The sequence below is a fragment of the Rosa rugosa genome, chromosome 1, assembly GCF_958449725.1.
Source record: "Rosa rugosa chromosome 1, drRosRugo1.1, whole genome shotgun sequence".
In the NCBI taxonomy this organism is placed as follows: Eukaryota; Viridiplantae; Streptophyta; class Magnoliopsida; order Rosales; family Rosaceae; genus Rosa; species Rosa rugosa.
The window spans coordinates 24,104,659-24,174,997 of record NC_084820.1 but is presented as its reverse complement, the minus strand read 5'-3'; the positions used below and the strand labels follow the sequence as shown (position 1 = coordinate 24,174,997).

At 38.7% G+C, this 70,339-nt stretch overlaps 7 protein-coding genes across 15 annotated transcripts in view; 5 read left to right on the top strand and 2 right to left on the bottom strand.

The window, feature by feature from the left end:
- LOC133724341 (2,3-bisphosphoglycerate-dependent phosphoglycerate mutase 1-like) overlaps positions 1–1,378 on the top strand; it is a 4,995-nt gene extending 3,617 nt beyond the window's left edge. For 4 of the 8 annotated variants that reach the window (XR_009853626.1, XR_009853625.1, XR_009853623.1 and 1 more), the window contains 4 exons: positions 149–294; positions 378–446; positions 601–660; positions 981–1,378. Coding sequence is in view for 1 of the 8 variants with exons in the window: in XM_062151042.1 (XP_062007026.1) it covers positions 601–645 (45 nt within the window). In the remaining 7 variants the exon portion in view is untranslated. Of the gene's footprint in view, positions 295–377; positions 447–600; positions 661–980 lie in introns of all 8 variants that reach the window. The other 4 variants (XR_009853629.1, XR_009853628.1, XR_009853624.1 and 1 more) reach the window with 4 other exon arrangements.
- A 2,033-nt stretch (positions 1,379–3,411) lies between these two features.
- On the top strand, positions 3,412–4,964 carry LOC133724966 (aspartic proteinase CDR1-like). The gene is made up of 2 exons (XM_062151958.1): positions 3,412–3,868; positions 4,111–4,964. The coding sequence occupies exons 1-2, from the start codon at positions 3,412–3,414 to the stop codon at positions 4,962–4,964; spliced, it is 1,311 nt and encodes a 436-aa protein (XP_062007942.1).
- A 9,896-nt stretch (positions 4,965–14,860) lies between these two features.
- On the top strand, positions 14,861–18,564 carry LOC133725903 (type I inositol polyphosphate 5-phosphatase 5). Of its 2 annotated transcripts, XM_062153407.1 has the most exons (10): positions 14,862–15,291; positions 15,387–15,462; positions 15,538–15,612; positions 16,027–16,117; positions 16,196–16,300; positions 16,436–17,015; positions 17,232–17,425; positions 17,554–17,662; positions 17,904–18,052; positions 18,149–18,559. In XM_062153407.1, exons 1-10 carry the CDS (start codon positions 15,172–15,174, stop codon positions 18,369–18,371), a joined length of 1,722 nt encoding a protein of 573 aa, XP_062009391.1. In that variant the 5' UTR covers positions 14,862–15,171; the 3' UTR covers positions 18,372–18,559. The 2 variants fall into 2 exon arrangements, with proteins under 2 accessions (XP_062009328.1, XP_062009391.1); XM_062153344.1 differs by having other exon boundaries at positions 14,861–15,291; positions 15,387–15,612; positions 18,149–18,564.
- Positions 18,565–18,714: 150 nt separating this feature from the next.
- Positions 18,715–20,142, bottom strand: LOC133724340 (putative ETHYLENE INSENSITIVE 3-like 4 protein). Its single transcript, XM_062151041.1, is given in 3 exon segments — positions 18,715–19,121; positions 19,186–19,715; positions 19,717–20,142. Coding segments are annotated over 3 exon segments (1,281 nt in total). The 5' UTR covers positions 20,092–20,142; the 3' UTR covers positions 18,715–18,745.
- Positions 20,143–44,021: 23,879 nt separating this feature from the next.
- LOC133724339 (protein ALTERED PHOSPHATE STARVATION RESPONSE 1) lies at positions 44,022–49,219 on the top strand. The gene is made up of 5 exons (XM_062151040.1): positions 44,022–45,855; positions 46,016–46,093; positions 46,535–46,746; positions 47,938–48,161; positions 48,316–49,219. The coding sequence occupies exons 1-5, from the start codon at positions 44,853–44,855 to the stop codon at positions 48,989–48,991; spliced, it is 2,193 nt and encodes a 730-aa protein (XP_062007024.1). The 5' UTR covers positions 44,022–44,852; the 3' UTR covers positions 48,992–49,219.
- A 352-nt stretch (positions 49,220–49,571) lies between these two features.
- Positions 49,572–56,785, bottom strand: LOC133724338 (acyl-coenzyme A oxidase 2, peroxisomal). The gene is made up of 7 exons (XM_062151039.1): positions 56,226–56,785; positions 54,523–54,638; positions 51,276–52,156; positions 50,826–51,005; positions 50,571–50,737; positions 50,353–50,476; positions 49,572–49,977 (listed from the first exon to the last, which is right to left on the bottom strand). The coding sequence occupies exons 1-7, from the start codon at positions 56,669–56,671 to the stop codon at positions 49,822–49,824; spliced, it is 2,070 nt and encodes a 689-aa protein (XP_062007023.1). The 5' UTR covers positions 56,672–56,785; the 3' UTR covers positions 49,572–49,821.
- Positions 56,786–67,598: 10,813 nt separating this feature from the next.
- Positions 67,599–69,985, top strand: LOC133725823 (uncharacterized). The gene is made up of 5 exons (XM_062153236.1): positions 67,599–67,729; positions 67,930–68,784; positions 68,874–68,927; positions 69,058–69,242; positions 69,628–69,985. The coding sequence occupies exons 2-5, from the start codon at positions 68,037–68,039 to the stop codon at positions 69,715–69,717; spliced, it is 1,077 nt and encodes a 358-aa protein (XP_062009220.1). The 5' UTR covers positions 67,599–67,729; positions 67,930–68,036; the 3' UTR covers positions 69,718–69,985.
- Positions 69,986–70,339: the final 354 nt, after the last annotated feature.

Below are 70,339 nucleotides of genomic sequence, written 5' to 3'. Positions count from 1 at the left end.
AGTGGAATGAAAGAAGTAAATGCTCGGGGGAGGCCACCTAGTCTTGGGAGTAGCTGTCCTCCTTACTATGGCTTGGTAGTCCGACATAGAAAATTTAGAATGCTTTTCTGCTATATTCTGTCTAAACTATCCCTTCCACATGTGGCAGCAATTAATAGTTCATGGCACTTGCCAAGCCAGCTGTCATAAGCCTGGTTGAGCTGAGCGCTATACGACTCTGGATTGGCTCAGATATTTAATCAATACCACCATGAAGTGGCTTGTCGCATTTGCAACCCTATGGGCTTGAGAAATGTATGAGTGCACTGATATGCCTGTTAAATGTTCAGACATTTTTCTCGTCATGCCAAGGCTAGTGACGTCATCTTGCGTTGTAGGTTTATAATGTGTCTCTGGTTCTCTCTTGTACTTTTGGTTGACAACAACAATTAAACCCCTTAAGTCAGGTAGGTTTAGGGTCAAAAATAGTTTTGTAATGAGTCAACCAACATTGTGTCTCTGACTCTGTGCTATATGCTTCTATATGTTTCTCTTTTTGTACTTATCCTTGATTCCTTGCAAAATATTTTATAAGCTGCTTGTGACAATTTCTGCATGCAGAGCTTGGCCCTTTACAAGCAAACGTTGGATGAAAAGTTGTATTGAACCATATGAAAACAGGTAAGCTCCTTAACAGATCAACTGCTCTGAACATTCTTACTTGTTGAAAGAATGGATGCCACCAAAATTCACTGCTTTGTTTGTTCTTAGTCACATGTATGCCCTATTTACAGGGATAACTGTCTAAAAATTGGATTTCTAATGTTCTTTTGGCATGGATTGGTTGAGTAGTTCAATGTTCATAAGAATCTGTGTTGTCTTATCCACCAGATATCTATTGAGCCGATATATATGATTTAGATCCTTACCATTTCAAGTGTACCTTTTATCTTCTTTGTAGAAAGTGTACCATTATTTGCCTCATATGTGTGTTTTTGCAGAGGCAACCTATTTTTACTCGGACTCGGGAGCGTATGAAACAATTGAACCCCATATGCAGTGAGTTCCATGCATATATAAAATTACATGCTGCTGATTAAATGTCAAACTCAGACACTGAACATTACGAACCGGCCTTGCTGTGAAAGATTTTGTAGAACAAAAGGTTACATCATACTTAATCGCGTTGACCTCATAACCATCGTGATAGAATTTGGTAATCTTACTCATTTTCAATGACTTTAGTAGGGTAGGCAATGTTTGACAATCTCAGATGGAGATTTCTACTTTTCAAATTGGAGCTGTAATTTTATTTGACTACTTTGCTAGAAAAATAACTGCATCCAACTATGTCAGAGAAACTGAAGCATGGATTAAATCTCAATTTGATTGTCTAGAATCTCATAGAAAGGATTATGAGTTTCCGACTTCATTCTGTCGCATCCTACAGATGCAATGTGCAATGTATTTACTTCCTCTTCTCAATTCTTTTGGCTTATTACCTTCTCTGTCACGTTTCAGACTAATCACATTTAACTAGTGAGATTACAATATTATGCCATCAAACAATATATGAATATCTCTCTGTATTTCAAAATGTACAAGAATTCTGAGCGGTTATTGTCCATATATTTTTCTCAGCTTTTACCACAAATGTGCTGCAATGGCCCAGGATAGTTTCTCCATGAGGTCAATGACAATCTTGTACGGATAAAGATGATCCCTCTTCCACTTCCTAAAAAAGATGATTCCTCACCCCTGCATGCATATGTTTAGGCAATCCACCCAAATCATATGCCATATAAATATGTTCCGTATTGCGTCTACTCTTCTTTTTTCATGAACAAGTCACACGCAAGTTGTTTCATCTGTCTTAAATAAGCCAGTCGAGCTTCATAAAGAATTATCTCGCAGAGGTTTTGCTAGCTTTGAAGTTGGTTCACTTGTAACTCACAGTATTAAACAGAGAATAACACCTGTTTCAAATGAGATGTTGGAGAAATCAATATCCGATATATATGGATTCTTCAATTTTAGATTCGAGTACGTAGCTGTGTTCCGCATTTATGCCTCTATTTGCTTCTTCAATATCTAACCGGTCTTCCACTCCAAATAATGTATAGGTGTGTATGTGCTATATATGGAATAGGGTTTGTTTTTATTTTCAAAATTAATTTGGTAGTAATTAACTGACATTCAAAGTAATTTTGTTATAATAACGGCAAGAATATCTGAGGGCATGGAATAGGTGCTTGCTAATGCTAACTACTAGCTGGCTCTTGTGATTTTTTTTTTTTTTTTTTTTTTTTTTTTTTGAAAGGGGTTTGGAACCCAGCCTAGCTGGGAGGCTCAGCCCCACGCCCGGTTCCATTTATTATATTAATAGTAGAATTTTGCAACGGGGGGGACATAAAACCTGAACCCCGTGCTACAGAGAAACAATTACAATAATCCTCGTAGAGTACATCCTGAATAATAGCAGGAGTCTCATCTAACCAAACATCATCTAAGCCAGAAACACTAGCAAGGTGTGCAAGCCTATGTGCAACACCATTTGCTTCACGAAAAATATGTCGGACTCTAACTGATTGAAAAGCAGAGAGATAGTCTTTGCAATCATCTAAAACCCGACTTACCTCCGAGAAATTATCCTCCTCAGAATTGAGTGCAGCAATCAAAATATGTCTGGCTCTTGTGATTTGTGTGGAGGAGTACACTTTCTCTACTAGTCTCAATGCTGATTTGGAGAATATTTTGCAATTAAGGTGAAATTAATAAATATCTGTGTTTCGAACTTTTGATACATATACTCTAAACTCCTATATAATCTACGCAATTAATGTCACCAATTTCATTACATGTAGATATCAACATAGGATTATATTGCATGGACAATATTTACATGAAAAGGAAAATTCCAAAATTGATCTTTTGTAATAACATTGTACCTGTAATATTTATTATTATATACTATGAAGTATAGATGGTGATGGCCCAACATTTTGTTCGAGGTGTTTTTATTTTAATTTTGAGAATATTTGCGGTTAATCCTAGATGAGAAAATGGTACCAACTGTGATGGTTACCAAGTACAAACCTACACACACATTCAAATTAATTCCGCATATTGCAATTTGGTGTTCGACAAAAGTTGCAACTCAGAATCTCAGGTCAAATATTCTCTAAGAATCAATCATCATCAACAAAAAAAAGAACGGTTTCAAAAGGCCACATTGATTATGGCAGCCTAAGAGATATTACACTAAACCAGTTGATGCCCTTTCGTCTTTCACATCTCTATACCCGTTGTCCATTGACCTTCCAATGACTATTACCTCGTTACTATATAAACCAAGCAGTATAAAAGCTTTCTATATTAATCATCATCATCATCCATGTTTCAGCCCTCATTCTTTTACAGTATCACTAAACAATGGCATTAGCAGCTATTCTTGCATGCTTAAGCTTCATTCTTCTCTCATTTTCGGCAGAGGCTAGCCATGGTGGTTTCACTGTTGATCTTATACAGCGCGACTCACCGCTTTCCCCCTGGTACGACTCATCCACCACCCATTTCGACAGCTTGCACAACGCTTTCCGCCGCTCCATCTCACGTGCACATCGTTTCATCAAGCCAAGCACGAATACAATCGAATCCAAAATAGTCCCAAGTGGTGGAGAATACTTGATGAACATCTCCATCGGAACCCCACCGGTTGAGGTTCTCGGAATAGCTGATACGGGCAGTGATCTTGTCTGGACCCAATGCAAGCCATGCACGCAATGCTTCAACCAAAACCCACCTCTCTTCGATCCTAAGCGCTCCTCCACGTATCGAACCGTCCCCTGTCAGTCCAACAAATGCTCCAATCTTGAAGAAGCCTCTTGCGGTGTGTACAGTAAAACCTATTTCCTTAATCAAAGCTTTTCCTAAAGGGACTAAGGACCATCCATACACTATTTTCACTTGTATGATTTTCATAAGCTGTGTCATTTTGCACTTCAAAAATAATTTTCTTTGAGATTTGTATAGAATTGTATAGTGACATTTTATACGATACGAAAATAGGCTTTCAGATTTCACTTGTTTTTTCATATAATTATGATTCCTAATTTCTCACTTTGTTTGTAGGTGGGGACCACGGTGACACTTGTGTGTACAGTTATCGTTATGGAGATCGTTCGTTCACTCGGGGGAGTCTAGCTCAGGAGACCTTCACCATCGGCTCCGCTTCCGGTCGGCCGGTTTCCCTTCCGAAAATCATTTTCGGTTGTGGACATGAAAACGGTGGCACATTTGATGAGTCCGGCTCCGGCTTGATCGGTCTTGGCGCTGGTCCACTTTCTTTCATTTCTCAACTAAACGGAGGGAAATTTTCCTATTGCTTGGTACCCACGTCAGCTAAATCCTCCGTTGCAAGCAAAATAAGTTTTGGTACTGCCGGAATAGTCTCAGGCAACGGTGCCGTCTCAACTCCTCTAGTTTCCAAACAACCCAACACGTTCTATTACCTTACTCTTGAAGCAATTAGCGTTGGAGAAAAGAGACTATCCTACAAGACCAGCCAATCCACTAAGGCTGTTGCTGCCAGTTACGGTAGTGAGGGTAACATAATCATCGACTCCGGGACTACGCTGACCTTGCTTCCACCTGGGTTCTACAACGACGTCGTCTCGGCTTTGGAAGTGGCGATTAATGCAGAGCGTGTTAGTGATCCGAAGGGGGTTCTGAGTCTTTGTTTTAGAAGCAAAAGTGATCATGACATTGATGTCCCCGTTATTACTGCGCATTTTAGTGGTGCTGATGTGAAGTTGAACGCTTTGAACACGTTTGCTAGGGTGGAGGATGATATGGTTTGCTTTACGATGATTCCGTCTGATGACGTGGCGATCTTCGGAAACTTGGCTCAAATGAACTTCCTGGTGGGTTATGACCTTGAGGAAAGTACTGTGTCCTTTAAGCCAGCTGATTGCACCAAGCATTAGATTAACATCACATAGTGATTCTTCAAGCTTCTGCAATAATTTTCCTGTTAAGGGTAGTAGAAATATTGGATCAGAAAATTCGAAGGGTAATTATTATCTTTATGGCTGTTAGCTATGCATATTTATAGAGGTTTTGCCTTCAGATTATGCACAGCCATGCTTATAACTTACAGCACTGTTATCACTTCCTTATTCATGCACAAACAAAAACCTTGTCCACAGGGAAAAGTAGCTCATTCATCAATCCATAGTTTCAAATTTTATGAAAATTATAACATAGTCCTGGACAATGGTACACGCGGTGGTACGGGTTGATGTAATTGGTCCAAATGATTTATACTTATTTTTTATTGGTTATCTTAATTTAATTTTTTTTTCACGCCATGCATAGTCCTCACCAAATTCGAGTAATATGATTGGCCCGTACCACCATATGACAATGATACGTAGTACTCTGGGACTACAGAAAAGTTTGAACTTCTGTAAAATCTGAGGGTTATTGAATCTGGCATTGTTATCCCAGACAACCAATTAACTAAAGATCAATATGGGTTTTACACGGAAAAATAAAAAATAAAAACTAAAAACGTGAGTCACATTAGGTTAAGCTGCTCTTAGTGCTCTGTCTGCACAGGCAGATTTGTCGATTCTGTCTTTCAATCTCTCTTTTTCTTCTTTTCTTGTTAGATGGTTTTAGTGTTGGACCTCCAAATTTGATATTTGGACCTCTCATACTTTTTTTTTAATCGAAAGAGGTCAGCCCGGTTTTATAATTCAGCAAGTAGTACCAAACGACACACCCCAATGGGGTAGACAGAAAGAGTCGTCATTTAGGACATACAAACATCCTATTCTAGAAAAATAGAACTCCGCATACCCAGAGTACACCCACCTTTTAGACAGTCCACCCACCATTATTATAACAAGGGAAAAATGCACGAACAGTGTCTGGAGACTCTGAGGACTGTCAAAATGATACCTGAACTTTCAAACGTATCAATGTGATACCTGGACTTATATTTTCTTGTCAACGTAGTACCTACATCAACTTTCCGTTACGGCTCCGTCAGTTCGAGTCATGTGTAACTCATGTGAGGCCGAAAATGAGGGCAAAAACGACTTTTCCACTCCATCAAATCCTAAAGGGAAAAATGCACGAACAGTGTCTGGAGACTCTGAGGACTGTCAAAATAATACCTGAACTTTCAAACGTATCAATGTGATACCTAGACTTATATTTTCTTGTCAACGTAGTACCTACATCAACTTTCCGTCACGGCTCCGTCAGTTCGAGTCACGTCCGACACATGTGAGGCCGAAAATGAGGGCAAAAAAGACTTTTCCACTCCATCAAATCCTAAATGAATAAATTTAAAATTTAAAATAAAAACATAATAATTTATTATATTGAAAATAAAAGATGATTAATTTTTTTTGCTTTTTCTATTAACCAAGATCAATCCAATATATTCTAAAAAAAAAAAAATCCCAATCCGATAAGTATGAACCTAACATTTCTTCATGTTCATCTTCTCAAACCCAGCAAAAAGGCAAAAATAAAACAAAAGAAATCTCAATTGTTCATGTTCTTGAACCCATTCTTGTTCATCTTCTTAATTAAACTCGACAAACCCATTTTGAAAGAGAAATGAAAGATCTGGGAACTCCAAGAACAAAAAAGAATGAGAAATAATTTTTTTTAGCAAAGCTCCTCCCTTGTTCGATTCACTTCTAAAACACAAAACCAAGTCCAACTTGTTTCTGCAAAATCATTCAACCCTATTCAACTCCCAAGTCTGCCTTAATTGGTGGCAACACCAGAAGCTGCGGCGAGGACCATGAGGTCCGCGCCCCGAAGAAGCGGACCGAGCATTGGATCTAGGAGAAGACCCGCTGCCTTATCAACTTCCGCCGCGAGGTCGATGGCCTCTTCAACACCTCCAAGTCCAACAGAGAAAGCACGAAGACTTGGATTGCAAAACAACCAAAACAATCACAGATGTATCAGATCGAATTAACACAAAATTTCATTCCTCTTTTGAAATCGCCTCAACAACATCAATGCAGACCTGTTGTGAAATGGGCAATAAAGAAGAAGAACCAAAAAGACGTTGCAGAAACCCTGAATTTTATTTTTCGTCACCACCCACACCCACACCCACACCTCCACCAAAACTCGAACTCAAACTCAAAATCCATTAATATCAAGTTATTAACTACAACAAAAACACCAGCAAGTAATGATATAGATGATCTCTCCGCCCTCCTCCTTCCTCGATCTCAAGTCCCGCTTTGAGTACCGTCGAAGTTTCCAGAGAACCCAATCCAAATCCAAATCCCAATCCCAATCCCAATCCCAATTTCAATTTCAATTTCGTCCTCCAAAATGAAGGACATAGTCTTCTTGAAGCCTCGCTTATCAAAGATCTGAAATCGGCGATGAAGTGCGCCGCCGATCCTTTCGTCGAGGTCAACAGCGTCAGCGCTATGTGCCTGAAATCGAGGAGTACTAAGGTGTTGTTGCGGGAGGAATTGGCGAGGACAACCAGTCTTTTTAGAGAGCGGTTGATCGAGGGGAGAGGAAGAAGACGAGAGGTGGAGGGGTGAAATACTGGTTACTACCCTGTGGTTTAGGTCCAAAATCAATTCAGTCCCTGGACTTCTAATTTCATCAAAAACACCCATGCAGTTTCAATTTTGATCTAATAGGTCCAATTTGTTAGTCTTCCGATAATTGAGTCATTTAACTTGTTGACGTGGCTCATATATGACATATGTTTTATGATGTGGTGTTGAGGTGGCATGCAGAGTCAATTTAGGAGTGGATCTCACTATTAGAAATCTATCAAATAAAAAGTTTTTCATCAAATAATCCAACTATAAGTTGAACCATAGCAGAATATTAACGAATTGGACCTATTATATCAAAATTGAAAGTATAGGGGTGTTTTTGATGAAATTACAAGTCCAGGGACTGAATTGATTTTGGACCTAAATCACAGGGTAGTAACCAGTATTTAGCCCAAAAAATTAATTAAAAAAATTAAAGGTAAATCAGTCTTTTTACCAAAAAAAAAATATTTAAAATGTTTTTACCAAAAAAAATATTTAAAATTTCAGTTATAGGGCAAATCAGTCTTTTTACCTTCATTTTGTACCTCACGTGCCTCACACAGTCACACGTGGTACATTTAACGGTGCCGTGACGAAAAGTTGATGTAGGTACTACGTTGACAAGAAAATATAAGTCCAGGTATCACATTGATACGTTTGAAAGTTCAGGTATCATTTTGACAGTCCTAAGAGTCTCCAGACACTGTTCGTGCATTTTAAATGTCAGTTATAGGGCAAATCAGTCTTTTTACCTTCATTTTGTATGTCACGTGCCTCACAAGTGGTAAATTTAACGGTGCCGTGACGGAAAGTTGATATAGGTACTACGTTGACAAGAAAATATAAGTCAAGGTATCACATTGATACGTTTGAAAGTTCAGGTATCATTTTGACAGTCCTCAGAGTCTCCAGACACTGTTCGTGCATTTTTCCCTTCTAACAAAGACCTAGATGCTTAGAAGCATTGTAAAACGGCTCCAACCAAACATCTGATCTTTGTGACCTAAACAAAAATTAAACAGTACTATGGGCCCTGGGACCCCAATCCAGCCTACCCCACACCAAATGGGTTGACCAAATCGAGGCCCTAAGAAAAAGCCCCGTAATCTAGTTCAAGGCCCAACCACTCCAGATTTTGGGAAGAGCCCAAGATGCCAGACACTAGCCCAGGCGCCTGCCAAAAGAGAGCTGAAGCAAAACTGCCCTGTCAGCGCCATACACGCGATGAACCAACCTCAAAAACTCCTTGACCAGATGAGATTTTGGAGAAAGGAGATGCACGCTATCAGCCGCTGCGCTCGAATCCCACGCCTTCACGGGGATGAAAGGAAAAAAGGAGGAGACGGCCCGGCCGATCCTTCCTACACACAACACCATGGAAAGCGCCGGATGGAGGAAGGTGCAGAGATGCGCAACCCAGGGCGGCGCTCTCTCTAGGGTTTTCATTCTCTATTGTAAATAAAATTTGGACCTCTCATACTTGTTAAATCTCCAAATTACTTTTCCGAATACTTAAAAGGCTAAGTATCCCTCCTTAATTTTACAAAAATACCCTCGAACAATTAAATTTATATCTTCAACAATTTGTTGTTGTTGTTGTTGTTTTTTTTTTTTAATTTTTTTTTATATATATCTATCAATTCAACTACGAAGAATTTTGTGAGAAACTGTCTACATCTTTAGTGTACTTTTAGTGACGAAACTAGAAAATGATTCTTGGAGGGGTGAACAAGCAGACAATTATAAAGATTTTTTTGTTAATCCAAATCATAATTTTTTGTTTTTTTTTTTGTTTTGCAATATGGATGGTTCTAGAAAAGAGTTTGGTTCTCAAATAAACAATATCGAGTAAATATAATTAAAAAGAGTTGACCTTGGATCTAAGTAATAACTGCACCAAAATATTCAACGAATTTAGTTTGAGAAAATTCTAAATCAAATTGTTTTGAATTAAATGATTGGGCCATGTATAGAAATTAATTATTTTTACTTTATTTTTTTAGGTAAATTAAAAATTTAAGGAAATTCTGAAGGGAAAAAAAAGTTTAATTGAATGTTATATTAATGTGATCGTCAAAAAAAAAATTATTAATGGGGGAGGTAAGAAGAGTTTTTTTTTTTTTTTTAATATATATTTTTCTCTCTTTGTCCTTATTTGTCTTTTTATATAAGTTGACAAAGTCTAATGACAATTGAAAAAAAAAACGGAGGTCAAAATATTAAATTTAGAGGTCCAACTAGAACCACCCTTTCTTGTTCTTTTCTCCAAAATACGTATAAGGGTGGTTCTAGTTAGACCTCCAAATTTGCTATTTTGACCTTCCATACTTAGTACACCCAGTGTTCTAAAACTCGGCCGCCTAGGCGCTGGGCGGCGGCTCTCCGACTCGCCTAATGCCAAATCGGAGCTGTTGGGCGGACTGGGATTAGGTGGCCGCCTAGGCAGCCTAGGCGAGTGACTAGGCACCTGGGCGGGGTTGGTTGGGCGCTAGGCGCCCTTTCTAGGCGGATTTGCAGGTTATTTCATGGAGTTTGACGGCTTAAAGAGAGAGAAAAAGTGGAGGATGATCGGAGTAGTATAAAAACCACAAGGTTAAAATATCGATTGTTTTTTGTGGTTATTGATTGAACAATAAAGAAATTGAAGAAAAATGGATGAAGAGAGATGAGAGAGAGAGTGTGGAGGTGGTGGCTGCTGGTTTACTGGTTTCGTGAATGAGAGGATGAGGAAGAGAAAGGAATGAATTTTATTGTTTGAGAGAGAGAGAGAGAGAGAAAGAGAGAATAAAAAAAACTTCGTGGCTGCTGTTAGCTGGGAGAGAGAGAAAAGATAGGATGCTAAGGCCAACAAGAAGCATAATTGAATGCTGCTTCTTCTCTTTTTGTTGGATAAATTTTTTTTTAATTTTTTTGAAAAGGATCTCAGACATATGAATGGATAATTGAATACTAGTCAAAGCTATTTCTATTTAATTAAAAAAATAGTTAATTATATATATATATATATATATATATTTAGTTAAATGTTATAAAAATTAAAATATAAATTAAAAAAATACAAAACCGCCTAGGCGCCGTCTAGGCACTAGTATCCTATCCACCGCCCGACTAGCGCCTAGCGTTTTTTCGAACCTTGAGTACACCTCTAATTTACTTTTTAGAATACTTTAAAAGCTAAGTAGACCTCTTTATTTTTATCAAAACACCCTTAAGCATGAGATACAACAATATGTTACTCTACTTTTTATATCTATCTTCAACCACGAGAAGAAGAATGAATCAAAATGACATGATATTGCTCTCTTATGAATAGGTCTCTCCTCCACCAAAATTAATCAAAGGTTAGTTCTCAATCTTGACATGTTCCTGGAATCCCTTTGAATTTGCTAAAAGAATGATTTCAAGGGTTTTGGGTTGGAAGATCGAGTAATAACTATATTATAATATTCAATGAATTTAGTTAAGGAAATTTCAAATCAGATTGTTTTGAATTTACTTTTGTATTAAATGGGTCATGTGTAGAAATTATTATTTTTACCTAATTGTTTTAGGCAAATTATAAAACAATATAAGCAATATAAGGAAATTCCGGAATTTTTTTTTTTAATTGAATGTTATATTTGTGGGAGGTACGAAGAGTATATATATGGGCTAAATACTGATTACTACCTTGTAGTTTGGGTCCAAAATCAATTCAGTCCCTGAACTTCTAATTTCATCAAAAGCACCCCTGCATTTCAATTTTGATATAATAGGTCCAATTTGTTAGTTTTCCAATAATTGAAGTTATTTAACTTGTTAACGTGGCTCATATATGGCCTATGTTTTATGATGTGGTGTCGAGGTGGCCTGCATAGTCAATTTAGGAGTGAGTCCTACTATAAAATAAATAGTTTTTTAACAAATAATCCAACTATAACTTGAACTCATAACAGAATATTAACGAATTGGACCTATTAGATCAAAATTGAAAGTGCAGGGGTATTTTTGATGAAATTAGAAGTCCAGGAGCTGAATTGATTTTGGACCTAAACCACGGGTAAAGCTATAGTATGTTAACATTTCTCATACATCAACTATTTTTATCACTTTAAGGACTCATGTTACCACTTTGAGGACTAATATTACTATTTTGAGGACTCATATGGTAAACTAAGCAAATTTACCACTTTAAGGACTCATGTTACCACTTTGAGGACTAATATTACTATTTTGAGGACTCATGTGGTAACTAAGAAAATTTATCACTTTAAGGACTCATGTTACCACTTTGAGGACTAATGTTACTATTTTGAGGACTCAAATTACCACTTTTAAGGCAATTGTATGCATGTCATACGTTAACATTTTGTAGAATTTTCCCCTAAACCACAGGGTAGTAACTAGTATTTAGCCATATATATATATATATATATATATATATATATATATATATATATATATATATATATATATATATATATTCCATTTTTCTCTCATTATCCTTATTTGTCTTATGACTTGACATAGTCTATTAATAATTAGGATCTTCTTTTCTTTTTTTATCAAGAAACCCTAGGGTTTGGCAGAGAGCGGCAGCCGAGGATTCTGAGGTTGCACGCTGGTATAGCGGCGACATGGCTTCTTGGCGCGGGTAGCGACAACGTTGAGGTGGGCTGTGTTGGCCAGCCGGTCGGATTCCAGATCGCGGTGCTTGGACACGGGTCTTTCGGTGGTGGAGGAAGACCAGTGGATCGGAGAGGTCGACGTGATCACGGTGTGCTTATTGGGTCTGTGCGAGGTCAGATTCCGGTATTGAGTGCATGGCTGTTCTCCTGATTCTGACTTGGAGGGGCTGAGGTTGTTTCCTCGTCGGTGGATCTGGACGTGCAGGTGCTCGAAGACTTTGCTTGGTTTGCAGCTTGAGGTCACCATGGTCAGGCTCTGTCGCGGTCGGCCGCCGGAGGTTTGGACTGCGACAGAGGCGGCTTGGCTACTGGGGGCTAGGGCTACGGTCTTGGCTGCTCGGGTTTGGGCTTGGGCTTTTGGGCCTGGGCTCAAACTTGGGTTGTTGGGCTATCAACCTAGGCCCACTTTATGGGCTTAAGGTTTTTTAAAGTGCCAGTACTAATTCAGATCATGGTTCTTCGGAATTGGTAATTATCTTGAGTTGGACTGGAGGAAGCGGCTTATGGATGAGGATCTGACTCCTATTTGTTTGCTGGGAAGTGGCTCTCTGTTGGTACCGCAATTGCGCGCCTGGCTAATGGGGATGCTAGTAAATGATTTTGCCCTAGAAGACACGGAGTTGTTCTTTGTTTATGGGTTCACTTCCAAAGCGGGCTCAAAATCGACTTGTAATGAGTTTACATTACTTAGATAGGAGCGTGGTAGTTACCCCGCCATTTTTCTATCTTTAAGTGTATGTTAGACTCTGGCTATTTGGCTGGTCATCTAATGCAATGAACCTTTGTTTCAAAAAAAAAAAATTGTCTATTAATAATTGGAAAAAAACTGGAGGTCCAAATATCAAATTTGGAGGTCTAACTAGAATCACCCTACGTATAAAACATATAAACAAAGTAAATAACTAGAAAATATCGAGAACTAAGCTAACCACGAAGATATAGAGGAATTTGATATAATTAAATAGTGTACAATTACACTCTTATCATGTGGCCTTGTGGGGTCTTTGTTCCATTAGTTTCGCCTTTCCCGAAATCCAATTTAGTCTCTACTTGTCTTCTCATTTGGCCTACCATAATAGTTCTCAACCAAGGAAACAAAAGTCAAAACCTCCAAAGACGAGAACTAATGACGTTATCTTGGAGAGGATTGTATGCACCGACAGTGCAAGTGCACTGTCAGTTATTTTAATCTAAAAAAAAATAACAGCCACTCATTTAATCACACCTCTTTATATATTTTAATATAAAAAAAATTACATCCATTCATATTGCAAGTACCTATGCACTGTCAGTGCATGGAATATACTCCCGAACTAAAGACGGTGTATTCTTTTCGGACAAGGATTGCTAGAATGCTAGTGGTAGCTAGAGTCCAAAGGTAAATATTCCTCCTAGAGTGTAAAATTGATAAACTAATTAGACCACCAAAAAAAAAATCACTATGTTTTTTAGTGGATTCATTTTTCAACCTCATAATATCACTCGCGAGAAACGCGGACACTTTGCTAGTAATAATAACCGTTGGGATCACTTTTTATTTTTATATTTTTTAGAGGATCATTTTTTACTCTTATTGTACATGGACAAAAAGAAAGATTCTATTTAGACCTGCACAATTTTTTGCAAGGATTGGTTTTCCATTCTGCCCCTATAGAAACTTGAAAGAAAAAAAAAAAATCAATGCGTGCTTGACTTTTCTCTCTCTTTTTTCTTTCTCTGACTCTCTTCTTTTCTCTTCATCTCTCTATGTTGATTCACTAGCCCTATTTTGTTTGGATTTGAAAAGACTTGGGTGACTTTAGTTGAATTTAAAAAAAAAAAACAAAAAAAATTTCGGAATGAGTCTCCATCTTGGTGATGTTGGTGACTACTTTCTTAGAATTGGATGGCAGTATTAGTCAGGAGAAAACTTTTTATCTTCTCATGAACAAGAAAGATAGAGGAGAAAGAAAAAAAAACAATGATGGATGATAAGATAGAAGAGGACGACTCGGTTATTATATTTGTTTTTTGTTAGGATATTTAGAGGGATAAAGTGGGAAATAAAATCTAACAAAAAATGGAAGAAGTCTATATACCAAATGTGGATGCCTTATGGTACTGCTGGTAAAGGAAAGAAGGCAAATGATGCAGGTTATGAGAAGAAGAAGACCTCTAAGGTCAGGAAGAATTTGACTGAGGACTTGGTTAATGCCCTTGACTCCAACCCTAATTAAGGGGAAGGAGTTGGTCCTATTTTAAGTTTCTTTAAATTTATTTTCAAGCCTGGTGTGTGTAATGGTAGCTTCTAGGAGTTCTCTGAGATGTTTCTATGTTCTCGGTTATACCACAATTGTGTGCCTGGAAGGTGAGGCATAGATGATTGATTTTTCCTTAGGAGGCGGGTCTATTATAGCATGTACTAGGCTTGCTTTTAAGCTAGCGTTATTGGTTTGTAATGAGCTGTGATGCTTGGGAAAAGTTTTGGTTGTTTCCCCGCCAATTTCTTTACTCTTAAGTGTTGTTAGTCTCTAGCCTATTTATGTCTGTGGATCTAACGTAATCAACTTTTTTTTTTTTTAAATGTGGAGGTATGAATAGAACTTCCCGGACAAAAATGAAACGACAACATTACAGTTGGGTTTGAATTCGGGTTGTGAACTGCATGTTAACGGTTTCTCCTCTTTGCCGTCCTAATTAAGTTCTCCGAAAGCCTTGGCGCCAAAATCTCATCTTTCCAAACAGAAAACACAGAAAAGGAAAAAGAAAGGGAAAATCATTGATCACATCAAACAAGATCAGCAAAACCCAAAAACAGAAAATTACAGATCATTTGTATTCACCAACAGACCGAAAACTCGCTCATTTTCAGAGATAATATCAAAAAATACGCTCACTGAAAGTGTGTGTGTGACCTAATCTTTATCAAATACTCTATCAATGAATGAATGTCTTCCCCTGGTGGAGATGCCAACCTCGATATGACCAAAGCCACCGATACCGTCATCATCACCAGCGACACCGCCACCACACCTGATAGTTCCGTCAAGAACGAAAAGAAAAAGAAGGTATATGGCGTTAATCATGTTTCTTTAGGTTCTTCTGTTAAGATTTTGTGATTTAATTGTTTTTTGTATTTTTCATTATGTTTTTTGGGGTGAAGTCTATCATTCCTAGACTTTTTGGTGCAAAGCGAGCCGCGCGTGAAAGCTCAGAATCAGATGGTGATGGAGATCTCGGTATATCTCTTTCCTTTTCTTTCTCTCTCTTTCTGTCTCTCGCGCGCTCTTTCAATAATTTTTTTTCCTTAATAGATTTGGAGAAAAAGATTGAAGAAAGGAAAAAAGCTTTCATGGAGGCAGCCCCAATGATGAGAAAGAGTTTTTCAGGTATCTCATATTAATTAAGTGCCATAATAATTCATTAGTACAGAGATCTCAGAAACATACCATGTTATGGAAATTGTTTTTATGTACTTAAAAATATTGATGGGTAAGTTATTTTGGATTGGATATGAATGATGGAGACATGCCACTCACCATTAATGGAAGGAATTTTCCTTATCTTTCATGAATAATTTTGGTAGCTTACCTAATACCGATGATGTACATCTGATTATGGTTAATTACCTAATACCGATGATGTGTTCTGATTATGGTCAATATATTTGTATTTAAGGGATAGACATCAATGGGAACTTGAAAATTTCTTGCTTGATTTGACCCTTGGGAGTTAGGCCTTTGCTTGACTAGAGAAACATTGAGTTTTAAATATAATGGTTCCCCTTTCTTCTCTACTCGCAGAAAGACATACAAGTCCGGGGATTCAAAGCCTAAACCTATCAAACTTTGAACAACACTCTATGTTGCCATCAATTGAGACTAAAGAATTCAGGTAACGATTCTTGTCATAAGAGAAAGTTTACATATATAGTCCAAAATTGAACATAAGACGGGCGTAATTCGGGTGCAGGATATTCGTGGCCACATGGAATGTAGGAGGAAAGTCTCCCAACAATGGCCTCAACCTTGAAGATTTCTTGCAGGTCGAAGGCTCTTCAGACATCTATGTGTTAGGGTATGATTCTTAGTTAATGTGGGACAATTAATTTTTCATATACTAAGTTTACTATATTTTTCAGTACATTGTTGCCAATTGATTGTGGTTTTCCATATTTCGAATGTTTTTTAACACTAAAGTTTTCTTCATTAGGTTTCAGGAAATCGTACCTTTAAGTGCTGGAAACGTGTTAGTGATCGAGGACAACGAACCAGCTGCAAAATGGCTAACCCTTATAAGCCAAGCCCTAAATAAACCCCAGAATGCGTGCACCAATACGTTTTGTTGTTCTTCAGATTCTTCGAGTCATGGTTCCAATAAGTCCTCACATAACAAGGAATCCAAGTCCCCAGGCAGTCTCAACTTCTTTCAGAAGCCTTCTCTCAAAGTTATCAGCAAAAGCTTCAGGGCAGACAGTAGAATTCTCAAGTCTTGTAACTGCCCCTTTGAATTTCCATCTCGTGAAAGACGGCGGCTAAGAAAACTCAGTGATCCTGCAGATAGTAAATTAGACTCCTCATATGGTTCTTGTGACGGTAGGGTAGACGAATTTCTTGCAACTGCAGGGTTACAATCGCTGCCTTCCTCCGAGATGAGTTACTCTCTCATAACAAGCAAGAAGATGGTAGGGATTTTCGTGTCAGTTTGGGTTCGAAGAGAGTTGGTACAACACGTTGGCCATCTTAGAGTTTCTACCGTGGGAAGAGGAATAATGGGTTGCCTTGGAAATAAGGTTAGTAAAGCCAGTGTATTCTTGAGCCTGTGTTCATGTGTACCTGAATAAAACATTTGTGTACTGATTATATATATTGTAGCTGATATCTTTGACATAGGCGGGTCCTTTCTAATATAAGTTAGAAATATCTAGTCTACAATGTAATGGGCAAATGTCATATAAAGATAATCTAAATAACTCGATATTTGAACAGTGACTTGATTATTTTTGCAGGGATGCATATCAATAAGCATGACGTTGCACCAAACAAGCTTTTGTTTCGTGTGCAGTCACTTGGCTTCCGGCGAGAAGGAAGGCGATGAACTGAAGAGGAATGCGGATGTGGTGGAGATCCTGAAGGGCACACAATTCCCCAAGATTTGCAAGAATCCAAATCGTCTTCCTTGCGAAAGAATAGTTGACCATGAGTACGTTTTACCGGTTCACTGTCTATTGAGTTATTTTTTTCCATTAATTTCATTATTCACTTTCATGGTTCGATCAGTTTGTTACTAATGAATCAAATGTGTTCTTCTGATAAATGAAACTGTTGCAGTCGGGTAATATGGCTAGGAGATTTGAATTATCGGGTGGCTTTGAGCTATGAAGAAACTAGGGTTTTGTTGGAGGACAATGATTGGGATGCACTTCTAGAGAAAGATCAGGTTGGTTCCGTCAATGCACCATTCTAGCTAGATGATTGAGTAACTTAAATTTCATTATAAACAATACTGTAGAATGCAGACTACATGAGGCGAGCTGAGTGGTAGAATACTATTCTAGTTATAATATATGATGTATGTATGTGGTATACAATTTCAAAACTACAAAAGAAAACCATTTTAGTATTAATTGTTAATTTAGATATGATTCACTTACAAGATCTGGTTTGATTTATGAGTACAGTTGAATATAGAGAGAGAAGCTGGGAGAGTATTTGATGGGTTCAAAGAGGGACAAATCTACTTTGCCCCCACTTACAAGTATTCCCATAATTCAGACTCTTACGCAGGAGAAACTGCCAAGTCCAAGAAGAAACGACGAACCCCTGCATGGTATATATCCTTCTCCTTGAATAAGAGTTTTCTTGGGCCCTAGTTTTACATTGAATCTTGATTATTAGGCTTTATGTTAACAAGATAAGTTTACAGGTGTGATAGGATACTATGGCGCGGTGAAGGTTTCGAACAGTTGTCCTATATCAGGGGTGAATCAAGATTCTCCGATCACAGACCTGTTTGTGCTGTGTTTTCAGTTGAAGTGAACTTACTTAGAAGCAAAAACAACAGATTCAGAAAGGGTTACTCGTGTGCTGCTCCAAGATTCGAATTTGATGCCTGCATGCCTCAAAGACACAGCTTCTATGAGTTCTAATAGAAACATCAGATCGCTCAATCAAAATATTGTACATTGCATTAGGGAAGTTAGGAATTACTTTTCCACCCTTTTTTTTTTTTTTTTTGCTTCGTAAATTTTCTGGTTCTTTTGTAGAAGAGAAAGAAGATTAAACAAATGAACAAAATAGGGAACTAGCTACATTCATGTAACCAGTGAGGCTTTGTTACGGTGTAAGGAGGTAGAAAGGTTGACGTTTATAGATTACAATGTAGACGACATTACTAATATAAATAGGAATAAGTAAACAAAAGAATTAATCCAGATGTGATCGATGACTAAATGTGGGACAAAAAAGTTTAGTGATACATGGCAACAAGCCAACAACAAACAGAAATTGTGAACATTTGACCTTATAAATTATCATAATCATATCCCATGTCCCAAATTGAAGTTGAGTCTTGATTCACCTGTGAGATCCCTTCTTCTGGACATAAATTCAAATCCATGTTTTGCCTTTGAATCTCAAATGCTGCATCCAAAGCTAATTCTTCCATTCCACCTTCCCAGTAAGTATTTGGAAAACCAGACAGGACCACTCCACCGACTTCGTTTATGCTGGCCTTTTGTAGCTCCATATTAATCCATTCCACCACACTTTCGAATCCTGAATCATTTGAGGAATGATCATACGAAGAACTTGTGTCAACCTCCCGCATTGAATCAGAAACATTATTTTGATCATGGCCTGCCCTTGATTTCTTATCCACAAAGCCTAAACCTAATTCACTGTTTGAAGTTTTTGGAAGAACATGTGGAGCATCGATCCAATTCAGAGCAATCGTCATCAAACATGCACTTCTTCTTTTCGTTAGAATGTAAGGCTGTGGTGCCCGCGATTTCGGGGCAGCTGATTGGTTTCTGATCAGTAATAAGTTGGAGAATTGCTTCTGCTTCTTGGTTAACCACTTTTGACCAAATCGCAGTCTCCTTAGCAGTCATTTTATCTTGCAAGCACTTGGACTGCTTTACTAGCCTTCTAACCCTGTCCAAATTAGGAACCATATGCTTAATCACTGCAGACAAAGCACTTACTTTCCAAGCCTTTTTGAGATCATGAGGTTTCCTATATGGAGGAGGCCCATGCTCTTGAGAAACCCCTTGTTCACCCCACCATATCTCATTTCCGTCAGGCCACCACGGCGGAGCCAAACCTTTCTCCAACGGAAACCGCCTCTGTGGAGGCTTACAGTGTTGCATTAGAGCTGAAAGCAGCGACCCCAGCGTCGTGTCTTGCAAGTCATGAAGGAGATGGACATAAGAGTTGTCATGATCTAGCCCACTAATACCTGCTTGTTCCAAAAGCACTTCAGGTAGATATATACTTGGAAATTGCAAGTGGAGCGTTCTGGTCGAACCGGACTTTGTCTTTCCACCACTCTCGTAAGCTATCCGACGATCCTGTCACCGGCTTCCCCTTCTTCGGAACGATCCCATAGACGAAGCCTCGTGCTTGGAAAACTTCCATGATCTTCACCATGTATTTGAGTATGGAATCTTGAGCTCTGGCCATCTTCTTTCGGCGAGACGCCTCTTCTTTAGCCAAAGACTCGGGTTCTTCGCTCTTTGGGATTTCCTTGAGCTTCTCTAAGCGCACACGATCCTTCCACATTCGCTTCTTGAGATCCTCGTAGCTGATATCTTCAGCTTCTTCATCTTCCAAGCTTCGAGGATCAACTTCTTCAAGGATCTCTACCATGATTATTGATGCAGTTACTACTTGTGTGACTATGTTCTCTACCACATCACCACGTTAATATTGATTTGTGTGTTCATAAACAACCAAATCCAGTGGCGGTGGGAGAACATAAATGTGAAGTCGGCGGAGGCCGGAGGAAATATGACAATTCACGAGGTTAAGGGAAAATTTGGAAGATTCTGAGGATTTTCAGGTACTACGTACTGATGATTCAGTGAAGGTGGTTTTTTTGAATTATGGGTGCTAGGTTGCTTTTGTTGCATATTTTATAAGTGTTGCATGCATGTGGGACACACGGGTGTACTTGGTGCTTGCAAGCAACTTATCCATTCCAAGATTGATGACTAAATAATTGTTACCGATCAAAGCAGTACATTGATATGGAAGAGGTGAAGATTTGACCAAACTATAACAAGAGGATCGAGGTGCATATAAACTTATAAAGAATATTGCATCACCATATCAAGTCACCGGCCAAAAAGACTGAAACGAACTTTGATATGGTGAGTCGATTTCAAACAATACATGCATAAGAAATTGCTACGCACACCTAGAGAGTGATGATGGCGGGTGTGGGCGGGATGATGCTCCAGTCCTCCACGGTCTTCGTTTTACACTTCTCATATTGTACATGGCCGTTTCATAAGTTTAGGGTTCACTCCACTCGATTGTAAGGGCTAATCATTTTTACTATACTAATCTTAAAGGTTTAACCAATTATGTTATTACTATGTTGAGATCCCATTCCTTTGTTCAGTCTTTTTAATTTTCTTTTTTTCCTTTCTTCACACTACTGTTAGATTTTTTAGTATCTGCGTGTTAGTTTAGGCTTTTTGTATAATTGCATTCCCTATATAAAATCTGGAGTTATAGGACTAAGCTATAAGTATGTGAATGGTTAAAGTGAAGATCCAACTGAATGAAAAGCAAGATAGATCATAAGATCAACGTCTGAACTGTAATACATTTTGGGTCTCACTCATAAGATTTATATATAGTTTAGTGCATGTTGGAATTCAAGACTGCTTTAACGTCAATGAGGTCAGTCTTTCTCTCTTTTCTTAATTGTCAACATTTGCCGGAAAGCATAAGTACATATCATTTTGGTCACTGAGTTTTAGGATCATAGTTTAACTGATTGTTTTCGTTTTTTCAGGAAAACCACAGTATATTAAGATATGTCGCAGGGATATTAGATTTGGTGTGACTAGTCTAAATAAAAATGTGAACCCAATGTCAACGATTTCTCGTAAGGCATGGATTGATGGACGAATGTGTGCCATACACTAGCTAATACACCTCTCTCCAAACCTTCATCATTGTAAAAAACTGATGGTGCTGGGATCAGAACAAAAAAATGATTTGAGTCTGTCATTGAAACACCATGTCTAGGTTGCTTAATGAACGAATATACTACTGCTTCCAAATATCTAATTCAAACAGAACTGCACGTACAATAGAATTGTAAGAACCAGAGCAGTGAAACCATCAAAGTAGAGCTGCCACCACCATAGCCACCAAAGATAGTCAATTCTCAATCTAGACCACGTACCATCGAGACCTTCGAATCACCTAAAAACGGCTCCAATCAAACAGATCTATTGTCCACCAAGGTCACTACTACTTTTTCCACTAAACACACTTGATTGGACAAGCACCTCAATGATGTGCAACGCTATAGTAAGAAAAACCACAAGGGCTAGAAAACCCCAAGGCAAAACCTTAGTACCTAAGGAACACAAAACCGGACAAAAACCATTGAAAAAGGGGAGAGATGAGCTCTAGCTACTAGATCCACCCAAACCACATGGAAAACAAGGGGAATACCTCAATTCTTGATCAAAATTTTGAAGGAAATTGTTGTCCAAACTTATGGTACTCTACCCTAGCTAACAAAGGAACGGGAAGCCGAGAATGTAGTATCTTTATCAAACTTTAATGGGTATATCGTTTTTTTAGGTATAAAACTAATGTATGTTTTATTTATCGTTTTTTTAGGTATAAAACTTATGTTTTATTTATTAAATTCTCTTAGAAAATTTTTCTAGAATTCATGAAGTTACGCTTTGAGAGATTGGAATTGTATGCATCCATTGTGCATGTTTGTCAGTTTTTTTAATTTTATTTATGGATTAAATATTTGTTACTCCTCAAACTTTTCCCTGAAAAACAGTTTAGTCCATCGCCTTTCAAATTAAACTGGATAGTCCTTATTCTTTTTAATTCTCACACAACAAGTCCAAAACAGGTCTAAAATGACTATTATACCCCTGAGATCCTTTTTTTTATTTTTTTTCTCTTTTTTAAATTTCTCTCTCTTTTTTTTTTCTTTTTTTTTTTTTTTTTTTTTTTTCTGGTTCTCTCTCTCTCTCTCTCTTTGGGATTCAGGATCCTCTGCCACGGCCTTCATGACAAGACCCACAAATGCTCCGACTACTCCTGCAGCTCATCTTCTTCATGTCTCCTTCTTGATTTTATCTCCTTCACATGAAAATCAAGCAATTAAGTTGCTGGGTTTCAATTTGACAAAAAATTTTGAGGAGAGAGAAAGTGGAACTGAGATTTTCTCTCTCCTCCATGACTGGTCTCTCACACTACCATGCAGCTCACCTCCACCACTACTGTACTTACCGGCCTCCGACGAGTCTGGTCCTGCCTCCGCATCATCCAGCGACACCGGAAAATGGTCCACACGCCAACACGCAAGTACCCAAAATTTTCTCTGGGCACCCAAACCTTCTTCTTCGTGGAGACTCATCACCTGCAACAAAACAATCGCTGCAACTCTTCTCTTGCCCGATTACACTTCACCACTCATACTCCCTCACTCCTTTCACATCTGTCTCAGACCCAAAAAATTTCCATGGGTTCATCGAATTCATATCAAGGAAAGACACAACAGAGAGAGAAAACTCGAGGAGAGAGAGGGCGTATTTGGAATCCACCTACCCTATTCTCGATCAACCATGGCTCAAAACCGTGGCAATGCTCCGGCGAACTGTCTCTGCCCTTCTCTCTCTCTCTAAATGAAATTTCCAAAATGATGGCAATGGGTGATGAAGGAGAGGCAGGGGGTGTACTTGAGCCAGAGGCGGCGGAGCAAGTGTGGGCCGCAAGTGGAGGACACGGACTGGAGATAGGCCCAGGCGACCCGCTTGACGAGGCGGCTACGGATGGAGATCTCGTAGCCGGAGTTTGTGGTTAAGTTGGGCATCGGGGACTGGACCGCGACGAAGGAGGAGGAGGAGGAGGGGAGGAGGTCCTTGAGTGAGGTGTAGGACTCGAGCTTTTGAGGGACAGAAGCTCCAGGTCGAGCTTCAGCGGCCGATGGCGTGGCATCACAGGGCCGTTTTCGGTTGGGAAACTGCAGTTCTGGCGGGGCTTATTGGTGGGAGTGGTGGAGGATGAGGAGGAGGAGAGGTGGCTGATCTTAGTGGGGACGACGACGGAGGTGGATCGAGTGGATAAACTCGAGGTCATATACGAACTTGGAGAGGGAGAGAGAGAGAGAACCAGAAAAAAAAAAAAAAAAAAAAAAAAAAAGAGAGAGAGAAATTTAAAAAAGAGAAAAAAAGGATCTCAGGGGTATAATAGTCATTTTAGACATGTTTTGGATTTGTTGTGTGAGAATTAAAGAGAATAAGGACTATCCAGTTTAATTTGAAAGGCGAGGGACTAAACTGTTTTTCAGGGAAAAGTTTGAGGAGTAACAAGTATTTAATCCTTTATTTATTATTACTTTTTTTTTAAAAAGTAAGGGCCAGTGCGGCTATCATTAAACCTTGATTAATGATATTGCAGAATACATAAGGTATATGGTGCCTATACCCCAGAATTTATGAGGTTTTTATTTCTATTTAAAAACCATGAGATTCATAGAGTCGTTGATTTACTTGTTCCAAAGATAAATTAGTAGGGTCAGGATCAATGGACACATTATTTGACACAATCTTTTACACTTTTTTAGAGCCCTTAGATACTAAAGCGTTTAATGGTCCTGATTAATTCTCGTAGATGACATGGCATTTGAGTTTTTCCCTACAAAAAAAGAAGAAGTAAAATTAGATTAAATTTTCTTTAAAAAAAATAAATAAAAACTAAGATGAGAAATGAACAGCCGTGTTTTCTCTCTCGACAGCCGCTAGGGTTTTCAAGAAAATTTCCTCATTCCATCCGGCGGCGCGTCTGTTGACGCTGTCGCCGGACGGGCTCTGTTCCATGGTGGGTGATCATCCTCGGCGCTTTCTTCTGGACCGCCGGGGGCTGTGGAAGTTGTGTAGGGAGTTTGCGGTGGCGGGCAAGCTTTGGTTCAGTGAGTATGGGTCGGGTTTGGGGAGCGAGTAGGGGTCAAGATCGTCGGATCGGGGATCGATTTGGATGGTTGTTGCCGGGTCGGGATTAGAGGAGATTGTACCGGTGGCGGGTTCGAGTTGGACTATCAGATCCTTCCCTTCCTAGTCGATCGGTGGCGGTGGTTTGGCTGTAGTGCGAATGGGATCGCCGAGATTGGGATCGGTTGACCTCTGGAGTGGTGGTGCCTTCTGTCTTGGATCCGTCGGTCTACTGTTGTCGTCAGTTTTCTGTTTACTTTTCTCGTGCTTGAACGGGGGTGGCTGCAGGACAATGGTGGAGGTGGTTAGACCGCTGGGGTGGTCCAGCAGAGGCGGCGATACAGTGGTAGTGGCCCGACAGAAACTGGATTGGGCTTGGCTGTTACAAAGCGGTGGTTGGATGTGGTTTGGATGGTGGAGCGCCGGCGGTGGACTGACTAGGGCGGTGGTGGTCTGGAGGCAGTATGACGGAACCGGTGATGCCACGGTGGTGGGTCTAGTGCAAGGTTTGTTGGCCTAGCTAATGGGCTGCAGTGATTATACAGTTGGGCCGGGTTTAATTTTGTTGGGCCCTTGGTGGTGGGCAGTTATCACTAGTTTTTAGGGTTTGGTTTCTTTTGTTTTGTTTAAAGTATTAGCTGTTGGGTCGGGTGCACTGCAATTTTTGGCATAGACAATCTTCTATTTGGCGGTCTAGAGGTCGTTCCTGTTCTGGAGTTAGGTCAACAGTGGTGACGAAATTGTCTGGCGGTGGCATACTGGCATAGACAACCATCCTTGGCCTTCTAGTGGGAATGTTCTTGTTTGATCTCGGGTTGGAGGCGATGGCGTTTTGGAGCAGTGGTGGATGGATGGTGTCGACAATTAGGTGGTGATGGTGTTGGGTTTTCTTTAGTCCCAGGTTTGAATGTCCGGCAATCCTTTTGGTCGAGTTTAGGTCACAACGAGTGTTGGCTTGGTCGATCAAAAGCTGGTCAGGAGGACTCTGGTTGGTGAGTTTGTGTTGACACAAGTGAGTTGTCTAGTCTTAGAGTTCTTACTGGCTGGACGAGAGGCGCGATGTCAAGATTTACTGTTCCTGCGTTTATTGTCTTTGTCATACAGTTGTAGTGCAAGTTTAGAGTCAGTATATAGAGTTCCCAGTGGGAAGTCTAGTGGCCTTCTCTGAGTATGAGATGTCGCCAAAACTCGTTGTAAGCAGTTCATTATTAATGAAGTTCTTATTTGATCAAAAAAAAAAAAAAAAATTCTAAACAAGAGCTCTTTCATTCATTTATAAAAGACAATCACAATTTCATTTACCTGGACCTCAAGTTCTTCTGCCTACTACAATCAAGAATTGGATGCCATATTTGATCAAAGTAATTATTATGGTGAAATACATCATTCCTGCAAATTGGTTTTTTGATCCGTCATATGCTTTTGTGATCAACGTTATTTCAAGGTTATTAGAAGAAAGTAGTATTGATCGATTAAGGCAGATCAATTATTCTCAGAAATGTAATTGCATTACTATAATGTCAATCCTTATATCAGAAAAAACTTGCATCAATTTTCTTCTATCTAATTACAAGCCCTGATCGATAAGTTTGATTCCTGTTCAGCCCAAGCCAAAGAAATATATCTGGCACTTGATTTTGTGTTCTTGCTCGAATAATAGTCTTAGTTGGGACCCCATGCTCAAGTACATGACTGTCCTCAAAGACTCCTCCGACTTTTGTAGCTTCTTGTCTCTAACTCTACTCAAAGCATAGGTTGAAGAAGAGGAGAGCCTGTTCTCGTTGGCATGAGAGAATGACCTAAAATGGCATTAAAGAAAATTTAATCTAATTTTACTTTATTTATTTTTTTGTAGGGAAAAACTCAAATGCCATGTCATCTACGAGAATTAATCAGGACCATTAAACGCTTTAATATCTAAGGGCTCTAAAGAAATGTAAAAAATTGTGTCAAATAATGTGTCCATTGATCCTGACCCAAATTAGTAAGACAAACAAACAATTTGTTCAAAATGCATTTCATTCTGCATATCAAAGCACCACACGGTCAATTGGGTGTCATCTGTTTAGTGGCGAAGTCAAAATTTCATATTAGGTGGGGCCTTAGTTAAAAGAAAACTTTCTCCGAAAGAAATAGTTATGAATATAAAATGCTTTCTAGTACCGTTTGGAATTGAAGATATGATCGGAATTGTGTTTGGTTTAATAATCTTCCAAAGGCTTTGTATCAAGTAATTTTGTTTGATAATATGTTGTATAAGGTGCCACGAGGATTTTCTTTGTAATTTTATTTCTATAATTAAAAAAAAAACTACACCAGACTAAACTATTGTAAATTCAATTTATGAATAGGCTTTGCTCTTTATGTCATCATATTCTTTGGGTCGGATCTCGGAGGTTTGTAGAAAGGAATCAGGTCAAGTCTTCGATCTCCCTGTTTCCGGCTGGTCGAGCGCTGTGTTGAAGGTGGTGTGTTAAAGGCAGAAGAGTGGCGTGCAGGTGAATTGGAATTGGTGCCAGTGCGGGTGATTGGCAGCGATTCTTGGGCTATTGAAGTTTCTGTTTTTGGCTTGTGTTGATTGCAATTTGTGAAGGACATGCTTGGGTTCACCATGATCAGGCTTGACACTGATCGCGATCGGTCACCGAAAGGGTTGGTGGCGGCAGTGGTAGGTTGGCAGCAGGGGTATATGTCTCTGGCCAACCTCTTTGCCTGGGTTTAGGCCTCGATCTGGGCCTGGATCATATGGGCTCAGCCTACTTTGGGCCCAGTAGGTCTGATTCTATTCAGAATTGGGTCAGATTGGAGAGTGCCTTGACACCCTCATCCATTGTGTAGTGCTTTGGGCTCGGCTGGCTTAAGAATTTGACCTGCCTGGGCGGTTTGGGATTTTTATGGTCTCTAAAGTGCCAATTTTCAGATTATGGTTCAATTGAATTAGTAATTATCTCAGATTAGACTGGTGTATCTCAAGCAACTTATGGATAAGAACTCGACTCCTATTTGTTTGTTGGGAAGTAGCATTCTGTTTTGTACCACAATTGTGTGTAGGCGGATGGAGGGCTAGTTGATTGTTTTTCCCTATAAGACACGAAGTTAGTCTTTTTCATAGGTTTGCTTTTAAAAAGCGAGCTCAAATAGACTTGTAATGAGTATCCACTACTTATATAGGAATTTGGTTGTTATCCTGGCATTTTTTCTGTTTTCAAGTGTTTGTAGACTCTGATTTTTCAGTTGTTGATCTAATGCATTCAACTTCTATTTAATAAAAAAAAATTAGTTTTCTAAATATCAGGGTTCACCTCTAATGAAATGAAGTTCAAAGAAAACATCGAGTGTAATTTCCCTTATATATATATATATATATATATATATATATATATATATATATATATATATATATACCAGAAACCGAGCGGAAGTGGAAAATAAAACTTAACATAAAATTACTAATATTAAAACTGAAACATAAAATTACTGATATTAAAACTGATTATTGAATTGACTAAGATTGAAAATTAAATTATAAAACATAAACTTACTAGTTTGAATGCATGAAGGGTTTACAGTGAGTACAGAAGGGAAAGGGAATGACTAAAGCGGAGACTACTCAACACATGAGTTGCTCTGCTAAAACTAGAGAGAAAATGAAAGAAGGAAATGAACTTGTGATATTGAACTTGTAAAACTGAAGGAGTGATGCTCCTTATATAGGACTTGACGCCCCGACAATTGGATCAGGGAATCTGCTTTTACTAGGAAAAGGCCAAAAACAAGAAGCAGCACGATTAGCTGTGTTTCTGCCTCGTGAGTGAATAGTAAAAAGTACTATTCATGAATAGTGAATTGTCTGCCTCGTGAGTGAATAGTAAAAGGTTACTATTCATGAATAGTGAATTGTCTGGTATTGGCTTTACTCGAATAATCAGCCCATCTGACTGGTTTACCGGGAGTGCCTGGATGACTGTGATGACTGCGAGATGAGGATGAGGAGCGGGAAGAGGCTTCTTCTTCTTCTTCTTCATCTTCATCGTTACTGAGGTTAGCAGCTTGTTCTAAGAGTTTCTTGGCTAACTCTTTCAATTCTTCTGACTTGGATGATGTATCGGATTTTGCTTTCCCCTTGGATTTTGAAGAGGAAGGTAACTTGTGGGATTGTGGCTTTGACTGAGAAGTGGATGCCAGTTGGGTTGGCTTTGGAGTGACTGGAGATCTTGACTGAGAAGGTTGTGCTGGAGTGACTGGAAATTCTTCATTGAATTGGGAGATAATTCTTTCAATTTTGAAATTATCCCACCATTTGACTAGGAAGTGTCTGGAGACTACATGTTCTTTGACTTCGTAATGCCATTTAAAGATCCAGGGGAGCTTGTATTTGGCCATAAAATGTAATGCGACTGGAAAATTCAAGTCATAATTTGTGAAATTCATGACTGTTGAGAAACAGGTGACTGCATTCTTGATTTCTTGTGGGAGGATATCGAAAGGGCAACCATGAGCCCTCCACCATCCGAGGAACCACATTGGAAATTGTCTGTTGAATTTGAAATCGAAATTTAAGAACCATGAATGACTGGAATCATCAGTTTGATGAAGGAAGATGGTATTCCATGCTTCTTCATAATCATAGTAATTGAATGAGAGGTCTCCGCATTTGTGGTAGGTGAAAGGAGGATCACCCCATTGAGAAAGAGAAATGATGCGAACTATGTAGAGAGAATGGTATAAGATTTTGGTTGGGTCTTTTTTGTCAGGAATAGGTTTAATGGTGATTGACTTAGTTTCAAAAAGAATATCTCTATAAAACTTTAATGACTTGCTAGGGTGACTAGGTAAAAAGTGAAAACCAGGAGGGTAATAAGCTTTGACTAAAGACATTGGATTTTTTAAATGACTCATGGTTGGTTCAACATAAAAGAGATGGTGAACAGTTCGCTGAAAGTAAGGAGAGGTTTTTTTGTAATTTGTTTGGGAGTCAGATTTGAATGGGTCATATTGGTTGACTAGAGCTGACTGGTAATTGGGACGATTAGTACCAAGGGTGCTACCAATGGTATTGAATCTATTACTAGGTGGTAATGGTAGGGGTGGATGTCCAACATATGGGACTAAACTGGAAGATGACTCTTGTTTGACTGTTGTTGATGAATCTGGTTTGACTGTGTTTTTGGGAGCAGTTGGGCAAAAAGGGTCTTCGTTTACTGGATTTGAGGGATTTCTCCCAGTGGATGATCGGGTCTTCATGTTTTGGAACCCTGTAGAAATTCTCGGGTTAGAAAGTCTGGAATGTGATTGTCACTGCCTTTAATGAATGCAATTTCAAAATCAAAAATACTTAAAATTGCCTGCCATCTGGCAAAGATCTGTTTACTAGCAATATTTTGAACATCTTTTTCTAGGACATCTTTTGCACTTTTGCAATCCACTCGAACTAAAAATTTTTGATTTAATAAATCATCTTGAAATTTACTAATACATAAAACAATAGATAAAATTTCTTTTCTAATAGTACTGTAATTGCTTTGTGATTGATTCCAGACTCCGGAATAGTATCTAACGATTTGCTCAGGGTGAGTAGGAGAGATTTGTTGTTTTAAGACACCTCCATAACCAACTTCAGAAGCATCAGTTTCGACAATTTTGAAGGAATTGGCGAGGGGAATGCCAAGACATGGAAGGGTTTTGACATAACTCTTGATTTCTTTAACTAAAGAAGTATGAACTGGGGACCAAGGAGGGGGGTTGGTCTGTAATCTATCAAATAAAGGTTTGCATTTCTTCCTTAGATTTTGGTAGAAGTCTGCCACATAATTTAATGATCCTAAGAACCTTTGCAATTGATTTTTGTCTAGGATGACATCAGGGAATTTGTCAGCAAACTGGATTACTCGATCTATTGGACTAATTTGGAGATGATGGATATTGAATCCTAAAAATCTAATATTAGTTTGAAAGAGTTTAATTTTGGAAGCAGAGACTACGAGACCATTGTTTTTTATGATGGTGAAGAATTGGTGCAAATGTTTCCAATGTTGATCGATTGATTGTGAGAAAATAAGGACATCATCAATGTAGACTATGGAAAAATGACTATATGGGTTAAAAATGTCATTCATAATATTTTGGAATTCACTGGGGGCATTTTTAAGACCGAATGGCATGACATTCCATTCATAATGCCCGAAAGGGGTGACAAAAGCAGTTTTGTATTTGTCTTCTTCACTAATTTGTATTTGCCAGAAACCAGATTTCATATCAAATTTGGAGAAAATGACAGCATTATTTAATATGTTAATGAGATCTCGTTTATTGGGGATAGGATATCGGATCCATTCTAGAACTGTATTGAGAGGTTTATAATTGATGACTAAGCGTGGAGTTCCTCTTTCTAATTCAGCATTTTTCTGCACATAGAAGGCAGGACATGACCACGGGGATTTACTTTGTCTGATGATTCTTTTGTGAAGTAAATCTTTAATTTCTTTTTTGTAGAATTCCATGACTTCTTGATTCATTTGAATTGGACGGGCTTTGGTAGGAATATTTTTCTCATTGAATCCCTTAATATAAGGGAGAGTGACAATATGTTTTTTCCTATGCCAAAAGGCAGTAGGAATATCTGAACATAATTCGTTAATGATTTTTTCTTCGAATGTTTTGACTTTTTGTTGGAAAAAAGGTTCTTGGAGTTAAGTATCGATTCGTTTAAAATTGATTTCTTCTTTAAGAAATGTGATCTGCTTATATTTTGCCTGAATACAATTCAGTGTTTTTGAGATAGAATTTTCTTGGAAAGCTTTTAAGGTATGTATTTCGGGATTGGATAGAAAGGTAAATTTTACTGGTTCACCAAATGGATAGGTGATAATCCTAGGGGTGTGGGCATAAAATAGGGAAAATTCGGTTACCGCCCGACCCGACCCGAATAAAACGGGTCGGAAACCGATCCGAATACAAAACGACGTCGTTTTGCTTTAAAACCGCACCGACCCGATAGGCTCCGGTGCGGGCTCGGTTCCGGATCACGAACCGGCCGAATTAAGCCGCCCGACCCGATTTATTATTTATATATATATATATATATATATATATATATATATATATATATATATATATAGCAAATAAAAGGATATTTCTCTCCACCCTAGCCGATCTATCTCTCTCTCTCTTGAACTATCTCTCTCTCTCGAACTCAAGTCGCCGCCTCATAGCCGCCACGCCAATCTCTTGCTTTTAGTTCCTCTCTCAGTCCCCCACTTTCTCTCGACATCAGCTTATTGGGTGAGTTTCTATCTTGAAATTTTGGGGTTAGGGATCTGGGCTGAGATTTTGGGGTGAGGTTTTCATTTGTTTAGGGATTTCAATTTGAGGGTTTTAATTAGGGTTTCGATATGGAATTTTGGGGTTCTAGTTTGAGGTTTTTGATTGTTGTTTAGTTTCTGCTTAATTTTGATTTTGCTTTCTCTCTTTTTTCTTGACCGACTTTGTCTCATAAGGACATAAGGCATGCAAGAGATCAGCAGAAGCTTTATTGCAAACAAGAGTTTAATACCAGTTGTTGTTCCATGAGCTTTTGCATTGGCAGGATCCCAAAATCTCAGTTCTCTCTTCTTCTTCTTCTTCCTCTTCTTCTTTTTTGTTTTTTTTTTCTTTCCAGTTCCTGTGTTCAAATCAAGTTGAAGACAAACATGTGATGACTGATGAGAGTGTATATTATAGCCGTAGTTCCTAGTTTGCTGCGTGTTCTTGTTTTGACATCAAGAAATATGTATGTGCAGGTTATCAAATTTCATTTTCTAGTTGCTGTTTAAGGATGCGGTTTGCACTGAAACCGCACCGGCCCGCACCAATAAAACGGTGAAACCGGAAATCCGGTCTAAACAATGAAATCTCGGTTGCGGTTTGGAATTTGGACGTACCGCATTATCCGGTTCAGGTGCGGTTTCAGGCCCGAACCGCACCGAGCCCAGGCCTAGATAATCCCATCATATTCTGTGGTAAAAGGATAAATTAAAGTAATGAAAGGAAGTCCTAAAATTACTTTGTCGGTTAAGTTTTTGACTAAAACAAATGGTGTTTTGAAGCATACATTATTTTGACAGACATGTGCTTTAGGGATTTCGTATTTTATATCCATCTTGGTTCTGTTAGCTGACCTTAATGACTCTTTTGTTTTTTCAAAGTATTTAGAAGGTACCAAGCCTTCTTGGATACAGTTGAGATCTGCACCAGAATCAATATGCGCTGTTGTTACTAACTGAAAGTCATTAATTTTAAGTTGTACTGTGGTATACCATTTTTTGAGTTGGATTTGACGAATGATACTGATAGTGTTTTGTTCTGATGTTTCTACATCATTTTGCTCAGGTGGAGGGTTGTCATTAGAATGCTGTAATTTAAGGAATTGATGTTCTATTTTGAGAATAGTTAAGTCATGTTTGATTTCTTTGTTGTCATGACTGATTTCTAAATTTGTTTTTTGTAAAGACTGTATTTGTGTTTTAATTGTCTTTATTTCTTGTTGTAGGTCTTGGATTGTTATTTCTTTTTTACTAGCTTTAAATTTGTCAAAGGTTGAAGTAAGACAAATTTTTTCCTGAGGGATATTAACAACGTTTTCTTGTGTGATTAATTTTTTCAATTTCTTGAGATATTCTGATTTTAATTCTTGGTTATCGATTTTCCCTATTAGATCAATTAATAATTCCTCCTGTTCTTCTTGTTTAGAAAGAACATTTATTGTTTTGCAACAAGTATCGTTGCACCCGAAACAGATATCTGGTGAAGAGTGTTCATCAGAATCAGTTGAGGTGGAAGACTCTATTGGCATAAAATCATTTTCACTATGTTCATTTTCTGAGTCAGTGTTCCTTAATTCCAAAAGTCGGATAAGGTTTTCCTGTTCTCCTTTACTGATTTTTAATTGTTTAATAGTATTTTTTACTGGGCAGGTATTTGCAAAGTGACCAGTTTTATTACATTTATAGCATTTGATTTTACTTTTGTCAAAAGGCTTTTTTGAATGATGATTTGTTTTTCTGGGCCAAGGTTTTCAAAATTTGTTTTTAGAGTAAAATTTGTTTGGTTCAAAATCATTTTTGTTTCTTGAGTAAAATTTATTGCGGTTAAATTTTCTTCTTGTATGATGGTAGTCAAATTCATTATTTTTATTTTTACGTCGTCGGGAAGGAGGTAAAGATGGGAGACCATATTGTTCACAAAAATTGCCTAATTCATATTTGGCTGTTTTCTTATCGGATTTGACTTGCGAGTTTAGTTTCATATCTATACACATTTTTAATCCTTCTTTTTGGATAACTGTAATAATGTTTTCGTATGTAAGAGTATCATAATTAATGTGTCCTGTTTCATTACTTAAGACTTGTCTAATTTTGTGGGCAAAAAGTTTAGGTAAACCATTTATGAATTTTTCTTTCCAAAAGGGTTGGTTACTATCATCTCTAAGCATAACTCTAGAAATAAAAACATCTTTATACCATTTAAAATCGCTTAAGGTGGGGCATCTAAGATTACTAAGTTGATCATGGATTCTAGAGGTAATGTGACTAGGTGTGCCTATGAAATGTTGAATAATTGTATAAAATAGAGTATTGACAGCATCAGAGACTCCCATTCCGATGTGTTCATCAAAGATTGGAATTCCATCTTCGTCATGTTTAACTGCTTGTTTAATGGCTGCTCTGGAATCAGGAGTGAGATGTTTCTCCCACCAGGAATGAAGCATTCCTGTGAATCCTGTGGAGAGGATATCAATAATTTCAGGCTGGCTGAAATTATGATTGGTGACATAACTATTGGCTGCCATGGACATGTGATGTAATTTGTTTAATATTTCTTGTTCTGATAAATTATCAATATTCCATTCGTACGTTTTATCGGAAGAGACTGAAAACTGATTACTGGGATAATTAGTGGGTTGAATATCTAATGGTAAAGGGCGTTCTGTCCAATTTTTAAAATGTCGTTTCTTTGGGTGAACTATCCTATGTAATTGGAGTTCTTGAAATGTTTGATTTATCTGAGAAATGGTATCAGAATCATTATCAGAGGAGGAGTCTGAGGAGGATTCGTGGGTATGGATGACTGCAATTCTACTAGGTTCAGCTTTGAGTTCTTTGAGCATTTGTTCAATTTTTTGTGCAGTGGAGATGGGCTTGAGATTAGGTTTATTTATTTCACTAAAGTGGATTAAAGGTGTTTCTGATCGTGGTTGGGGTATAATGCTTACTTTTGAAAAGATGTTATCTACTTTTGTTTCTATTTTGTCTAGTTGGCTTCCTATAGTGACTAGGCTTTGATTCGTGTAATTATTTTGTTCAATTGTTTTTTTACTTTCTGGATCATCTCCAGAAACTTTAAAAGGTGATGCAGTTATGAGTGTTTGTAGGTGATCAATGACTATAGTTTCAACAGGGGGATGACTGGAAGAAATAATTGAGTTAGTGGGTGTTTTCCATTTTGCTTTTGTGAGGGTTTGAATATTTTTTTGGCTTTGTTGATCAATGAAATCAAGGAAAAATATTTCAGATTGGGTCTCAAGCATAAAAGCTTGCCAATTTTTAAATAATTGTTTTCGTTGTTCGATTAAGGGATATATATATATATATATATATATATATATATATATATATATATTTTACATGTAATCATGAATGTACAATTGTTTCATAAAATTCACTAATTAATTCTTTTATTAATGTTCTTGACGCTCTCGTCTCTCTCTCAAGTCACAGCCGTCGGGGCTTGATTGTCTGCATCTGCATCTCCGATCGAATATGGATCACAATCCTAGTGTTTGTACGAGGTACTTGCACCCACCTTCTCCATCTTTCTTGGTGGGTAGCGTATGTCCTCTCTAGCCGACGGCGGAGGTGGGTTTGGTTCGTTGTCCGGTTGAGAGTGGCAATCTCAATCGTATTGGTCATTCTTTTGTGGAAGATCGAGTGGAGGAGGACTGCGGAGGCTCTGGTGTTGGAGGGCTGAAAGTAGGGCTGCAATTTTTCTATTTTGTTTACTTTGGTGTTGGTTCGATGGAGAGGCAACCGCTCCTTTTCAGTGGCTAGTGGATGATGGCCTTTGAGCAGCTTCTTGTGCCTCTGTTTTCCCGGGTTGGCATGGGTGGGATGGACCGTCGCTATGGTGCTCAAGACTGTTGGCGGTGGACTAACTCTGGGATCTCTTTCCTTGGATTTGGGTCATGGGCTTGCTTTGCTGCTAGGTCTGCTGCTCTGGATACGGGCTTTGGGTCTAAAGCTAAGGTTTAGGTCGATTTCTTGCGCTATTTGGTTGGGTACTCGGTTTGACCCAATAATTTAGTGTTTTTGGCCCTTGCAGCTAGTATAGACCTTAGGGATACCCTCTCTACGTAGGGAGGTCCCAGGTGTTTTTGAATAAGTTAGGGCGGACCTTGGTCCATCACTCTAACATTGTCTTGGTAACTCTGGTTCTTGTGCTTATTCTAGGGTAGTGACATTTAGGTAGCTTTAGGGTTACCTTGCATGGCTCAATTTTGACGTAGCCCGGTAGGGTGAGTCATGTTTATGTTATTACCTACATATTAATGAATGGCTTGACAACCCTTTTATCAAAAAAAAAAAAAAAAATTAAGAATAAGATTTATGTTTAAGGAAAAGAGAATGCAAGAGAGATTGTAGAGAATAACTATATCTTACATTGATAATAGAAGCTCCTATATATAGGGAGTACAAGTACATAATCTTTGAGTACAAGGAATCCTATTCTAATTAGAACTAGGAGTCTAGAACATTCTCTCCTATTACAATAATAGAAAGTAATCCTAGTTTGGTAAAGCACACATAATCTTGATATCCTTCAACTATCCCTCTTGTGTCATCCAAACGTGATGTCATCGTGACACTATGGAGCTTCAAATGTTGCCTCGTTAAAAACCTTGTGGGACAAAAACAACCTCGAGGAGGAGAAAAAGAGTACAACACGCCTTTCACTATTCAAGATCAAACATGTAGACATCATGCCTCTCCCTGATGTCGAGATCTCTCACTGATGTCGAGATCTCTCCCTGATTGCTACAATCATGGGAGTTTGGATAATTTTCTCATTCTGATACTCTTCACATGTTTCTCAAAAGAGGATTTAGGTAACGACTTAGTAAATAAGTCTGTTACATTATCCTCAGATCGGATTTAATTCACTTCAATCTTTAGCTGATTTATAAAATAACTTAGGTGATGTATGATTGGTGTTGTCGCCCGTGATGAAACCTTGCTTCATTTTTTCAATGCAAGCTGCATTATCCTCATAAATTCACGTAAGTTCATCTATGGTAGACTTCAAACCACAAGTTCTTCGAATGTGTGCAACTATGGACCTTAACCATATGCATTCATGATCTGCTTCATGTAGAGCAATAATCTCTGCATGATTCGAAGATGTAGCGACGAGGGTCTGCTATGTAGACCTCCAAGATATCTCGGTGCTTCCTATGGTAAAGACATAACCAGTTTGGGAACAACTTTTAAGAGGATCAGAGAGACATCCTGCATCAGCAAAACTCATCAAAACATCACCATCATTGTGAAGAAGGAAGGGAGGACGCCGGCCACCTACGGTGGCGGTGGTGGCAGGGTCGTGCTCCCCGATCTTTAGCCGACAGAGTGCAGTGTTGACGACGGCCTTCGGGCCAATAGAGTCTGATTCCATTCTTTCGTTCTTTATTTTCTCTCTGTAGGGATATAACAAGCCCATATCTATCGTACCTTTTAAGTATCGAAAGATTGTCTTTTCACAAATCCAATGGTGTCGCGTTAGCGCGGGGCTACATCTAACCAACATGTTTATAAAAATTGAGGTGTCTGGTCTTGTATTATGTTAAGTGCAATAATGCGCCCATTGTACTTAGGTAAGACACTTCTGCCACTAACACTTTTTCAACATCATCCCTGGAATGAAGTGGATCCCTCTTAGGGTCAAGACTACGGCCGACCATAGGAGTGCTTTACAGGCTTGAATTTATCAAAATGCCTAAGCATCCATTGATACGGTATTCAAGTTCCAAACCGAGACAAAATCATGTTCTCCTAAGGTCCTTCATCTCAAACTCGGATTTTAAGTGTTCAGTGGTTTCCCTTAACTCATCAAATGTTCCAATTATATTCATCAACATAAACCGCGACAATTGCAAATCTGAAACTTGTCATGGAAACGAGCGGGCATAGTTCATCATATCCCTTCCCAATCAAGTAGTCACTTTAGTGAGCGTTTCAATCTCATTGCAAACGCGCTCTGTGGTCTAGAGCCACTTGACTTGGGTAAATGAAGTCCACAAGAACCTTCATTATATTCCGTATTTAGATCCCCATAAAGATACATAGTGACCACATTCGTCAGCTGCATGTTTAGTTATTCAGAAACTACCAAACTGACAAGGTAGTGGAGTGCAATGACATATATTACGGCAGAATATGTCTTCTTGTAGTCAATTCTAGGGCTTTTTGTGAGAATCCTTGCGCCATAAGGCGAGATTACCATATCTTTTTCTCATCACGCTATCTAACGAAGACCTATTAATGTCAACAGATTTTATAATAGGAGGTGTTGGCATCTCAGGCCCGAAATCCTTCCTCTTCATTAGTGAATAGAATTCAATCTAAATCACATTTTTCCATTTAGGCCAATTTTCTCTACGTTGGCATTCTTCAACGGAGCAATGTTCGATGTCATTGGTCTCAATAGTCCCACGTCCTCATGTACACTAGTGTAGTTTGTAGAGATCTCTATATTCTCATGAATTGGTTCTAACATTAAGGCGTGCCCCAACAATGTCTCTTGGACATAATCATAATCTTGAATATTCTCATGAGACAAATTTTGAGTATCAATGATCAATGGATCAAGTTGTGCCAAACTCGCTCTCTTCCTAGGGCGAGAATCCATCGAACCTATAAGTCTCTTATGCTCTCTAGTGGAACCTATGGCATATGACGCCATTATGCCACCTTGTGGCTTCACCATGCCACCATCCATGGTGGTGGTGCCGTGCCCATCTCCTCTGGATGGCGCCATGTCCTCTTGTGGGGACATCACTCATTGTAGGCATGTTTGTAGCGGGTATATATGATCTCGTCACTTTTAGGAGATCGAGATGAGACATAGTGAGGACAGACCATGACAATTTTTGTCGTTCCTGTTGAACGTTGACGTTCTAATCTCCCCCTAATTATGGGAAGACTGTCTCATCAAAGTGACAATCCGCAAATCTAGCGGAAAATAGATCGCATGTTAAGGGTTCTACATAGTGGACTTATAGTTGGAAATTTATATCCAGCATATATATGCATTCGTTGCAATGACCCATTTTGATGTGCTGTGGCGGTGCGATTGGCACATAAACCGCACACTCAAATATATGTAAGTATGAGATATTAGACTCGCACCCAGTCACTAGCTATAACACAAATAAAGGTTGAGTGGCTATGGGTCGTAGACGAATTAGTATAGTTGCATGCGATATTGCATAACTCCAAGCGGAAATATTAGTGCGTATTACCAATGTTCGGGCTACCATCTTAGTCGTTTAATCGTGGCTTTTCTGCGAGACCATTGGGGTGTGTACATGGAAATATGATGTCTAATATCAATACCCAATGATATGCAATAGGCATCGAAAATTTTCGATGTAAACTCTCTAGCATTATCAAGTCGAATTGACTGAATGAGATGATCCGGGTAGTGAACCCGTAGCCATATGATCTGGGCTAGGAGTTTATCATAAGCAGCATTATGAGTGGATAATAGCGTGACATGTAACCAGCGTGTTCACACATCAACCAACACCATAAAACATCTAAGCAATCTGCAAGTTGGTTGAATTGATCTACAAAATCTCCTTGGATTCTATGTAAGAATGGAATTATTTTCTTAGTGTCATTTGCATAGGATGGTCTCGATCCTAAAGAGCAGGCTTTATAGAATGAAAGATGGGCCTTATAATCAACCAATGAAGATTTTGGTTGAACCACAATGTCACAATTAACTTGAGAAGTAGAGAGAGGAGGCAAGGAAGCAACTTTTGGCGTCAAAGCCATGCTTGGACCGCAGGGGGTAGGCAGTGCCGGCATTAGCCGGCCGGTGGTGCATGGCAGTGGCGCCCCAAGGCGCGGCGGCGGTGACTTTCTCTCCTTGAATCAATTTTTGATCTTTACTTCTCTTCGTTCTAAAGAAATGATGTCTATATGAAGTCTTTAGTATTACGGATCATATCATGACCTGGGTGTCCCAAACAGTCATGCTAAAGCCTATATGTGTCGGTGTCCCAAAAGTCATCTCTTATGACGTCATTGGACTTAATTCCTCGAATAGTGGTTACATATAACCTACTAGAGTGACACATAAGCTTCTCTAATACTTGTTTTCGTCCGTAGTCATTAGAGGTAATGCAAATGAACTTATGTCCATTCTCACTATGTGTTTTCGACATAAAAATCATTGGCTCTAATATCTTCAGAATAATAAAGTTCAAATTAAAGAATCGACACTTTATTAATAATAATAGCCAATGATTACATCAAAGTTTCTTGACCAAAATCTAATCCAAAATAATAAAATCAAAAGTAGACAAATAGTAATTTCTCAATCCTGTCGGTAATTCCAATTAAACATTACCAGGAAAGTAAGAAGAGATGTCGGTGAAGCAAAGCTCGCTTAAGTACCACTAATCTCAACTAGTTTACTAGACATCACACTTAATTGGATGAGCCTAGTGGTGAAAGAGTCAAAACAATTGTCATTTATTGATTTAAGGCATAATTACCATTACATAATTTTTAGAAAATAAAAGACTATACTAAAAATCTATGGCATTTTATCTTTATCGCTAGATTTAAAGTCTTCCATAACTTGATATCTTGATCACCATTGATCAGGTACTTCATAAAATACCATGAAGAGGATGCTCTCTTGATTGAGGTGTATTGACACAATACATATGGTCCCTAGGACCAATGGCGTTGGAATAGCATCACCATGGCCAAAAGTGGCCCCATGGTGTCCAACCCTTATACCCTCAATGTCATGACTCCTTTGGTCATGTATTCGCCAATTTTGGCGATTACTTTCTTGAGCATGTTGATCATATGGATCATATCGTCCATGGCGACTTCTTCTAGCCATTGAATGGTGCTTATGGTAGCCATCTTGAGGCCTACCGTATTCTCTATTCACAAATTCGTGGTTGTGCCTTTCAACACATGCCATAGCTCCAATTAGCTGATGGAGATTTGTGGTCCATCCTTCGTTGATTAAGATTCAATAAAATTCAGAGAATCTTAATCCAGTGACGGCGAAGGTAGTTAGGGTTTTCTCAATCAATTGTCCTTCTATGATAGTTTTTCCACAGGCATGCATCAATGATCTGATGTGGAGAGCTTCTGAACAATATTCTGTAACTATTTCAAAGTTAGAGAAGCGGAGATTATTCCATCGTGCTTTTAAGTTCGGAAGATGGTGAATGTTTACTAAAACGTTCACGAAGCGCTACCCAAAGGTTTCTAGCGCTATCCTCATTCATATACTCAAACTGGAGTGCCATCTCTATGTGGCGCATCATCAGGGTAAGTGCCTTGGAATTATCTATCACAGTTTGAGAGTCTTGAGCGGTTCCTTCAGAACAGGGCTCTTGGATTGTAGGCAATAAATCAAGGGAAATAGGTGGAGCTCAACATTATGAGCCCACATGAAATATCCCGTGCCCGTAGAATCCAATGGAGTAAAATCGAGCTCGTTCAAGTTTGACATCCTAAAAAAGGGAAACAAGAATGAATTAGTTTCGGAGTCAATGCTTCCACGAAAACTAATATTAAGATTTCTGAGCCTTAATGCTACCAAGAAATCGATTTCCAAGAATATTTGGATTAGACCGAAACCATGCTGTTTGAATGGTCAAATCTTGATTCTTATGAACGCTCTTAGTCTGTAGCTTACGAACGCAGTCCGTAATATTTCGATGTTCATGAACACTCTTAGTTCATGGTTTACGAACGCTCTTAGTTCGTAATTTAGCGTGAACTCCCCACGGTTTCGCTTTTATGAATCAATCCCACTTTATAGAAAGGTGGGATGTAGAAGAAGGGAGGTTGCAAGTCCCCGAAGAAAAAGTAAGAGAAAAGTAAATTATTGAAAGCAGTAGCTTTTATAAAAACTTACTAAGATTTCTTTTCTTGTTCTTCTTCGATCTTGGTCTTGATCTTGAACTTGAAGATGATGGCACACGGGTGTGTAGGAGGGGGAGGACTTGCGGGGATGGAGGTGGTGCACGGGTTCCTATGGTTTTGGGGTTCTAGGGTTTAATGTTGTGAAGAGGATGCTTTGCAAAAAGAATTTGGCTTCTGATTTCAGGGTTAGGACTCGTGCTGATAATGTGTTTAAGGAAAAGAGAATGCAAGAGAGATTGTAGAGAATAGTTGTATCTTTCATTGATAATAGGAGCCCCTATATATAGGGAGTACAAGTACATAATCTTTGAGTATAAGGAATCATGTTCTAATTAGAACTAGGAATCTATAACATTATCTCCTATTACAACAATAGAAAGTAATCCTAATTTGGTAAGACACACATAATCTTCATATCCTTCAACAATTTATATTATTAGTTTTTGAGCGCGTTGGTATTAGGCTGATTGGCCATGGGCAGGGGATAGTCTGATATTAGATACTGCTAGAGATGAGTTATATAAGAGCAGTGCCAAAAAAAAAAAAAAAGGAAAAAAAAGACATGGCAACAAATTTAAGCAAGACCAAAAAGAAAAGGTAGAGAAAGGAAAATCAAAAGGTCGATGACCCGTCGATTACCCAAAAAAAAAAAAAAAAAAAGGTCGATTACCCAAAGCAAATGGAAATCGCATCAATAATGCTACCTCCTTTGTTTTTTGAGAAAATCCCCTTTATCTTTACCCTAAAGAACCTAAAGAGAATTATAGTCATGGGGATGAGTAGCAAAAAGTCCGTGAGGATAATATTAATCCAAAAGATAGATGTATACAAATGGAAAACTCTACCAAACAAACCAACCAGTGTCCCAGATTTACAAATCCAGTCACAAATGACCACTGCAATCCAAATTTTCATGCCCTTATTTATGTTCTCTTTGCCTTTTATCATCTACCAATATTAATGGAGGGTTTGAACCAAAATAGGTAATATTTTGGTTCCAGTTTTCTCAGCTTTGTGGCTCCTAAAGTACCCGGTACAGGCATACAGCTATTCCTTTTGACTCTTCTGCTAAAGAACCAGTAGATTTATAATTGATGTTAAGCCAATGCTTAACCCCATTAATAAACTAAAGAAATAATTAACTTCTCGTAAAAAAAAAAAGAGAAATAATTAACTACATAGTCTTACATAGATTGCTAGATCTCTTCACCTCAACAAAACATGCATTCCTCTATCCAAAGATTCGTTTGCCCATCAAAGATTGTCACCCCCTTTGATTAGTTTATGGAATCCCATACAGCAGAAAGTGGAATACTATATGGAACTTGTATATACTGGAAGATTCAACCAGAGGTTTAGTCAGAAAAATATGAGAAATTAGAAAAGAAGAGGGAAAAGAATATTCAGCTAGTGGGTTCACTTCTCCTTTTCAATGAAAAAAATAGGGTTTAACTGTTGGAGTTGTGCCACCACTGTCACAGTCCCACCTCCACTGCAGATTGGTAATATAATTGCAGAGCATTTCACAACCCACCTGGCAAATTCCAAAAGTGTTGACAATTCCCTCTTAAATTCATAGTTGAAAAAAAAGGGCATCAAAAAATAATAAGGGTGTGATAACCAAATTAGAGTCATTTTTCACTCCACAAAGGGTGCGCCCTAGTTTTGAACTCAAAACAGAATCATACCTAAAGTCTTAGATTTGAGACTCGGGACATCTACCTCCATAGTGAAGATTGGAAAGCAATCAAGACTACGAATAATATTACATACATTCACCAAATTTGATTTGCAATGTATTATATCTAAACTTGAACCACCTCATACAATGTGCGATATGTTGAAAGAGCGTCAAAAAATTCAACATTTTAACAATTTTGGTGTGTTACAATCTTGTGCATATGAGCCGCTATAAGCCTATAACTATAACTATCTAAGAATTTTACTTTAATTCATTTCAACCAACCGACTTACTTGCCTTTCCGGATGAAGGCCACAAAAACGTGCTTATACCGGTGTTGGATATATTAAGGTTTTGATTCCAAATTCCTTAGCCGAAGCCTAACAAACAACCTGATTTGCCCCTTCTAATGACGGAATGTATTTTTCCAAAATTTGTAGGACATTATTATTAAAAAAGAAAAAGAGAGTGTGGGAGTCCCAATATGAGAAAGTCGACTCATTTTCTGTGTAGGGAAAGACCTAAAACAAGCGGATATTAAGGAGCCGTTACAGCGTCGTCTCTCGTGAAGAAAAAAAGAAAAGAAAAAAAAAAAAGCTGAGGGCAATTCTGTCATCTTCTCACCATTTCCAACACTCCTCGGTCCTCACTGGTATGAATGCAATTTCTGCGCTTCTGACACCTCCACTGCCCTCTCTCTCTCTCTCTCTCTCTCTCTCTCTCTCTGGTTTGGATTAACGAAGCGTTAATGGTGATGCTCAACCTCCTCCGCCGTACTCACAAACAAAGAAACTCTCAAATTTAATCACCAAAAAGAAAAAGAAAAAACAGATAGAGACGAAGCAGAGGGCTTTTATTGAATTATATACTTTGGAAAATATCAGACACACACTACGAGGCTCCTTTTGCTCTCTCTTCTCTTCTCTTCTCTTCTCTTTGTGCTTCTTTTTCTCACATTGATTGGGGTAATATTTGGCTCCTTTCATCATTTCAATATCAAGTTTTGGCCAAAATCTTTGTATCAGATAAAAAGGTATCTGCTTCACATTGATTGCTTTCAAGTTTCAACCTTTCTGTTAATGGGTCTTCTTTTATGACTCTCCCAACAACTCCCTCTACACAGCTTTGCTCTGCTGCTCTCTTTCTTCCATGAAAGCCAGAAAGCAACCAATCCTCCCCTCTCTGTTTTGCTCTGTCTAGTCTGAACCCCATAGTCTTGGCTTTGCTCTGTAACAAAGTTCAACCATTTCTGCCTTCTGGGTCCTTGAAACCAAGCTTTTCCCCAACTGGGTTTTTCGTTTCCTGCAAAACCCATACACCATTTTGGTGCTGTGACTCTGTTTTCGTCTGATCAGTAATTCAGGGTTTAGGGTTTAAAGAAAGGGTTTTTCTTGGTTTTCTTAAACCCTTGTGTTCACTTTTCTTAGTCCAGTTGAGCTGGGATTTCTTCTTGAACATCTTTCAGTGGAAAGTTTGAGTTTGGTTACTAAGCAACTGAGCTTATTTTCATGAACTGGGTCTCCACATTTCCGTCCAAAAATGGGTATTGCCAACTCTAAAAGCGAGAAGGACGCAGCTCTGTGTCTCTGTAGAGAGCGCAAAAGGTTCATCAAGCAAGCAATTGATTCAAGGTATGCTTTAGCAGCTTCTCATGTCTCTTACACCAACTCTCTTCGAAGCATTGGCATCGCTCTCCGGCGTTACGCCGAGGCCGAGGTGTTGATAGAGTCCTCTCTGTCCACCTCAGACAAAACCCCATCACACTCCTCCTACCCTTCGCCGTCGCCGTCCCCGAAGATTTCGGGCTCCCCCATGCACAATGAGAGGCCCATTTCGCCTCCGGGGGTGGCGACTTTGAGTTACATGAGGTCAGGAGGAGGTAGTGCTGCTGTGACCATGAGGTTCAATCCTGTTAATAGTAGTAGATATGTGGATGAGGAGATTCCACTGCCGCCGCCGCCGCCGCCGCTGCTGGGGGAGGCGGAGGCAGATTCTTCTTGGGATTACTTTGATCCTGTTGATGCTGAAGAGAGTGAGAGCTTTAGGTTTGTGGGGAGTAGTGGAGTGGATGTGAATTGTGATGATGTCAAAGGGTGGAGACAGATGAGGAGTGAAGAAGGTAACTATAGTGTGGGGGAGAGTAGGGGAAGATGGGCAAAGGCGGGAAGTAATGAACTTGATGAAGGAACTAAGTTTTTGGAGCAGAGGAATTGCGAAGATTCGGGTGATTTGACTCAAAATGAAAGTGAAGAGCATAATGCCAATACACTGAGCTCGGGAGGAGTTGATGGTGGATCCAGACAGTTAGTGGTGGGACAACGAAACGCCAATGGGGATTCAAAGAGGGAGAAGAGTGTAGGAGAGAAGGATTTATGTGATGAGAGAGAGGACCCTTCGGACTTTATTACCCACAGAGCTAAAGACTTTCTTTCGAGCATAAAGGATATTGATAATCGGTTTCTCAAAGCTTCGGAATCTGGGAGAGAGGTCTCAAGGATGCTTGAGTCGAATAAAATCCGGGTTGGATATTCGGTGGCAAAAGGTAATGTTTATTTCTTTACTTTGTAAGAATGTAGTCCAGTTAAAGAGCTGAATTTGATGCAGAGCTTTTAATTGTTTTGTATTAACACCAGTAGTGATTTTAGTTTTCTTCATTTTTAGCTTCTGCTTTGCTTCATGAACCTTTATGTTCAATTTTGTAGGTAGGTCATCAGGGTTGGCTCTTCTTGGGACTTTCCAGCTTGTTTGTTGCCAGGGAAAGACTTCACTTGTTTCTAGTGGTAAGTAACAGCAATTGATTGATCACTTCACTAGCTAATTTCCAAGGCTGTAGCTCTAAGGTTGAATATGCATTTATATCTCTAGCAAATGCAAGAACTTCCTTATGCTTTACCTACTAATCAAAGATGAGGTCTTTTACATTGATTCACCACTTTTTGGGCGTGTCGAATTCCAAAAATCCTTTCATAAGTCGAATTTCTTTTTATCAAGGCTAGAAATTTAATCTTTGGTAAAAAGAATCAGATAAACACAGTAGATCCATTTAATTTTGATTCGTTGTGTAGAATAGATTGCGGAGTCATTTGATTTATATGTATTATTTTGTTTGTACATACATACTGCCAAATAAATGAAAGCCTCATTCTACCTGCATTTTACAGTATGTTTGCAATCTCGTCCATCTTTTCCTACCATAATTTGATATATTGATGTTTTTGTAGAACCTGAACATGTTACCAAAGTAATTACTTGGAAGCGGACAACATCTTCGAGATCTTCATCATCAAGGAATCCTCTTGCCACAGCATCAAAAGATGATGCTGATGATAGTGGAAGTGACTTTATCGAAGAGTTCTGTATGATTGCAGGAAGCCATTCCTCCACTCTAGATAGACTGTATGCATGGGAAAGAAAGCTATATGATGAAGTGAAGGTACATATGCCAAAGCTTCTTTATTTGAGTGAATCAGCTGGCTCCAGAATCTTATTGAACCTCTTGATTATAACCTGTTGCTGCATGGTTTAAATGATCTGCCATATGATTTGCGTGCTACTATATATGATTCAGAAAATAACTATGAATATGACATCATGCTTTCCAAAGTAGTGTTAGCGTAATATATGAAATGGGATATTCCAACCCCTCTTTCCATATGTTGTACAACTGGGTTTTGAGTACCACCCCATAGTATCTTGTGCAAATAGTACTGTAGAGAGAGAGAGAGAATAGTTCAGTTGGTAGAAATTTCTTAAACATCTGAAATTATTGACCAGTTGCTTAAGTTTGTCCTTATATGGAAAAACCATGTCGATGATTGGTAGCAGAAATCTTACAAAGCTTCTTAAATCATTTCTTCTTTCTGTTTATATTGTTGATGCTAGTGCTTTCAATAATATGAGAGAGAGAGAGAGAGAGAGTAGTTCAGTTGGTAGAAATTTTGTAAACATCTGAGATTATTGACCAGTTGATTAAGTTTTAGTCCTTATATGGAAAAACCATGTTGATGATTGGTAGCAGAAATCTTACAAAGCTTCTTAAATCATTTCTTCTTTCTGTTTATTTTGTTGATGCTAGTGCTTTCAATAATATGAGAGAGAGAGAGAGAGAGAGAGAGAGAGTAGTTCAGTTGGTAGAAATTTCGTAAACATCTGAGATTATGGACCAGTTGATTAAGTTTTAGTCCGTATATGGAAAAACCATGTCGATGATTGGTAGCAGAAATCTTACAAAGCTTCTTAAATCATTTCTTCTTTCTGTTTATATTGTTGATGCTAATGCTTTCAATAATGAATATTCTAACTAGCTAGCTACAAAATTTCCTATTCTAGTGAGTGATTTGCATTTTTTTAATCCATCTTCCTATAAACCAAAGTTCCAATCTTTGAGATACTCCTCAATGTGCTTTAAATGCATGCGTTTTAATTTGTCCCAAAAATGTGTGACCTTTTGGCCATCAAACAATCAACTTGGCAAAGGGATGGACTGGGAATTGCTGGAAACATTAACTTTTTATGGTATCTTGTGAATTTTGCTTCTCTCTGACATGAAGTTGAAATTATTAACGTTATTTGTTTTATAGTACTTTTGCTTAATCATCCTCTCACTTCTTGGTTCCTCGTGTAGGCTAGTGAATCTATCAGGAAGGTGTATGATGTGAAGTGTGATCAACTTAGGAATCAATTTGCAAAGGATTGTAGCAGTCAAATTATTGATAAAACCAGGGCAACTGTAAAGGACCTACATTCACGAATAAGAGTGGCACTTCATGCTGTTGATTCAATATCAAAGCGGATTGAGAAAATGAGGGATGATGAATTGCTTCCGCAACTTTTAGAACTTAATCAGGGGTAAGTATGGTCCTTTTGTTTATTTAATGCACATTGAAGATAATTCTCATGGCCGCTTGATGTCATTTATATCCAACCATTGAAGATCATATTAATTGTTTCAAAGCAGGAGTAACCATGAATTCATTAATGGTGTTTCTGACTTTCTGTGCAGATTGACCAGGATGTGGAAGGCTATGCTTGAATGCCATCATGCACAATATATTACTATCTCGCTCGCGTATCATTCAAAGAGCTCAACTGTAACTTCCCAAGGAGACACCCGCAGGAATATCATGGCTCAACTTTTGGAGGAGATTGAATGCTTTGGCCTAAGCTTTGCAAACTGGATCAACAGCCTTACTTCATATGTGGAAGCTCTGAATGGTTGGCTGCAACACTGCATTATGCAACCTCAGGAGCGTTCCAAAAGCAGAAGGCCATTCTCCTTCTCCCCTCGTCGAGCTATTGCCCCACCTATATTTGTTCTCTTTCGTGATTGGGCAGCTGGGATCAGAGGATTGCCATCTACTGAAGTTACTGATGCAGTCAGAACCTTCTTATCAGATCTGCGTCATATGATGGAACAAGCAAGCACACAGAAACGACAGAGGGCAGCTGATGCAAACAACGGAGAATCAGAGAACAAAGATGATGAGGAGAACAAAGAAGATGAGAATTGTGAAGAATCGTCTTCGAACCTGAGCTGCATACATTCGAGTTTGACAAAGGTTCTGGATAGACTGACTAAATTTTCCGAGGCATCATTGAAGATGTATGAGGATATCAGACAGAAAAGCGAAGCAGCAAGAAATGCATATTCAAACTTCAACAGGCCAAATAGACACTAGGTTCATGTAATTATCACATACAAGCATCTCTTTAAGTTTGTCATTGGAAACACAGTGTGTGTAAAGTTGGAGGCAGAGTTAGGAAAACGGCATAATTTGGGGCAGTGTGTGTTGGATGATTGAGAACTGAACCAAAAGGAAGAGTTTGCCAGCCAAAAGTTATTGGGTTTTTGTTCCTGATTGGATTTATTACTATTTTATCTAGTATTGGAAATTACTTTGTCTTCTTTGCTCGTTTAGTTGAAACTTGACCTTGGTAATTTGTCAGTAAAAACCCCAACCGACGAATAATTCATTGCGAAAATCCCTTACCGGCAAAAATTGGTGCCGACTGGAAAAACCTTGCCAACGAAACAGAAGTCTGCCTCGAACAATGAGGGTTTACACTAGTTGGATCATTCTACTGTCAACTTCACCGTCATTTATCAACAATCGAACATTCTACTCTTTCACAACCTTTAAATTTTGCTTATCATCTTCAATGCCTCTTAAAAATTACAGTCCAGAAAGGTTCTCTTCTGCTGCAATTCACATGCAACTTGACCTCCTATATCAATATTGAAACACAAAGAAACATAAATTTGTATGAAGCAAGAACTGCTCGTTGTATTAGAATTGCAGGTTCGTAATGTTACAAATAGAAGTGCAAGATTATATTCCTTCCCAGAGATATCACATCGACTGTGAGTTGAGACCATTAATTTGAGAAAAGGAATATATGGTAACAAACAATGGAGTACTCCCTTCATCGTTCGTTCCCATGTTTAGCCAACGTGGCACCAACAATTATTTGAAACCTATATTTCCTGTGTTTTGTTCCCTATAAGGGATTAAAATCCCACATGTTGTGTGTACTGAGAGTAGGCATCCGACTGCATTGCAATTGGGGCACGCGTAACATAATCTGGAATATCAAATGCGTCTATGAGTTCCCCTGCTATATTTCTCACTCGGAAACTCAGGTATGCAGTGAGCTTGTGGATTGCCTGCAAGAAACAGAGATGCATTAGTTAGAAACATATGAACCCCAATTTTGAATAAACAGAATGCATTAGTCAAAACTTGGAAACATATATACTTTAAATTGAACAGAAAGAAAAACAAAAGAATCATATTTATTTCAAAAGCATGCTATCTAGTGATGTAGATCTCTGTTTCAAAACCAACTTAGTTTTATTATCAAGATCAACTCAATATGTGGATAGCATTCTATCAAGAGAGACCCTTGAGCATTTTTCTGGAAGTGGTGAACTGGTGCATGACGCAGGAGTTCGGTTTGGTTAGATGCAGAAATGCAGATTCAGAAAAAAAAAACCATTTATTTATTCATGCTCAATTGGATTACCAAGGAATTTGTATACCTTAGCTTTGTTTGGTGCAACATAATCAACATTACGATAGGTTCCTATGTCTTTCCATATTCGATCCAAGGCATAAAGATCACAGACGAGTTTCAGAGCTGCTCGAGAACTTGCATCCGGACAGCTGGAAGAAAATAGCTCAAATTAGAATCTGACAAGCACAAAGCAAAGTAAAAAGAATGTAAAGCACGAGGCAGAGATTGGAACTAGCAAAGTACTTCTGCACAGCTTCTATAAACTTGGCAAGGATGACAGATTCAATATGGGACTCTGCAAGTGTCAAAAGGTGGTTTAAGCATCTATTCCAAGCGCCAAAACTTCCAAGAGTTTTAGAGTGCTTGCGAAGTCTAACAGCAACACTTTGAAGTAGTCGAGAAGTTCGGTACTGCAAGAAGAAAACCAAGCCAATCAAAATTCATTTTTGAAATTTAATTAGGCTAAAATGATGATTTCGATCAAAGAAGCAAACTCACTCTGAAAGCATCCAACTGGAACTTTGGATCTCGCAAATGGTCTTCACTTTCCCATCGAGCAGTCACCGGATTTGGCTGAGATAGGTACGAGTTCATGGATTCTCTAAGGTAGTTCCAGGTAACTGTGAGTGTCCCGCCTTGAAACTTCTCCTTGTATTGCTTCAACAGATCACCTGCTACCTGCGTTACCACTGAAAATTTCAGAAAAGGAATTGTTTCATAAATTTAGTAGAATGTCTATTTCACGTATTCAAACTCAACATTAATGCCAATACCCAAAATGCAGTTTCATGTAGAAATGGTAGAAGTGGCATTACTATAGTAGCATAAACCATGAGAATATTATCTTTTAAACTTTTCTATTAAAAAAAAAAACAGTTTAAAAGCCTTGGAGAAACTAGTATGCTGATATAAAAACTTTGAGATATTAGAAAGTGATGCGATAGCAACCTGCTGTAGAAGCACCGTGTTGTCCCCTTCGAATGTCTGAAAAATGTCATGGTCATTCCTCAAACTGCCAAAGCGGTTGACAGCAGCGTACCCATGGCCTCCACAAGCTTCCCTACAGATACTCAATGACTTTGCTGTATATGACGTCACATAAGCCTTGAGCCCTGCTGAAAGAGAATGGACATCTGCAACCAATTGTTCATCATGAGTCTTCTTCATCTCTGAATATTTCTCCACCAAATTCAGTGTGGCAAAATGGAATGCGTAAGTTGAAGCCAGCATTGGCATTAACTTGTGCTGCTGGGATTGGTAATCAAGAATGCTGACTTCAGGTTGCTTTGGAGGACCAAACTGCTGACGCAGTAGAGAATATCGGATTGCAATTGTGCCAGCAACCTTCAAGACACTGCCTGAAGAATATGCAAGGCCGACCCTCCCACCTACAAGTTCTCCTAGTGTGGCAGCAAATCTTTTATTTATAGATGGTAGGCTACTTGTGTATTTACCATCCCGAGAGACATCTCCAAAACGATTAAGAAGATTATCACGAGGGATTCTCACTGTGCGGAATCTTAATGCTCCATTGTCCACCCCATTCAGACCAACCTTATGGCCACAATCGTTTATCTCAATTCCTGGAAGAGTTTGATGAGTCTTCATATCCCTTATTGGTACAATGAAGGCGTGGACACCCATATCAGATACTCCTCTTTTATCATGTGTTGGCAACATCAGCTTAGCAAAAACAGTGGCAAACTTGCCATGAACAGCAGCATTGCCAATCCACCATTTGATGGCCCCATCATTTGGTGTGTCAATTACAAACTCATCTGTGATCGGATCAAATGTTGCCATTGTTTGTAGACCTTGAACATTTGAGCCTTTACACACCAAATTAGAACAAAAATGAATTAAGACACGAAATCTAAGTAAAGCAACATCCTGTTCAAACAAAAGCAAACTTGCACAATTACTTGTAATCAAATCCAAAAACATGTAAAAGTAGAATCTATGAACTAGATAATTGAAAGAAAATGTGAAACAAAAGAAGGTAGATAATTATCATCAAGCAGTCATCCATAATAATATGGACCAAGTGAAAGATGATAACCTTGTTTGCATTCCATACTATTTCAATACTCTGGCAATTTTAATTGATATTTATATGAAGTGTAGAGGAAATACAATCAAACTGGACCACCAGTCCATATAAGATAAAGAAGTACACCTAAACCTACAGAAAACAAGCCATCCGAAACAAGATAGAAGCAAAACAACATAAACCACGTCAAAGAAATAGAAAAGCGAACAACAAAACTCCTATACTCATGCCAAAACTACTTCCCAGTCAAGATTGATCAACCTAACTAACAAGACTTTGAAGATTCCATACTACTGCATCTCCATAAAGAAATCCTCTTCCCTCTTAACTTCCAAAATCCTTCCTTCTTTTTTTCATAACACACATATTTTCCTTCCCAAGTCTACACACCACCATAAAATTCTAGCCTTACTCAATCTAACCCCAAGATCCTGAACAATGGAGTAGCAATTTCTAGTCCAGCACACTCACAAGAGAAAACATTTGCAGCAATTTCCCCCACAAAACAGAAGTGAAAAAAATACTGTAGAATTATCGATACTCTCAGCACCATTGCAGCACATAGAATATCAATGAGAAAAAGCAAGTATAAGGCCTTCTTTCTGGGGAAGATTAAAAGTACTAATTCTGCCACAGGCCAAATCCAAACAAAATTCTGAATAATAGTGGGGATGAAAGCTCATCTAAGGAAATGAGCCAATGCTCCAAAAAATCCTAGAGGCTCAAAGGAAAACATTTCAGGTGATAGTAGGAAATGTAAATAAGACTGCAAGAAATGATTGCTGATGTAGAAGGATTCCCAACTCATTTATCAGGAATTATAGCATTTAAAGAGAAAGGACCCAGGTAAGACTAGAGCTTGGGAAATCTTCCCGTTTCCTTCTCATTCAAATTGTGCCTAAAAGTACCAAGAAACATGGCTGGAGTGTAGCGGATAAGCAACAGAAGAAGTCGTAGTAAAATGGTACAGAGTATAGTGGGACACCCAGTACACATGAGGAGATAAGGATGAAGAGGAAGAACTTACTAAGCAAACACAATCCCAAAAATCTGATTGTAGAACCATTATTGTCAGCATGACATTAAAACCCCTGGAAAGAAGTATGACAAATGAATTGCCACAGCCTATGAAATGAACCATCGTAGGATCTCTTTTCAGCTGAAAGCAATCCAAATTTGCTTCGAACCACATAACCAAACAAATGGAAATGCTACTTTAGACAGACTGAAGTAAAACACGCCTGTAGAAAGGAAATCCTTCCTCAATCCATCCAGGCATAACCTCACTATCTCCACTGTGGGATCCAAGAAAACAAGACAAAACAGAATGCCCGAAAAAAACTCAAAAGAACCTGAACTCCTGAAAAAGGTCAAGAATCCTAGTCTCCAACTCACATTAATTCACATTAAACACTCTTGGACATATTTACCTTAACACCTTAAATTAACCCAAACAACTCGATTATCAGAAGGAGGTTTCCACATCTAAACTCATCATCTAAAATTTATAAACTAAGGTTGTCTGCAAACTGGAGGGTGGGCAACTGAGTCTACTCACAACCCACCTCTGCTCAAGACATGGACGACTAAGGTAAAAGGAAATGTGAACAGCAGGTCACCCTGTATAAGCCCCCTAGACACTTTGAAATGATCCATACAATGCAGACTTACAAATTTTTGAGCTCAAACAACCACTAATCCAAGTCCTCCAATTACTTATGAAACCTTTCATAGCCAAACTAAATTCAAGGAAGCCTCCATCAACATGATCATAAGCTTTCTCAAAACCAATTTTGAACACCGCAGCATCTTTAGTATGTTACTAGACTCTGTCCATACCAATTCTGACATTTTAAAACATTGACTAACAACTCATCAAGATAAATCTCTTATCCATCATAAAGCTGTTGCTCATTGGACGCTCCTTTTTTTTCATTTGATTTTATTGAGGCTATATTATCACTAAGATTAAATTTATTTTTTCTGTTAAAGCCATAGATGTGGGACATACTAATTTGGAAAATCAAGATGCTTTAACACACAATTGAAGTTGTATAATTCATACCAATTAAGTTTCATCTTTACCATACGCTTAGAAATAAACAAGGAAATAGGTAAAGGACTGGCAGTAACAAAACAACTCACCATGATGCAGTTCAGTCATAGCAAAACAACCTGGATACTCCAGATTGTCAATACCATCAAAGTACTTATCCTTGTGTTTCTTAGTTCCTAAGTTGATTACAGAACCTCCCCAAAGACTGCATAAGAAAGTACTAAAAATCAGTGCAAGATAAAAGACAAACTCTAAACAACATTCAGTTGGGCACCAAACAATGTACAAGCATTAACTGGAAGAGAACTGGTCCCTATGAGAAGTTTATGTAAATTAAAGAAGCTGCAATTAATCACTTTGATCCAAGCTTCGGAAATCGACAATAAAAAAGTTATGTATTTTTTAATTTTTCCTATTGGTGACTAAGAATGCTCTTTTGAATAGCAAGGAATTCAGCAGACACTACATTAATGGTAATTTTGCCTTCAAAAACTCATGTTGCTCTTACGGGAGTTTATTTTACCAAAACCCAATGTAATTGTAATCTCTCAATTATCTGTAAGTTCATAATCTTCCTTTCAGAGAATTCCACTTGCATGAAAGGACCATTCAATTAGAAGTTTCCAATCCAACGTGAAAACAGTTCTCAGTCATCCCTCATTCAGCTTAAGACCATTCTTGATATTCACAACATGTCCATACAAATGCTCGATTTCATTATTATCATCCCCCTCTTGACAAACATCCGCACTAGGTGTCCTACTATGTGCAATCATGGACATTGCATCCTTCATCACCAAATATATTTGGCTGACCTTATAAGAATAATAGAATATTGAGTAATCACGTAAGGCTTACCCTCTAATTCAGCTTGTTAGTTTACCATTATTTCCAATAGCTTAAGAGAGAATGCAGACCAACAATGTTTCACATCGTAACACCCTCTCTCACAAGGGGGACCTAACACGTGAACTATTGGAATTAAAAGGGAAGAATATCCAGTAGAGCACTAATTTGAACAACGGACCTACTCTCCACTCATGGAATATTTATTGGTGAATGACTGCTCCCAAAAATCCAAGCATTTTGGATGTGGAACAGCAACTATTTTTTAGTGTAATAGTTCTTTTCATAGACATCTCATAGCACTCAGAAACAACACTCTACCCCATCTCACTTCAACTGATTTTTGTTAAATTCTCCCTCCTCCTGTCCAACAACTCTATTCAATAACATCGCAAGTTAAAAGGTATTTCACATTGGAGATAAGTCATCAACCAACAAACAACACCAAACAATGGCCATATATGGGACTACCAATTATTCAAATGGTATCCTCGTTAACAAAACTTTAAGTACCATTTCTGTGTTTGTATATCTGTAAAACCACCACTACAATATCTTATCTCTTTTCGGATGTTCCCACTATAATATCAATCAGTACCTCTACGCCCCGCATCTGTGTACCACATTTTGTGGCGCACGAAGCAAAACCTAGCGTACACTCGCAGCTAATCAAACCGGAACTACAATGAATATAATCCAAATACTAAAATTGGCAGATCCCTACCAAAAGAACAAAGGGATTGGAAGGCTAATTGACTTTGCGTAACAGTAACAAGCCAAATTCAAACAATAATCAAAGGTGATTTTCTTCTCCTCAACACCAAAAACCATCTCATTTCCAATCTAAACTAAACTAAACATATCAATGCCAAAACAATTCACAATTCCAAGCCAATTAATCCAAAACCAGAAAACCACAACAACAACAAAAAGGAGCAGCAATCACCTGTACTGCACCCCCATCTTGATCCCAAGCGACATGTCGACGCTGCCCACAGCTTCCAGAACCGCAAAGTACTTGGCCGGATCTTCGACGACGTACCGGAACGGTCTGATTCCGGCCTCCCTAACCAAACCAGTAAGCTGCCTCATACAAAGCTCGCGGTGATCGTCCTTCAAAATCTCCACCGGAGTCTGAAGGTCAGGCCTGTTGTTGAAGTAGTCCATAACCTTATCTTGGATTTCCCTGTGCTTTCCTCTCATGTAGCTCGACAGACTCTTCGTGTCCACGTTGAGCTTCGCCGCCGCCTTGGCGCACTCCAGCCTCGAGATTTGGCGGTGGTCGTCCGGTGAAATCGCGGCAGGCGTCAGGTGGAGGGACAGCCGTTGGATGCGCCGCGCGGCGGACTGAGAGTCGTCCTCCGCCGTTGGATCTCGGTTCGGGGCCTGCATATTGTTTTGAGAGAGAGAGAGAGAGAGTTTGGAAAGAGGACGATGATCGAGTTCGTTGCTTATAAGGCAGAGGTGATGACGTGGAGATCACTGTATCGATTGGCTATTGGTTGAGGGGTTTGGCAGTTGGTTTTGGCGCGCCTTTCAATGTCATGGGATATGTTTGACGACTAAGCAGGGAATATGGGGTTTTGGATCAGATTTGTGGTTGCGACGTCGTTTTCATTGACGATCCTTTTGGATTTTTTTTTTTTGAGAGGGGTATTTGTTTCTTCTAGATCCGAAAATTTGAATTATTAGCTGATATGGGAATGGGAGTCGGTTTTTCTTTTTTTTCTTCTTTTTTTTTGTTAGGAAGAATGTCAAATATTATATCCGATAAGCAAATGGAAAATTACAACCACATGGAGTGGTCGAGTTGGTGAATTCAACTATCTAAATGTTGGGACAAAAGCACGGTGGAAACTCCCCACCTGAGTTCGAAACCCAATTTAATAAATTTTAGTGACTAGCGGCAATCCGTTCCACGAAGGAAAATTACTCTTCTAGCTTATAGAGTTATATATTCAATATCAAAGACCCTACCTTATAATAGAGAACAGAATCCAATATAAGGTATGGATCAATTTGGCTTCTAGGACAAAACTCTACCAAAGCAAAATGGAAAGTACTTTTTTTTAAAGGGAAATTCGTCCAAACAGTGTCTGAACTTTTCCAGACTATTAATTTTCATACCTATACTTTGAAAAATGTCATAATGGTACCTGAAGTTTTGGCCCCGACCCAATTTCCGTACCTAGCAACAGTAAAGTCGTCAACGGCGTTAAATTTTGAGGGGTAAATCTGGAACTTCAGGTATTCTCAAGAGAAAATCTTCCAAACAGTGTCTGAACTTTTCCAGACTATTAATTTTCATACCTATACTTTGAAAAATATCAAAATGGTACCTGACGATTTAAGCCCGACCCAATATTCATACCCAGGAACAGTAAAACCGTTGACTCCGTTGAACAGTACCAGAAAAGTATGCCAATAACTACCGTTGGGTTCAAACATTGCCCCCCAGACCTCGAAGTCAAAGGTCTTCGTCTTACATCTATAGATGTATGATCCGATCGCAACTTCGAATATGGGAGTTGATTCCAAAGCAGTTGAGAGCCGCAGAACTCAGCTACCTACCTCAGTTTTCTATCAGGAGAAAAAATTGAACTCGGGTTCTTTACTCCTAACAGAAGCTCTGGTACTAGAAGATATGTTGGAATTCGCTAGTACAGATCGAATCCACAATGTGAGGCGTCAACCACCCAATTATTCCCTCTCAGTGATGGCTTCGCCGGCAACGCGATCTTCTCCAGCATCTTCTCTGCTTCGATTTCAATCAAAAATCCCAAAACCCACAATCCAAAAAATCAAATTCAATTATTTGCAGCTGAAATCAATTTCAATTTTTCTTTTTTTGATGGGTTTGGGAGAAGACAACAGAGAAGAAGGAAAGAAAAGTCGTGATTAGGTAGATGCATGTGGAAATTTTGGTAGCTATAACAGCAAAAATGGTTTGGTTTGCAAGTGTTTGCTCGGTTTTAAGCCTAGTTCACCAGATAATTGGAATCATGGAGATTATTTGGGTGGATGCACAAGGAAATTTCAATGCTTTAGGTTGGAATCCGACGAGTCTAATAACAAAGGAATCTAAAATTTTGGTAATTCCACTTTGGGTCAAGTCTGGGTCCGATCTCTGTCGGAAATGGAATGGCGAAGCGATTCCGATCTCTGTCAAAACGGGATGTCGTAGTTTGGGCAATCTGCTAGAAAGCCTTGACGCGGGACCCTAAGTCAGGTTCTGGGGTGTCGGAGGACGATTCCGAATTCAGGTCGTCGATGTAGATGAAGGTCGGGTTCCGATCAAGTATGGGTCTGAGCACGGCTGTTGGCGGTGGTCTGGCATCGTACGCGTATCTTCCTGAGTTCTTCTGGATACGGGTATATGAATATTTAGATCTAGGTATACCATGTTGATATTGGTATTTGAATCTCGTATTGGGCATGGTAGTTATTGGCATACTTTTCTGGTACTGTTCAACGGAGTCAACCGTTTTACTGTTCCTAGGTATGAATATTGGGTCAGGCTTAAATCGTCAGGTACCATTTTGATATTTTTCAAAGTATAGGTATGAAAATTAATAGTCTGGAAAAGTTCAGACACTGTTTAGAAGATTTTCCCTTGAGAATACCTGAAGTTCCAGATTTACCCCTCAAAATTTAACACCCTTGACGACTTTACTGTTGCTAGGTACAGAAATTAGGTCGGGGCCAAAACTTCAGGTACCATTATGACATTTTTCAAAGTATAGGTATGAAAATTAATAGTCTGGAAAAGTTCAGACACTGTTTGGACGAATTTCCCTTTTTTAAAATACAAAGTACGAATTTTTTTTTTTTTTAAATGTCAATACGTGTTATATTCGCGTATTATGTACAGCAAAATATTTAGGGGTTAAGCCCGTATGCCCAAAAACTCATGGTATTTTGCCCATTTGATCCAACATCTATGTATTTTGCCCAATTACACAACTCTTAGGGGAAAAGACTCATAAGGGTAGTCCTTTCTAAAGTAGTGCCTAGTATATCCTATGCTGACTTTTGGGTTCAAAATTCACTTTTTCTTAGAAAACCATGTTCCAACTTTTGAGAAAAACAAAACTAGCCTTCAACATGCCTAAGTTTTTCACCTAACGGCTCCTGCCTAACGGTTACTTTAACAGGCGGAATCACTGCTGCTTGTTTCTATCCAAAGCTGTGGCCAAGTTTTACTAAGCTAAAGGAAATCTGAGCCTAAAGAGAGTATATGATAATGGCAGATCACAATTAGTAAAACAACAGATAACGGATAACTTTGTTGAAATAAAAATTTGATGAAGTGGGTGAACACACTGAAATTATTTATATAAACATAATCACATGCTAAGAATTCAGAGCCTCATTCTCAGGTATACAGCTAAAAAGCTGTTTAGCTATCCATGAGACTGAGTTACAGTACTTACTTGTAATGAAAGCACACTTCACACTAGACAGGAAAGAAAGATCACACTGCTACTTCTTGAGAGAAGACTCTTCTGCTCAAGTTCTTAAGCTATCTTACAGGTTGTGGAAGTTTTTTGATGTGTGGGGTTTTTTCGATGCCTTTACAAATGAAAATCAAGCTCCATATATAGAGAGCGGACTCCAAACTTAAATTCAAAAACATAAAATATACAGTTCAACTCCGTGATTTCCTGCTTTCCTGAGTGCTCCTATTGGTGGAGGTCGGACAAGGAAAAGGCAGGTTCCCTTTTGGGTGAAATGTTTTTCACCTTTCCTTTTTTGAAAAGCAAAAGTAGCTTTTGGGAAGAGTCCAAAAGTACTTTCGGTGTTTTCTACACCTGCTGCTTCACATGTTCTCGTCTGTTTCAGAGTGGTGGCCAAAGACAAAGGAGTTGTTGTCTGTCTGGGCCATGCGAGTGGTTGTCGCATTGTCCTCGACGTCTGTATCAACATACATCTTGTAGTGGTTGTCAATTTCAAGTTTTTCCACCCATTGCATGCATGCCATTGTCGAGTCTATCTCATTTCTGGTGAGAGATAGGAATAGGTCACTGCTGACTACGTCAGGGTGATCGTAAGCAGTGATGATTGTCTTTTCTCCTGCTGCCAGGAAGGTATTGTTGACATCTTCAGAGATGATCTTCTTGATGTAGTCTAAGGCCATGGCTTTCATCCATGGGATGCTTGAGTTTGGTTGGCCATTGTATGCTACACAGGCTGGTTGAAGATATTTCCTTTGAATAATTCTCACATAATGATATGGAGGAATATATTCAACCTTACCGTTTGCCTTCTGGATCCATTCTGGAGGAGTGGATCTGAACTTCAATCGAAGTGTACAGTCATTTTTTCTGATATTTTTGACTGTGTTGACAATGATGGGCGGCATACCTTTTAGATCATCATTTGTTTTGCTCCATAGATTATGGACAAAACCATTTTCAACAAGCCAAAGCTTGTGTTCTTGAGGATGTTCACTCTGAACATTAACCAAGTATCTTCCAACGTATGCTCCTGAGACAATGAAGAGGGTTGGAGGAACAAGGTCTTCTGAATTGTGTCTTCCTATCAGATTGTGGAAATCATGCCAATCTGATTCAGTGAGTGCCATGATAGGGATCCTAGCACTTTCTGGATGTTCAAGGAAGTTAATTTTTTCTTTCTTATCAGCACTCTGCTGTAATTCTTCGAACTGTGGTCTTGCATTCTCGTATAGTTCTTCAGCTAATGCAAAGAGAGCTGGAAACATGAGACCACTGCTTCTTTCCTGAAAGGCAAATAAAAGATTATCCAGAATTGCCTTCTGGTGGTAAGCTAATCTCCTGCCAGTTCTGAACACAGGAGTATCGAACGTTCGAAGTTCATAATTGAAAACATTTATTACTCCAGTTGGAGTAGGTTTGCTTTTTGGCAAAGCAACAGCCTTCAACGGTCTTGATGAGCCTTTACCGTCTGCCGTTTGAGACGGGCTAGTCAATCCTTTACCCTGGGATTGATCAGTTGTGGCTAAGCCTTTTGAACTTAGCAGGAACCTCTTGAGGATTTGTTCTTTGGGATCCTCATTGGTTTCATGTTCTTTCCCAGCTCTTCTGCTTCTGGGATTGCGACCTTCGTCGTCGTCATCATTTCTTTTACTGAACATGGCTAATTCCCTTGTTAAGGCGTCTGGAAGATAGTTCTTGTTTCCTGCAATTAATTCAACAACATAATCATATTGGTTAAGGAATAATTGCCAGTTAGCTAGTCTTCCTCTATCAGCAGCTTTATCAAGTTTGAAATTTTTGAAATTCTTTACTCTGGCACAATCGGTGCGGACAGTAAAGGGTTTTCCAAGGAAAGCTGGAGAATTTAAAATTGTTTTTTTGACCGCTAGAATTTCTTTTTCCCCTGTGGGATAATTCAGTTCTGCAGGGCTGAACTTGCCACTACAAAATTTACAGATCTTTTCAATGTTAGTTCCAGGCGCTTTCGCCAGAACAACACCGGACCAGTAATTATCACTCGCATCTGTCTGGAGGATAATCTCATCATTCTCTTCTGGTTGTTGAAGAGGAGGGAGGTTTTTGCAGAGATTTTTTATCTGCTTCACAGTTTTTTCATCATCTTCTGTGAAGTTCCATTTTCTTTTGGAACTTGTTTTAGGTGATAACATTGCTGTTAACCCTGAGATCTTGGGGATGAAATCTCTCCCATAATTTATGACACCAAGGAATCTCTCTAGACTTTTGGCATCAGGAATTCTATCTGGGAATTTCCAGATTTTCTCAAGGATGTGAGGTTGGAGTTTTATCACTCCATTTTTGATATTTATTCCCAGGAAATCAACTTCATCAAGGATAAAGAATATTTTCTTTTCTCCTAGGATAATTCCATGCTGAACTATCAGCTTTACAACCTCATAGAGGTGTTTCATGTGTTCTTCTCTGTTTTTGGAGAAGACAAGGATGTCATCTATGTAGACGACGCAAAACTCCGCGACATGCTTGAAGATGTTGTCCATCTTTCTTTGGAAGATTGAGGGAGCTTGCTTGAGACCAAAAGGCATTACCAACCATTCGTAATGTCCTTGTGGTGTTCCGAATGCAGTGAGAGGCACACTCTCAGGATGCATCTTGACCTGCCAGAAACCCGACTTTGCATCGAATTTCGAAAAGACTTTCGCTCCTCTGAGCTGGTTGATCAGTACTCTTACTTGAGCAATTTGATAACCGTCTTTGACAGTCTTTTTGTTGACATCTCTGCAGTCAATCACCATTCTAGCTTTTCCTCTTAGCGTTTCTGCATGGTTTCTCACGTAGAATGCTGGAGCATGATGAGGGCTAGTGGAAGGTTGAATTAATCTCTTGTTCAGGAGATCTTCAATATCTTTTCTGAATTCTTTTTGGTCTTCCTCTTTGTATTGAGGAATGGCTTTGACATGACAGATAGCATTCATGTCATGCAATCTTAATTCACAGACCACTGGGTCTTTTTCCCAAAACTTTTGAGGATCTACGTCGATGTTCTGCTCGAGTAGTTCCTTGATTTTCTCAAGAGTGGGAATTTTCTGAGACTCAAGCTTATTCTGAAAGTGCTTGAGGTTATGCTCGTGGATGAAACTAGCTTCTTCTTCTTCACTAGTTTCTGCTTCTTCTTCTTCTTCAGAAGATTCTTCAACAAGTAATTCTTCTTGTTGTTTGATTTGGAGTATGGGTTCAAATTTGGGTTTGTAGGTAAGATCACCACTATTCTGTTGCGATCTCTGATATTGGGTAGTGAAGTTTGGTCCTACCACACTTTTGGCTTGAGTAAGCCTATCTGCCCAGAACACCCGTTCTCCTTTTCTGAAGCCTATTGCTTCTTCATCCTGAATAAATCGCTGTTGGAGAATGAAATCATTACCCAACAAGAAATCTGCGCCTTGGCCTTCAGATTGCCAGACGTTATGGATGATAAATGTTCCTCCACCAATGGTGATATGAACATTTTTTGCTACTTTATTCATGGTGAGATGGCTTCCATCAAAAGTAACACCAGTAGCTGTTTTCTTTTCTTCTTTCCAGAGTTTTTCTGGAATTGCAAATCTTTTTGCAACTGTAAATCCTGATCCATTATCTACAAATGCATGTAGATGATATTTTTTATGATCAGGGAATTTTAGGCCAATCTCTATGTAGTTGCTGTATCTACTTGTAGAGACGACTTTCGATTGCTGAAGCTCATTTTCTTGAGCTTGTTCCTTTGGAATGAATGGTTTACATTCTTCTGGAACATTGTTCTGAGTGGGAGATTTATCAAAACTAGAAGGTTTTGTATCATCCCAGTCTGTAGGAATTATCTCTTTGCTATCTGGATTACTGAACCATGACGGAGGGTCATATCGGACTTTATAATCATACTTGCCAGAAGGTTGGCCAAGTAGATCCCATGTTTCAGTAACTGTTATAGCTGCTTCTTGCTTTTCTAAGAGATGAACAGTTTCTGGTGGTTTCACCAGTTCTATATTTTCTGGTATTTCAACCAGTTCAAAGTTGTCATCGATTTTTTCTTCGATGATGTCTCCCTTTTTCGAGGAAGATGGTTCCATGGTTTCCCGGAACAAAGTTTCTACTTCTTTCTCTTTTTGTTCAGAGAAATATTCTTCATATTCTTGTTCAACCAGTTGGCTGACAAGACCATTCTTGGTTTTTTTTCTTGCTTCAGCTATGAAGCATTCTTTGTGATAAGTCTTTTTTGACTCTTCACAGAACATAGGGAGACCATTCTTTTCATGACATAAGCAGTAGTCACAAACGAATGTACCAGGGTTCACCTGATAAGAAGACATTAAGGATTCTGTCTTGCTTTCTTCCCAGTTTTTGATTCTCAAAACATTCATTTGTCTGGATTTGAAGTACTCTACTTCAGAATCTGTCTCAGACTCAGATGAATCTTCTTCTTCAGACCAGGCAGAGTAAACTGACCTGTCGTCTTCTTCATCATCAGAATAGGCTATTTCGTAGCCTTTCATATTTGCTGACTCTACTATATGCTCATATTCTTCAAAGAGAGCCTTAGTAGATCTTTTACCCTTTTCCGGGCATTCATTGGCATAGTGCCCTTCAGCTTTACATAACCAACATCTGCAAGCTTTCTTGCTTGGTTGCTTATGTTGATGAGTATTCTTCTTTTTCTTGAAGAATTTCTTTTCAGGATTTTTCTCCTGTTGTTTCTTGTAATTGGAACTTTTCTTGAATTTCCAATTCTTCTTCTGATTACTCCTTTTGAATTTTTTAGAGTAATATTTTCCTTTCTTCTTTCTGTAGAACTTGGATTCATGACATCCCCAGTTGGTTGGCATATCCAGTATTCCGTAACAGAAATTTTCAACTCCTTTGAGTTGTTTCTTGGCCATCTTAGCTCTAAGATTGGCTTTGCATTGCTCTTTTAGTAATTGCCGGATTCTGTCGGCAATTCCTCCAACTGAAAATCTTTCAATTGGTTTTTCTGCTATGCTTTCTCGCACAGCTGTTCTCCATGGTTCAGGGAGTTTCCTGTGCAACAGGTTGACTAGATCAGTGCTTTCTAGTTCCCCAATTGTACAGTAATATTCTTGAAATTCATTCAAGTATTCTTCAAAATATCTCATGTCACAAATTTTGAGAGCATAGATATTTGATTTGGCTGTTTCTCTGGCCTTTTCACTCATATTTGCAGAATCTCCACAGAACTGATCGTACAGGGGTACTGCAAAATCATACGGAGATTTTGAAGCTTTGATATCTTCAAGCCATTCTTTTCCTCTGGCCGTTTCTTTGAAAGAGAAATAATATTTCTTTGCTACTCCTGTGAGAGTAGTTTCAAAGTACATCTGAAGATCAGGAGCTTCAAATTTTCCAAAGGTGAGAGCAGATGCCATCATCAGGCTGTCTACCCATTGGTCAAGAGTTTTTCTCTTGTCTAGAGTTTTATCCAGATCTAACCAGATACCAAAATTGGTAATTGGTACTCTGGGTATCTTGTCCTCTGGGACAAATCTTTGAGAATTTCTTTCTCCATTTCTGCCCGTAGGGGCCTTCTGTATAGGGAGTTTTACCTTTCCCTTTTCTCTGGTGATGGAAGTTTTGGAGCTTTCTCCTTCTTCCATTTCAACATCCTGGTAGGGAAGGAGTTTTCTTTCCTTTCCTGGATTGAAATTTTTCATTTCTTCGATTAGTTTTTCTAATCGTTCTGGATTTTCACAATTCTCAGCTTCTTCATACAGATCATAGAGCTTTTGTGCTCTAAGCATGTTGACTGGTCTGTTTAGATCAGCTTCAAGGTCTTCTTCAGTAATTGGATCTTCAATAGTGGATTTTGTGCCACTAGTACTAGCTTCTCTAGTGCTGTAGCTTCTTCTGAGAAGATTTTTGTTTATCCTGATATTCTCAGGACAGACATCACTTTTTCTGTGATTGTCAAAATTTAGACTGATTTCTCCAGTCTTTCTGCTTTCATAAATTTTGGCTTTTGCACTTTCTGCTGGTAGCTTCGGACCAGATAATTTCCATTCAATAGGAAACGTTACTTCATTCCAAGTAACCTTGTGGATCTGTTGTGAATGGTTCTTCTGACTGGTGAGGAATCCAGTAGTAAGACCAGGGATGTTTGATATCCTTGTCTTTGGCTCTACTGTAGTACTCATCAGTTTATAGTATATCCTGTATACTATTGCCAATTCTTGCATATCTTTTTTCATAGATATGCCATCTGTCTTGACTCTCAGTCTGAGACAGTGAGCTGCATCTTTCAAGCTGGTAGAGAAGTTGGGGAAGCAGTTGAAATATGCTACTTGGTTGCACAGAGATGCTTCAAGGGTTCCCAAGAGACTAGCTTGAAAATCTTCCAGTCTATTGTCTTGTAAGACACATAGAACTGAACAGTTTATGCCTTCACGAGCTAGAAGCTTTATGCCTACTTGGACTGCTCCAATATGCATAAATTGATATTTTTTTGATCTGGCTCTGGCGACTTCATCTGGAGTGATCATTAGTAGATATGTTTCTCCTGTTGTAGAGGGGGTTGTAAATTCCAGCAATTTGAAATGATGGCTGTCCATCAGGTCAAAGGTTCCCCTTTTGTATATTTGTTTGAAATCTAGCTTTGGAATTGAGGCGTTTTTTACCTCATGCTCGATTTCATTGTATTCAAATTCTTCAGAATTTAGGAGTTGTACTCCTTTCTTTTTCCCGAAGATGCTCATCATATTGACATTTCGAGTTTCTTTCGGGTTTTCATACCGAATACTAGTAGAACTAGTTGAGGAATCCAGAAAAATCAAGTTTGGAACAGGATTCTCTGGTCTTTCTAATGGTTTGAATCCATTAGCTTTCTTTTTTACTGTAGGCACTTTCTTGTCCTTCAGTATAGTTTTCATAGAATCCAGCGTTTTTTGCTGTTCAGTGATTTTTTTGCTAACACTTGTTAGCTTTTCTTCTTCCGTTTTTGGAAGATCTTTGATATAATCCAGTTTGTTTTCCAGTTTTTCTAACTGGTGGATTATAACAGGAATTTTTTCTAGATGTTCTTGATATCTAGATATTTCTTGCTGCAGGATCTGATATTTTTCATCAGAAGATTTTAATAGAGAATTCAGTCTCTCTATTATTAAATCAGACATTGTCCCCATTGGGGATTCCCCTGCTGAGCTATTTTACAAGCTCTGATACCAGTGATTTGCGGATCTAACCAATGCTCAGGTAGTCAAGAGGTTTTTGTTCCTCTCCAAGTACATATAAAAGATTATCAATATCTTCTTCTAATTTATAGATCCTGGTTTGGAGTCTATAAATAATATCCCAATAGTTGGGAGTTTCTCTGTTAAGGCGTTCTCTATAGTCTTTCAATTTTTTCAACTTTTCTCTTTCTTTTTTCAATTCTTTGCTAGTGCTTTTACAAATAGCATTTAATTCAAGTCTGTCAACGATCGAAATTATGAATAGTAAAACTAACTGTTTACCTTCGAGATCGAGGATGAAATTTAGCTGCAATTATAATTTAGACAAATAAATTCAAGATGGGCCCACCACGTTTCATCAAAGGAAAATAATAGTAAAAGCAAAAATTGGAATAAGAGAGAGGGGTACTTATGGGATAAACGTATAAGTGAAAGGAATAGTTGGAAGAAAAAGAGAAAACTTTTGTGTGAATGGGGTTTAAAATAAGTTGGTGGAGTGTATGGGGTGGTATTTGGTATTTTCTGGGTAAGTGGTCATTATCCCAAATATTTACAGCAAATTATTACCATAGGTAAAGATTAAAAGTAAAATACTTTAAGTGGATTGGTGGGCCCCATTTTTGTTGGGTTGGGTCTTTGGCTACGTTTTCAAACTTGTTCGGGCGCGGTCAAGGTCAGAATCACAAGACTCCCGCCTCAACAAAATTTTGATTTTCAGATTCTGATTTCTCTCTCTCTCTTGAGGGCGCCTCACCTTTCTTCAAATCCAGATCCTCTCTGAGATTCCCCTCCCAAACACAAAGGTCAGTCTCTCTAATGAACCCATGTATATTCTCAAGGGTTTTCTAATTTTCCTTCTTTATTGCTTCGATTTAATTGCATATCTACGGTTAAATCTGTACTTATATTCTTAATTTTTTGAAGTTTCTGGCTTTTGGGTTTTGTAATTGACTGATTTTTTGTTTCTGGGTTTTTCATTTTACTGGATAATTCGTTGTTCTAGGTGAACGGGAGAGGTGGGTGTTGAGGGTTTCGAGATTTTGAAGTTGAAAACCTAAGTGGGTTGAGAAGATTTCTTTGTTTTTCGTTTTTGGGGAAGTGAATTTCATTATGAGCAACGATAATTCAGCAGATGGGTCTTGCAAAACCCGTTCGGCTCTTGGTGATTTGACCAATCGGCCCCTCAAAAGGGGGTTTTCGAAGATTTCTGCCAATTCTGAACCGAAATCTGGAGATGGGTATGGGCGGAATGTGGGTTGTAGAGATGGGGTTTCACGTAAATTGGCAAAGCAAGTGTCTTTGGGGGATGAGAATATGGTTCGAGAGAAATTGGGGGAAGATTGTAACCCTAAAGGTTTATCTTCGCCAAAGGGGATGCCAGATTCTGTGATTTCACCCACTTGCAGTGCAGGGGATTCGACGAATGACAACGATGCATCTGTTGTTGTGCTTGATGATGACATTGAAGAAAAGTCCAATGACAGTGTTATGGAAGTTGGTGATGCGTCGAGGGATAATTGCTTGTCGGTAGCTTCAATGTCCACATGCTCAGAGCTGTGCAAGAATGGCTGCTGTGATGGCGGTGGGAAATGTCAATATGAGAAACCGGGACAGACCTCTGATGATGCTCAGAGCACTCCTACATGTGAGGGATTAGGCAATGTTGTTCCCAGGAATGATGAAAGGGATCCTGGTGTTGGCAAAGTGGGTGCGACTAAATATGGCTCTACCGAGTGGTCTAAGATGCCTACCTCGCTGGGTTCTTCAATGGCAAGATGCACAACTGTTAATAGTGCTGCTGATTTGAATGCAGGCGATGACTTGCTCAATGATTGCTCTTGTTCATTTTGCTTGCAAGGTATTACAACTCCTCATTATCTGAGTTGTGATGTAGAAGTTCAAATATAGACTAACATGAGTTTGGTTGTTTTGCAATGTGATAATCAGCTGCTCACATTCTGTCAGACCTCCAATACCAGGATATAAAGGGTCGAATTTCTGGTAAGTTTTTGCAGAATGTGTAAAATTTTACTAGGGAGCATCTTAAAGTTGTTTTTGGACATTTGTATTTTCTTTTCATTCTGATATATTTTGTTGTTCATTTGTGTTTTGTTTTAATACCTTTCCATAGCTTTAAAGAAGAGTCAAAAAGAAGCGGGCATATTGGTTCAGAAAAGTTTTAGGGGAAAGGAGATTGATCCTAAGGGACCACGGTACGCAAACAAAACGTCAAAACTTGAATCTGATCTCTCAAGTCAGTGGAGATCACTCTTTCTTCACATGGAGGATATCTTCGTAAATGAAGGCAACCACCTTGTGAGTGTCGCCACCTTGTTGTTTCATTTATTATAAACTTATCTATGTTTGAGCACTTTTCATGCTCTCCAATGTTTCAATTTTTATGAAAATGATCCAAACTCTTTTGCTCCACAAACCAAATTAAATGATATAGTCTGTTGAAGTTTCCCAACCTATTGCTAGCCATAAGGCAGTTGAAGAAAACCCATTTATATGTGACTAATTCATTTGATGGTTTGCTGGCTCTTTGTTGTTGCTCTAGCCTGTTTTAGTGGAATCTTATAGTTAGCCTAAGTTTGTCAGATCTTTAATTCAGAGTGTGATCTTTTGCTCTTTCTGTCGAGTGGTGACATCTTTCTTTTGGGGTCTTATTCTGATAAATATTATTGATTCTGCTTGGCAGCACGACAAATTTGTCACGCTAAAAGATTTGAGAGACAACTGCAAGATGGAACTGGAAACAGCTGTTGGAGTGCCCTCAGAGAGACTGTAGTGCGTTTCTGATGATTGTGCTATTGTAAGATTGTTGTTAGTTTCTGCCTACTTGGGGTGCATCTGCGCACGGTGTATTCTTGTATTGTTGTTTTAGAGAGTACTATGTTCTTCACCAGTTTTCTTAATAAGCTGTAATCTTTCAGAAGATTTGTGTATTATCACTCTGACCAAAATTGTTGCATGGACATAATCTCCCTACATTGAAGAATGATAAGTTTACCTTTTGTATACTCTCATTCCTGGTGGTAAACTGTGCCTCTCCTCATGTGACTCAGCATTTTCATTTCAATAAGCTTTTAGATGGATCTTATAAGTGTGGTTGTAAAATTTTGTTATGTAATAGGATTCCAGTTTTATCGATTGTAGCTTTTTCTTGATTATGTTTATATAGAATCTAGTCTGTTGTTTGAAGTCCCACTTCATATTGCAGGCCATACAACGTGGTTGAAGAAAATTACCATTCTTGTGACATTAGATTTGTGTATCCTGGCTCTTTGTAATGCTTACCTAATGTATGTGACTGTGTGTCATAGCTAATGTCACTGTCTCCTTATCCTCAGCTTAGCTAAGTCTATAGGATATCTCCCTTCTGTAATCTCACTTCGATCATGAATTGAGAT

Coding starts and splice junctions, on each gene's coding strand:
- LOC133724966 (XM_062151958.1), top strand. CDS start 3,412: ATGGCATTAGCAGCTATTCTTGCATGCTTAAGCTTCATTCTTCTCTCA. Junction 3,869..4,110: donor TCTTGAAGAAGCCTCTTGCG/GTGTGTACAGTA, acceptor CTTTGTTTGTAG/GTGGGGACCACGGTGACACT.
- LOC133725903 (XM_062153344.1), top strand. CDS start 15,172: ATGTCTTCCCCTGGTGGAGATGCCAACCTCGATATGACCAAAGCCACC. Junction 16,118..16,195: donor ATTGAGACTAAAGAATTCAG/GTAACGATTCTT, acceptor ATTCGGGTGCAG/GATATTCGTGGCCACATGGA. Junction 17,426..17,553: donor GAAAGAATAGTTGACCATGA/GTACGTTTTACC, acceptor AAACTGTTGCAG/TCGGGTAATATGGCTAGGAG.
- LOC133724339 (XM_062151040.1), top strand. CDS start 44,853: ATGGGTATTGCCAACTCTAAAAGCGAGAAGGACGCAGCTCTGTGTCTC. Junction 46,094..46,534: donor GACTTCACTTGTTTCTAGTG/GTAAGTAACAGC, acceptor ATGTTTTTGTAG/AACCTGAACATGTTACCAAA. Junction 46,747..47,937: donor AGCTATATGATGAAGTGAAG/GTACATATGCCA, acceptor TTCCTCGTGTAG/GCTAGTGAATCTATCAGGAA.
- LOC133724338 (XM_062151039.1), bottom strand. CDS start 56,671: ATGCAGGCCCCGAACCGAGATCCAACGGCGGAGGACGACTCTCAGTCC. Junction 51,006..51,275: donor ACACGGTGCTTCTACAGCAG/GTTGCTATCGCA, acceptor GTGGTAACGCAG/GTAGCAGGTGATCTGTTGAA. Junction 49,978..50,352: donor TTGCACCAAACAAAGCTAAG/GTATACAAATTC, acceptor TGTTTCTTGCAG/GCAATCCACAAGCTCACTGC.
- LOC133725823 (XM_062153236.1), top strand. CDS start 68,037: ATGAGCAACGATAATTCAGCAGATGGGTCTTGCAAAACCCGTTCGGCT. Junction 68,928..69,057: donor TATAAAGGGTCGAATTTCTG/GTAAGTTTTTGC, acceptor ACCTTTCCATAG/CTTTAAAGAAGAGTCAAAAA. Junction 69,243..69,627: donor TAAATGAAGGCAACCACCTT/GTGAGTGTCGCC, acceptor TCTGCTTGGCAG/CACGACAAATTTGTCACGCT.